The following is a 72,089-nucleotide window of genomic DNA, read 5'->3' on the forward strand; positions in this document are numbered from 1 at the left end:
AGACTAAAAGACAGGAGAAATTTAACAAAGATGTACCATGAACAGAAATTGTTAAAGGCTAAATTTGGGACATTCTTTTTTTGCTTTGCTGCAGGTACTTGATAACAAGAAACATTCTTAGCAAGACAGATGGGACTCAAAATCCGAGTTCAGGAACTGCAGAAATATGTTTCAAGAGGCTGTAAGGGATAATACAAAATAAAAACATTTGCTACCAGTTCACTGAAGCTCAACAAAAGGAAAAATCCCCTACCATGTGTAGATTGCAACTTTCCTGTTGCTAGGAATCTGTTACTAGATTCTGCATGATCAGGAAACTTAAATTACCTCCTAATTTCTGTATGACTGTGGCCTTTCCCTGAAAACAAGTTAATATTTACTCCATCTTCCTCTTTCCCTGGTGGCAGCATTGTTTAAGCAAGGAAACACATATCATTACCTTAGTTCTGCCCCTGTTCCTTGGTGTCCAATATTTTCTGGCAAACTTCATCTCCAGAGAGAGGAGGTAGATGTAAAAACCAGACCTACCTAACACCTATGAGCACCACTTTGAATCCCTATGGAAGCCTCCCAGGAAATCTTCCTGTTTCATGAAGTAGACAGTAAATGACATTTTCCCCTACCTGCAAACAACATCCATTCTGTTTCTTTGTGGTTTGCTAGTCAGAGATGTCTTCAGGATCAAAAACTTTAATGGCTCTGAGGATCATGCACTTAAATTCTCTGATGAAGCAATACCCCAAGCAGCTCAAAATGCACAGGGATCACATTTAGAGAGCAAAAAGTATAAAGTGACATTTAGAGTAAGCACATTTTAAGCATATATTGCTGATTGCAGCAGTTTTCAAGGAGAATTTAGCTCTTCCACTTTGCATATCTCTCTCTATCAGGGTGTGTGGTGACTGTTGCACGCAGGTCTAGCAATTCAAACAAACAGAAAAGTCAGGTCTGACTTGATGTGGCATTCTCTATACTCACCCATGCTCCAGTCAAAGTGGCAAAAATCTGAGCTGAGCTGGAGAGTGGAAGCAGGCTGAGTCAGCACTTCCACTGGGGAGTCTTTGCACTGCACAAGAATCATAAGAGTACCCCAAGTGTGAAGATTTTCTACATAATTCTGAGATACTGCAATTAAATTGAATAAAATTCACATTAAAATGATCTCCTCATTTTGTTTACTTGGCCACCTGATTGTTCATATCAATGTAGATTGAAGATTGCTCTAAAAGAATTTTAAAATGTTTACTGTTTTGTTTTTGTTTAGAAGCAAAGTTACACCCCATTAAATTTCTTTTTGATGTTTTGGCTGGGTCAGTACATGCTGTCCCTTATTTTCAAAACAAAGACATTTATCTGCAGGCACACAAATCAATAATGAGCATTAAAGATAAAATACTGCAGAAACAATCATGTAAATTATTGCAATATCAAAGTAAGGCTCAGCATGACATCTAGCTTTTGTTGTCTGGTGTACAGGGAGGAAACCACAACTATATTTTAACTGCTGAAGATCATTTTATTCAGCAGGAAACTTAAGGGAAGTCTGGAGGGAAATTCTGATCAAAGCCACTGTAAAGTCTGAGCCACAAAGGAGCAATACTTAAGAATATTCTCCAAAGAGCAGAACCTGGGGAGCCTGCTTTGGAATTCTTGAGTGCTTTCCTTTGAGACAAAAAAAAAAAAAAAAAAAAAAAAAAGCTGTGCCTGCTTTTCCTTCAGCTTATTTATGGTAAAGCCATGCCACTCTTTATCCCATTACCCATTTTCTCATGTGTCTTAATTAGTCCTTCTTTCAGTCTTTGTTCTAAGCCAAGCATGCAGCTGAGGTGAGATTAATGGCCGGTCCTTTCCCACATCACTTCTTCTCCCTTCCTAAATAAAGGTACTGCATTTGCTATTCCATAGTCATATCCATTCTCCCCAAAGGCTTATTAAAGATACTTAGCCAAAGTCCTGCAGTTTCATGTGCCAGCTCTTTCAGCATAGAGTGATGGAAATTAGCTGGTCTCCTGACTTGATAGGATTAAGTTCTTTGTGTTCTCATCTAGAAAGTGGTAATTTCTATTTCCATAACCTGCTTGCCTTTGCTCAATGGTCACCATCCTAGGACTGCTCAATCCCAGCACAACCATTCAGTCTAATTCCTACATTTATTTGGATTATGCTCCCTTCTTCATCATACATCAAACTGCTCAGTCATTGCTCTTTTTGGTTTCTCATGCTGAAGAATATTTTGCCATTTCCTACTAACTTTTCTTTCAAGGTATCTCACAGTCTGGCTAGCTGTAATTGTAATTTTATTCCTGTATTCCTTGACATCTTGTCTAATCTGGTTTATGGAGAGAATTCTTTCCCTTTTGCTGTGTAAGGATTGTCCTCAAATCCTTACTTTCATTCTTTGGAGTGTGAATCCCAGCTGCTGTTGGACATTATAACCAAGCACTCAGGAAAAGTGAAGTCATACAGAAACAAATAATGAAACCTATGCATTTGTGCCATAACATCAGAACACACAAAAGGATTACCTGGAGCAGCTCTTGCAGGTGAAAAGAAGAAACTGTGAAGATTGACAGATATGACAGCACAAAAGAAATCCCAAGGATCCCAGGCATAACATGGTTTATGTATGTAAGGCCTCCCTCTTTCAGCCATACATGTCCAGAAAAGCTCCACAGAAGTCAAAGGAACCCCTTTCCACTAACTGTGGAGTGATTCAGAGGGGAGCTAGGACTGCTGAAAGGAAAGGAAAACCAGTCAGAGCAGCCACATCCTGACTTCAGTCCAGACAGCTCCCTTTAAATGGATCACCTGCAAGCAGGGACTAGAGTTGTAGAACTACATAATCCCCCTCTGTTCAGCTGCAGTATCCCAATATATTTAATACAACCCAAGGAACATTGAGAGGTGTTTGGTTTATTATTCTGTTAGTTATGCACCACAGACTCTGGGGAAAAAAACACTGGGTAAATCTCAAGAGTGTATTACACAAATTCATTTAAGCCTTTCCTGTAGATTCTTGGCTATTTTCAGGTCCCTCATTAATTCTGCTCACAACTCAATGTAAATCCATTGTAAATAGCAGAGCAGATCTCATTCAAATGTGGTCCTGAAGTCAGACCAGAAATCACCAAAATTGCCCATTTGAATTCCAGGGAGAGGATAAGCAACAGGTACTGTCTGGCTGAAGAGGAGCTGATTTTTATTGACAGGAATGACATGAGGTATTACAGAATACCTGAGTATAAGATAACTGAGAGAAGATTTCTCTGTGGATGTGCTGCTCTGACAGCTCTCTGAAAGTGGCACTTAATGCCAAAGTCAACTGAAGTATATTCATCCTCACTAGGAATTACAGCAGAAAAGTTGTGCACAATGGACCTTCTCATTAAAAAAGAAATAATTATTCCATATCCAAGTGTTTGTGTCACTTTCAGTAAGCAATAAATCCAGCTGACCTCATCTTGGGAGCAGGAATAATTGTAGTTACAAGGGAGCATTAAAATACAGCTCTGTCTGCACTCTGGGCTGGATGGAAGGGGATAAATCTGCCTTTTTGAACCTGGGCTGGAAGCAGGCTGCTGTAATCTGGATCCCACTTTCCTAAAGAACCATCCCTCCTCTCCTGATGTATGCTGTTCCAACACAGCTTCCCAGGTGGCTCTTCCTAAGGTTCTTCGAGTTTTCCAGAAAGGGTGGCCTGCTCTTTGCTATCTGCCAGCTTTTCCCCTGGGTTTTTGCCACTGAGAGCCTCTGTGCCCACTCATGTTGACCTGAGTCACATTATCCACCTTGATCCAGCTCTCTTTTCAAAACTTTGCTTCCAAAATTAATTTCACTGCTGCTGAAATGATAGAAAACAAGGATGGTGTGGAAGAGGATCACAAGGAACAAACATGGTTGCAGATTTTTGAGGTCTGTAATACAATACAGGCATTTAGCAGCAAACAACAGTTCACAAAAGTTGCAGCTTTACCCAATACTGCTTTTCATACCTGAATATCAGGAAGGTTCTCTCGTGGTCCCTTTCTGTGAGTAGCACTAATTCCTGTGCACCATCAATACCAACTACTCCTCCTCCATCCTGATGACTGTTTCCTCTTTAATCTCACCTACTGCTATTTGACTATAACTTCTCCTTTTCACATCCTAATCTGGCAACCCCAGATGATCCTCATAATCCCCTTTTTGCCCCCTCATAATTTCTGAAGGAAAAAACAAGATCATGTCTCTGCTACAGGCTTATCCTCTCAGCACTTGGTTCATTAAGAAAATCTCTCCTTTCTCTTTAATTAAATCCCATGTTGCCATGGGTGTGGACTGCTTTTCTGCAGTTGCATGTAGGTATTTATGTTTAATCAGAGCACAAATGGATCAGGTGGACCTCCTGGGATCCAGATTGCTCAAAGCCCCATCCAGCCTGGGTTTGAATACTTGCAGGGATGGAGCATCCACAACTTCCCTGGGCAATCTGTTCCAGTGTCTTCCTACCCTCGCAGCATTGGGTTTAAAACCATTCTCCCATGTTCTATCACTCTGTATAAAATTTGTTCTCCTACTTTCCTGTGTTTTAAGTGATCAGCTTCTTTGGTTTCTGTGATTTTATTTTCTCATTCTCTTTACTCAAATTATCCCTCCAAATCCAAAGAGCAAATACATCTGACTCCTTTTGTCTTTGCAAGGGGGTTTCCACCTCCAGCACATCCCAGGGTAACATGAGATCAGAAATGCAGAGATCTTCACTTGCCATCACCCCAAGGACCTGTAGACCTCATATTTGCCTCCTGGGACATTCATATCTTGACCAACACCTCAGTGATTCTTTGCCATGAAGGGAAGTACAAGTAAACCTAGAAAGAATTCCAAATCCCTCCTTTTCACAGGCCCTTTCTCTTTTTCTGATCATTATAACTCACCATTTCACTGGTTGTTTAGGATGATAAAGCCCTGCCTCATCTTCAATTCTGAGTGCACATCCAGGTTCCATAGAACTAGCTTGTGAATAACTTTTTAGTGAAAAACCTTCCTGCCTGGCTACTGTCATGCTACTAAAATTTACTTTTAGACTCCCACTTCTATCTTGCTCACTGTAATATAATTTAATTTGGCTTTTAAAAAATATATAATGGTTCAAAGTAATTTCAATCATGGCAGGAGTATCCTATTCCTACCTGATCCCTTCAGCTACTCCAGTGTTTCCACTTTGTATTCTTCTATGAGCTCCTTTCTCTCTCTCAAAAGTCATAAATTCATTTTACTCCTTCACTTTTAAATTATTTCATTACCCCTTCTCCGAAATCTTCCATTACCTATTGAAAGACTATTTTTGGTCCTAATTGGGCTTATGATCTTTCCTGCCATCATTTATTTTCTGTGTTTTTTTGAGTTAGCATCTTCTGTTTGTCTTCCCTCTGTTCCTTATGACACCTTCCCTCTAAACTGTATATTCTCCTCAGCAGCAAAAGAACCAAATAAAGTCAGACACTGAGATAACAAAGCACCAATTTCCTGTTTCCTTGCAGACTCTAAGGCAGCTGCATGTGCTAACCTGTGGCCTCAAGCATCAGCAACATCATTATAACAAGGGGTCATTGAAGTCTATTCTTTGCTTGTTGCTTTTGCCAATAACTGGGTGCAAAAAACACTTCAAAAAAAAAAAGCAGAGATGAAAATTAAGTCCAGTAGGAAAGTGCAGGTGCAAACATTTGTGCTGAAAGGAACATTTGGACTGTAAATGCATTGCATGCATAGAAATATATGATAATTCACTAAATCCAGAGGAATCAAAGTTAAGTGATTGCACTTCTTTGCCTCAACTTTGTGTCTTTACAACCTCTATTAGTCTAACATGATCTAAATATGTGTCATTATTACTTGGGTTGTGTCATCACCCTCTGCACAGGGACCAGGACCCCAAAGCTACACAGCTATTTCCACAGAAGCACATGAAGAACACACTCCCAGCTACATCTGGGTGTATCCTGAGCAGCAGCACAAGCCAGGTTTTCAAAATCAACTTTCAAAACTAGTCTGTCAAAAAGAAAAAAAAAAAAAAAAAATTAAAAAATGGGGAGGAAGAACTTCTATCCTAAGTGAAGATGGTTTTGCATGCCATCTGCAAAGTGCTAATTAAACACACCATTGATTTTGGCAGGAAAAGGTATTGCAGAATGATATCTGTAAGCCAGCTCTTACTCACATTTTTTACATCACCAGCAAGAGATCTTATACATTTTCTTTTCCTTAGGTAAGAATCTGCAATATGCAAAAAAGTTAAATTTTCTAAAACTGGCTTATTAGAGTATAAGTGAAGTCAAGTGAACTCCAAATGAATTATTTTGATTTGTTTAAAAATGTCACATTTTAAGTCCAGGTTTTGATATTGCATGCAGGTATGAGGCAAGAATTTCAACAGGTGCTTTCTGCTATATTTTCTGTCTTTTATGTGATTTTTGAGTAGAAACAGCAAAGACTTCCCATGATAAAAATTAAGTACCATTATCAATTACATTATGCAAACATCTTATTTTACCCAAATCCAAATCTTTTATCCTAATCCAAATCTATTTTTTACTTGCATAATATGGTAAAGTATTGTTGGTTTGGGAGTTTTATGGTTTTGAGGGTTTTATTGTCTCTATGAATCATTATTATTTTTATAAACATGAAGAGTAGTGCCACAGTATTTTACTGTTCTAACCACAGATTAGCAGGCTGCAAGCTACTGTAGAGATGCAAACAAAAAAAAAGGAATTTCTCATACAAAGAGGGTGAAAAGAGGAGACTTTTTGGAACACTTTTGGAGGGATAACAAAGATGACAGGCAAATGTCTGCTGAAGGTTCTTGGTATGTAACTTCTCCAGAATCATCCATGTAAATTCTGACCTCATGCATAACACCTGTCAGAATATCTGAACAAATATGTATAGAAATAGAAATGACAAGAAATATTTCATGAAACCAGATTCGGCTTGGGGATGGTGGGGGGGAAGAAAAAGAAAGAAATATATACCCCAAGCCATCCAACCTTCAACACACACAGTCAAATGGGGTACTTTCTATTCCCTCCTTAGCAACACAAGCTTCTGCCTTTACCACCCTCACTCCATCTGATGGAGTTCTTCTACTATCAAAGATTATATTTTCATTGCCAAAGAAAAGGCTGGGTATTTGATAGCATGACAACAAACCTGATTTATCTAGGATATGCAGTAAGAAAAACAGCTATATAGACATCTTCTTAACATAGCTGGCTGAGGTCAACTGCAGTTAAGAAAACAATACATTAATTTCATCTACATCAAGGTATGGATCACCTGATTCCAGCTGGGATTTCAACACAAAACAGCCATCTGGAATGTTTATCCCACTCTGAAAGTACCCCAGCATGGAGCAATGTATATGTATTATCATTGGACACACTGAGACTTCATAGAGGCCCCTTGAGGAGAAATCATATCCAAGACAGGCAGAAAACATTCCTGGCAGATGGAGGAATTCTGGAGAGTGAATAGCTTGGGGTACACTCACACATCACATCATCAAAAGAGGAAAAAACTACATGGGAGAGGAGAGGGAGAGGAGAGGAGAGGAGAGGAGAGGAGAGGAGAGGAGAGGAGAGGAGAGGAGAGGAGAGGAGAGGAGAGGAGAGGAGAGGAGAGGAGAGGAGAGGAGAGGAGAGGAGAGGAGAGGAGAGGAGAGGAGAGGAGAGGAGAGGAGAGGAGAGGAGAGGAGAGGAGAGGAGAGGAGAGGAGAGGAGAGGAGAGGAGAGGAGAGGAGAGGAGAGGAGAGGAGAGGAGAGGAGAGGAGAGGAGAGAGAAGAGGACCACTTGTATTCTGGAGTGGAATGCTGGAGAGCAACGTGGGGCTGTGTGGGGGAGAAGAGATGGGAGAAAGAGAGATTAAGTAAATAGAATTTCCTGTATTGCCCCAGCCAGCCACAAGTGGTGTCAAGCAGAAGTAAATTAGCATGTACTTATGAAGTAACATGCATGTTACTTAATCAAGACTTAATGAGATGAAAAAACATCAGCAGAGCACATCAGCTGGACACCACTTCTTTCCACTGCTGCACGCAGTGTTTTAGGACTGACATCTCATTAGAAATAACACTGCCCACTTACCAGTCCATTATCACCCAGAGTCTAAATCACACAAAGAGCACAAACATTCAGAGCTGGAATATCATGTTCTGTTGATTCTCTTTCTGAATATATTCTTTTTAGGCATCCCTCAAGCATCTCAGTTTGAATTCCCACTAATTAATGTTCTATCCCCATCCTAGGTTGCCTCTCAATGCCAAGTCTATCAAGTCTAACACCAACAGAGCTGAGTCAGAGACAGCCTGTTGAATCCATGACATCCAGAAATAGGAATATTTAGGAGTGTGGACACCACAGCTAGGTGGCCAATGCAAAAATGTCATCCAGGTGGGCAAGGCTTGTCTCACACAGAATAAGTAAGGCCTTTCACATGTAGAACACAACCCTATGGCTATTGTGCAAACGTTGTCATGCAGATTCAGTACTCCCCAAGAATTTCTCAATTGCACCAGTTGCACTCAGCTGCTTTTTTCCTCTTTACTTATTTTGTTTTAAGATAAATTCTCTTATGTTTTGTACAAAAGGTCTTACTTGCCATCTACAATGTGGTTTTCATACCTGACACAAGCACTGCCTCAATGAGCTCCTTGGTATTGTTATCTTGTTATTGCAAGAGTGTGTTTCACCATGCAGTCTTCTAGCTGTCATTAAATTTAAAGAGAGAAACAAGCCCCACTTTAACTGCCTGTCCCTTGGAAGGGGAAACTGGAGAAGATAATGAATGAAGAAACCTTTAAAGCTTTGAAAAGGCATGTACCACCATAAATCTTTTACTGCCTCTCCTCTTGTGTATGTGCCTTATTTCTTCATTTGCAAAGGTCACCTCTCCTAGAAGCTGAGACATCAAAACAAAGGTAATGACTGGAACAGAGGAGGTTGTGAATCCCACTTCGATTTTGGTTCTTCCTTATACTACAGAGTTGAAAGCTTTAAAGAAACTGCTCATCTACAACCACTGAACCCTCATGAATATGCCTCTGGATTCCTGGAATTTGGGCTAAACCTGATGGGAACTTTTCTATTTTTCTCTCTCCACATTTACTGTTCAATAAAATCTGTACTATTGTCTTTGGCCAAATGGTCTTGTTTGCATCTTCAATCAAGCAGAGGCATCTCTAATAATCAGATTTTAACATACATTACTGCTACAGTCTTTACATTTATAACCTGACATTCCTTGTGCTCTCTCATGCTATTTATTAAAAAAGTAATATAGAAAATCAGTGTATAATATATAAACAATATATAAAATCAGTGTACAATTGTTCTAAATGAATTATGGCCTTTCCAGCTGTTATTGTTCTTGCTGACACAAAAGCATTCATTTTCTCCTCCATAGTAATTCAGAGCTCTTCCCCAACACAAGCAGGGAAAGCAAAAGAAAAAAAAACTTTGTGTATATATCCACCAACCTTTCATGCATGCTAATAACCAGCAGATGAGTATTTATATTTAGGATTAGAGCTTTGAATAGACAAACAGTGGATGCATGTCTGCCCTCAGTATCTAGGTTACATCCTTTAGGAATTTAGCCTAATAATCTCATTTCATAGGGAAAAAAAAAAGATTTGAAGAAACAATGAGGAGATGAGAAATGAGCTTACTTTGAAATATGACAATGATGATAAACAAATGCTTGCCAGAAGCACATTAGTTACATTCTTGAAAAGGTTAAAAGGTCAAGAAATGTAATATAAGGTACAAGACAAAAAGAGATGTAACAAGTGAGAATCAGGAATAGCAGTGTTGTAAGTCAGAGGAGGGTGCAAGCTGACAAGTCAAAGAAAAAATAATCACCCTCACATTTCCATAAAAACCCTTTCCAAAGCTCCCATAACTATGCTGATGCTTGCTGCAGCCAGGTTTAAAATAATTTGGCCTTCATTTCACAGAACTGGTTCACTTCCACCTGTGACCCTTCTCCCAGTCACTGGAGAGGGCACAGAGGCTTCCCCTCCCACTGAACCAGAGCTGGTCATCTTTGTAAGGACTGAAACAGCTCCACTGACATTATGAGGAGCACCAAAATCTCAGAGATTTGGGGGTTTGGTTTGTTGGTTGGGTTTTGTGGTTTTGGTTTGGGGGTTTTCTTGGTGTTCTTAGTTTTGTTTGCGCTTCTTTCTCTGTGGTAAGTCTGGCAATTTTTGCCACTACAGACAGAACATCGTATTAGATCATCTTATATCAGCAGCTTCAAACCTGGAAGGCAGCAAAAAAAAGAGCTGACAAGAATGTGTAAAAGCAAATCTCAAGGCCAAGAGCAGAATTTCAACCTGTGTCCTCGAGTGCCCTGTGTGCCTTGAAGCCTTCAATCACTGCAGCTGTCTGGCTGAAGGTCCTTCAGAGCACCCTGTGTATTCTGCTACACAAAATAAAAGTTTTCAGTCTCAGTTTGAGCAAGAGGAATATCATATATCCACACCTCATACTGGCAGACAAACAGAGGTGAGAAATGGCTGCAGCACGGGTGTGCTGGAGAGCAAATGAAAGAGAAACCAGGGTAGCAGTGAATCAAGTGGGCAAAAAGGAATCTGCCCATCTTCTTGTTATTCTGCACGGCAGTTTGTCCAGCTCTATCCCCTTTCTTATTCCCTGTTCACCACAGGGAACCGGCAGCACAGTATTCCCATTTTTTTTTCTTTTTTTAAGAGAGTTCACATGAATTGGTACTTTCAAAATAGTCCCAAAATGATCAGGCAAACAAAGAAATTCACTACATGAAAAACAACAAAAGGAGTGTCATATTGGTCATCTGGGCTGCCCAGCACACCAAAAAAAGAATTGTATAAGATTTTAATTAAGAAAACTCCTATTTGCAATTCATTTGTGATTTGCCTGCTTTAAATTTTTGAGTAGCCCAATCAGTGTGATTAACCAATACCTTAAGAGTCCTGGACCTACCAGTTTCAGGAGCAAAATTCTCATTTTTGTTCCACCAAATCTTTGTTTTCACTTCTCTGTGAAACAGAAGACCTCAAAGAAGATCATGTATTTTGCAAACCTCAGTGTTTGACAGAGTGTGAGAACAAGCACTCTCACAAATTTCAAATGGTTTATGAATATCTGCATTAAATTAGGTAAATAATTCAGTTTCCATCAGTCCCAGTCATGAACCCTGGTGAAGATACACAAACTGTTCCTAGAAACAAATACATGAAACCTGGGCTAGGGTGAGCTGACTTTCACTGCTGCACCACTGACTGTGAGAAGTGTTTTATTGGCATCCCCCTTCTCCTGGCAGGCTGTGTGTGCCTCAGCTGATGCATGTGGCTGAGGTCATGTCTAGAGCAGTGCCACAGAGCCGAGCGGCGCCGTCTCGCACTCCCTGACTCCAGTGCCTGCCTGGCTCCCACCACCAGAGCCTGACAGCTTGACAGTTCCCAACAGCCCATGGATGACAAGCACAATTCCTGCTCTGCACCCTGCAGGAATGACAGAGAGCTTATGAGGTAAAGCTGGCACCTTCAAAGGATGCAGATCAGAGTTTGAACGGTGTTTTCTGTAGCTCTAGTGTTCTTTATTTTCTACCAGGGTCTTTCACTGCCCGGGAATTGTGTAGCATTTCTTCCTCTAGTTAACAGTTTTCTTCTATTCCTTATTCCCAGCTCCTAGCAGGGCAGGGATCTCAGTGGCTTGGTTGGAAAGGGAGACCATATCCTTCTTTGTGCAGGTTTATCTCAGCTGCTGCCCAGAGCACCCAGACACCAGTTGGCTGCAGGCTCAGTCACAGAGAGCACACTGCTGCCCATATCCCCACTGGCACTGGGGGCATCAAACCCAGAGGGATTCTTGTGGGTTACACTTAAAGGATGAGGCTCAGCAGAACTCTTTCAGCCCAGGCAATCACCTTTATCTACTGGTATTTACAGATTGTGATCATTTGAATCTACGTGATCTGTGACCTTATTCCCTAATCTGAGTGCAGCAAGGAAAATGCTGGAAGAAGGATATCCATCACTATTTCTTAGGCTATTTTAAGTCGTTTTTCTGCACCTCTTGTGTCCTTTAGTTTGGCTCTCCAAAAATGTCTGAGTGACCTTGTTTTTCTGACCAAAGGCTTTGGATAAATTTTAAAAATCCAAGAAAGTGTTTCTGGCAACCAAGCTTCAGCTTCACCCACACAATTATTTGAGTCAGAGTGCTTACATGTTTGTCTAATCAAGGAGCAGGAAAAGCATTGTAAAATGCTTCTGATCAATAGTCTGTAGGCACAGAGCTCATAGGCACAAAGCTCAAACGCTGAATATTCACAAACAATCAAGAGAGCAAACATTTAAAAGCATTTGCTGAAAAAAAATCAAAAACCTGAGTAAACCAAAGTCTGCTGACAAATTTACGGCTAATGCTAAAAGGAAAATTCTTCAAAGTGCTGTTCTTTGCAAAGTGTTAATTCCTTTTCAACTATGTATTTATTTAAATCTTGCTGTAAATAACTGAAATGTTCTGAATTTAATATTTCTTTTTAGGTCATGAAAGAAAATCCTAGTTAGAAAACAATAATGAATATATAGGTCTTAAAAAAGGGAACATTTAGGAGAGCTTTGGCATTTGACATCACACTTTTAAACCAACCAAAAGTGGCAGGAATCACCAGATCTGTGCTATTTATACCAGTGTAGCAGTGGGAATGAGAAGGAATAATATGCAATTGTATTTGTATATTTTCCTGTTCAAGGAAAATGTCCTCTCAGAATTTTAATCCTGGAGGCTTGCTTTGCAAACAATATGTTAAGCACAATTTATTTTTACTCTATTTCTCAAAAAAAAAAAATTTAAAAAAAAAAATCAGGAGCCACATGTGGATAATGTAACACTACATTTCACTTGCAGCATTTAAATTGTGGGTATGAAGACTATCAAAGAGACAGTCAGCTTGCAAGTAAACAAATTATTCATTTTGTTCCATGCTTTCAAATGAAAGAACCCACATTTACACTCCAGCACTCCAGTCCCTCAGGACATAAGTGTGATTGAGCAATACCTGGATATTGTTCATCTCTGTCGTGCCACATTGCTTCCCTGGTTTGCTGAGCCATCCTGTGGTGCACTGTTCACACCCTGCAATGCTGTGACTCCATCCAGGTGACAATCTCAAAGGATTGTTAAAACACAAATGAATTAATTCTCACCCACTGGAGCAAGGAGAGATTCAGTGACTTCCTCAGGGGGAAAAAAAACAAAACAGCCTTGATTCAAGCTTCAGGCTACAGTCTGGCACTTCAGTAGTCTCTTAGTCATGGCAAAGTCCAAAAGTTCACTCTAAGATATCAACAACATTCTGCTTTACAGCACATCTCACTCAGGTGATGCAAATAACTGAGGGAATTGTAGCTGCAGAAATGAGCCTGTTCATAAATCATACAACTGGGCCAGAAGTCAGATCTGTCTCTCCCTCCCAGACATCACACCATATTTTCTTATGTCTGTAATTAGTTGTGACAGCAGAAGGACCTGTCATCCCAAGCTAAATAACACAGCTAAAAATGAACAGCAAGCATCACCCTATTGTCACATCATTGCCCAGCTAATACCCAAACAGCTGGAACTGAATTGCAGAGAAAAAACAGCTTTGCTGTAGGAACAGCAAATGCCCTGATGAGATGTGCTGTACAAATCTAAGCCATCATTTCTTCTTCTAAGCTAAATGGACAGCTAGAAGACCTAAGGGTTAAAACCACTAACACAGATCAAAACTCAAAAGGCATGCTACCTTTCCAAGAAATCATAGGCTTTCATCCCCTTCTCTCCAAAGAACTTTTAAAAAGCATTTAAAAAAAAAAAGTATAGAAAGAAAACAAGGCAGAACTTTTATTTCTCCACATAATTTTAAAAGTCCCACTTTGAGATGCTCCTGTAGGCAGAAGGCAGGAGCACCACTGTGCAATGAAATACAGTATTGGCTGTCCAGACAATAACTAATGGGGCTATTGCAGGACTAGAGGAACTATCAGTTCTCAGAGAGCTTTCATTTATCCATTTGCTTTCAGCCATTTGTGGCAAAGGCATGCTATTCAAATAGTAAAATATGGAAAATACAGTGAAGGACATGCAACTAAAGGGCAAGAGTTACTGAAGGAGGCAATATTAACTTAACTGTTCTCACGTATTCACTGCTTCAGTACACAGCTCATTCTTCACAGCTGCACTGCAGCAAAAATGCAGTCATTCACTCCTTATCTCTGAGCTCTATATTCACCCTATTTTTATTTTTCTTTAAAGAAAATATTAATTTCTTATGAAGGAATGCCAATTTCTTTTAACTTGCAGGGATTAGAGGGAGCATATCTTCTCTACCTGGATGATCGACCAGAATATCAAAGTTTCTGGTTCACCTCTTAGGTGAAGTTGTTTTTCAGCATTATGTTTAAAACCTCTAAGCTTCAAAGGTTGATAAAGCATTAACACATTGCTAAAGCAGGAGCTCTGGTGCACTATTCACTAGAGTGAATAATGTTGCAGTAGAGATCATTCTGGAGATTTTAACAGAAACTGAGCACATCCACCTCATTACCTATGGAAACCATCTCTTCCCACTAAGTTGCTTTTATCTATTTCCATATATACAACAAGTTTATGAGATAATGTGGGATGTGCTCCCAGGTCAGAAAAAAAATAGAACTATTAATTATAATAGACATAAACTGAGGATATGAGCTCTGTATTCAGTGAAGTGACTCAAGTCTCTCCAAATGAAATAACACAGGGTCTGAGAGGATACTCTGCTTAGCAGCAGGAAGACAATTAGAACAGCTACAAAACATCAGATTATCCAATTGTCTCTGATCTCATGAAACCACTTTTTGCCCACAGTTTCCTTCTTAAATGACAAAGCATGTCTTGTTAAGATGTACAGCTCTTTCATTACATCTACAGACACTTCCAATTCTACCCAGGGAAATGCAAAAGGTGATACCAAACACTGCAGTGTGTAGCAGCATCTACTGAGCCCAGTAAGAGTGGAATGAGATGGCCTGAGGAGCATGACCCAAAGCAGGAAGGGCTGAGGAAGCACACACCCATCTCACTGCCCCAGCCATGTCAACGGTATAGTTCTTTTAAGCTGCTGCACACTGCACAGCTTTATAATGAGATTCTGATTTCATTCCACTAGTGTTTGTTTGAAACATCTTCACTGTGACCAAAGAAGTTAATTCATATTTACCAAGGTCAGTCTTCATCATTACTTGTGGCATGGTCATTCCAATTCCGTCATGACTGGTCCCCATGCCACCAAAGAGCAAGAACACCAAAAAATATTAGCTACAACAGTTAAGAAATGTGCTTCAAGCTGTAAAACGAGATTTGGCCTTTTGCACTTTATTTTTCTGGATATGTATGATCAGGTTTTTGCAGTTTTTTATGCTGGGGTTATTCTGAATCCCACTTATGGCACCTTAGCACTGTGCTCCTCCAACTACATGGAAGATTTGGTACTAGAGATACGAATATTTATGCAAGACAAAAGGTGACAAAGGGACAAATAGGAGCGCAACACTCGCTCTTGAAGTGCCAGCTTGTGCCAAACAGATTGTGCCAGATGCAGAGATCAATTATCCTGCAATGCTGCCAACTGTCTCCAGCACTTGTTCAGGATATTCAGTGGCAGTGGGTGGAGGCCAAGGGAAAAGAAAAGCAGCTCATGCACTAACTGGGCTATTTGGTGTTTTCAGGATGGCAATCGCCTCTCATTCTAACAAGCAGAACAAATGCTAATGGGCCCCAGTTCATTGGAGCCAGGAGAAAAGGTCAGGCTGAACAGAGAACTACAGAACTCCCTGCAAACCAAGCATCTATTTAATCAGCACAATGAAGCCAAGCACATTATCCACAGGCAATCATATTGTTTCTCAAATACACTCTGACATGTTAAAACAATAGTCCAGTACAATGAGAGGCTCTTTGTGCTACTGTGGGACACTTTGAAGCTGTGACTGTCAATTTTGTGGATTTGTGGCAAATGTTCAGTGCAATAAAAGATGTGAGTGATACCCCCTTCAAGTCTTCCCATTAAATGAACCTCTATGACAAAGTACTTCATCAAAGTCATGCTGAAATATTTGGGCAACAATGTCACACAATTGTGCTGAGGATCTCATGCAAAGCAGAACAGAAGGGTTGCTCCAGCAGGTTTTCACTATTATTTCACAGGAAAAAAAAAATAGAGTGCATCAGCTCAAAGAACAACTAAGAGAAATCTTTAACATGTTCTTCATAATTTTTATATAATTTTCCTTTTCTGAGCTTAGGGGCAGCAAATACCTACAAGCACATTGATCTTATGCCTAACTATGGGGGTCTTTTCATTAGTAGCAGAGACCAGCATTCACAAATATTTCTACAATGAGATGTAAAAAACATGTCTAGTCCAGTAAGTTCACCTAATAAATACAGTAAGAGCATGACAATATAATTCTTAATAACTGTGGACTCATTTTTCCTAAAAAGTATAAATATGCCAATGTACTCTAATCCAAAAGGCAGACATTCTTTCTTAACCTGGGCATTATTATAACCACAGTCACATGAGCAGATCAAAAAGCAAATGTTGCTCAATGTATGCTACTGCCATAGAAGTGCTAAAACAGGGCAGAATCTGCCACTGACTGAGTCAAGGAAATTATACTGGGAAAATCAGATAGCATTCCATATTTCCAAATTTGATTTCTTCCACTGCCCCCTTTTTTCTTTACAGCCTGCTATATTCATTATTTAAGACCTCAAAGTGTTCTTTCTCCTTGCCTCTGAACACTGCCCCAGTTTGTGCCCAGTTTCCAATTAGAATTTAGCTGAAGACAACAGATCAGCTGGAGACAGTCAGGAGAGGAGCAGGTCCTGCTGGAAACACTGGGCCCTGCAGATGACCTGTCACAGCTTCAGCATCATGTTTCCATGCCAACTGAGAGCACATGGAGAGGTACTGAAGGAACTGTTATTGGGAAGAAAAAGTATCAGGAATTTTTCTTCATCTGCCTTCTGGAAGGATCATTACAAGGACAATGAAAAATTACAAGCAAATATGGTGTGAGGCATTTAGGCTTAGTGGTCAGTACTGGGTTAATGGTCGGATTTGATGATCTAAGAAGTCTTTTCCAACCTAAGGGATTCTGTGATTCAAAAAGCAAATATTAAGTTTTCACCTTCCAGACAGTGCCACTTTCTAGAGCTCTAGATATAGGCATTCCAGGCACATCTGATTCCACATGAGTCTGTTCCCAGTGTTTGCCATACCCAGGTCAGAAACTAGCCTGTCCCACATTTGAACTGCTCAGGTTGACCTCTGGCCTTTGGCTGCAATGTAGTGATAGGTACACAGCATGGGCAAGTGAGGCAACTACCTCACATTCTCAAAACTGATCTTCTCCAGCATTCAGCACAGGATGGATCACATCCTCCTTGGCTCACCAGCTGAGATTTGCTGAACAGTCTGGTCCCTGGACCAGGTTTTTAAAGTCTCCTCTGGCCCCACAAGTCTCCCTGTTCCAGGGCTGGCTCTTAGCCATGTGTAAAGATCCTTATTCTCTTATTATTTATATCAGCAAATGAGGGGCCTTGGCTGGGAGTCTGCCTAGTGAGTTTCATTCTGGTCTGAGTTTGAGGTGTATTTCCAGGCAACACCAGAGCAAGCAAGCCAAAATGCATTCTGAGATAGAAAGCCTTGCAATCTGTCTTTCTGGGAATTTGGGGTTACAGATAATTCACGGGGCAGACACTCCAAAGTGAGTTACCTCCCCTTGTATTTTTAACCCCTTCCCTTTCACCCTTAAGGAGAGATGAATGTGAGAAGACATAAGTGAAAAAATAACAGTTTACTAAAATACAAAATAGCAATAACAGAGATACCAGTAATAAGCAGATGAAACAGAATGATGCTGAATGCCATGGACTCCCTGGGAACAAGGGAAACCACATGGCAGGGAAAGCCCCTCTCAGCTCAGTCTTCCCCCTGGAAAAGAAAACAGGAAGATGAGAGTGTACAGAGAACTTCTGGCTGCAAATGCAGGGAACTGACTGAGCAGCTCCAAACCTGAGGGGCCAATTTCTGAGAGAAAAGTGAGATTGGCTGGTGGCTCTGTCACCTATGGTGGTAGCTCATAAGATATGAATGTTGGTAAATTGTCCCTAAAATTTGAACCTCCTTCTCCTGTCTCTTTAGGCCTCTGTTTAATTACATCATTCTCTGTTGGTTTCATATTGATCATTAATGCCTTTAATGCAGCACCACAAATGAATGCAGAGCATTTCATAAAGCTGCAACTACAGTAATACTTCATCTGGCATCCCTATCAAATGGAAATGGAACCAGCAGGCAGAAGGGTGCTAGAGAACCAAACAGGGAAAATATTTGGTGTTTACAAGCTCCATTTTGTTTCAAATGTTCCACATATCTGAGTTTTGATATCAGTTTAGGTCATAACTGAATTAATTCCACCAAAAAAAAAAATCTTCAGATTTTTCTGATTGCTTACTTTCAAGACAAGCCCTTTTACCCATCCAGGCTGAGAAGATGAATGGGTTGAAAGCAGACCCATCAAGATGGACTTGAGGAGACTGGTGGATGAAAAGCTAGACAAGATCCATCAGTGTGCATCCACAGCCCAGAATAACAACTGCATCCTGGGCTGCACAAAAGGAGGCATGGCCAGCAGGTGAGGGAGGGGGTTCTGCCTCTCTATTTTGGTCTGGTGAAACTCTACTGTGTTCAGTTCTGAGGTTCCTCAGCACAGGAAAGACAGGGACCTGCTCAAGCAGGTCCAGAGAGGGACACAGAAATTATCAGGGGGATGGAATGCCTCCTCTAGGAAGAAAGGCTGAGAGAGTTGGGGTTGCTCACCCTGGAGGTGTGAAGGCTTTATGGGTACCTTACTGAGACCTTTCAGCACTTAAAGAGGTCTTACAAGATGGTGACAGACATTTTAATAGGGCCTACAGCAACAGCACAAGATTATTTTAAATTAAGAGAGGCTAGATTCAGAACAGATATGAAGAAATATTTAATGAACAGGGGTGGTCAAACACTGGACCAGGTTCCCAGAGAGGCTGTAGATGCCCCATGTTTCCATTCAAGGTTAGGTTGGGTGGGCCTCTGATCTATTCATTGTCTGGGCAAACTAGCACCTACAGCTGGCCTTCAGTGCAACACCAACAAAGCAAAATATGCAGAAAAATGTGCTCCCAAACTCATCTCCAAGAAATACCTGCATGAAATCCTTCCACAAGTACTGGCCATTAGTTAGAGCAGTTATGGATATCTGTCCTGGGTTACTTACTTTATAATTGTATAAATATTATGTTCATGAGGTCAATAGCTTTCTGTGTCTGAAAGTTCTACCATTAAATCAAAAATTGTACTGAAAAATATTTTATCAGTTCCACATTTCTCTTTTCAATATAATCATTTTCGTTTCAATCTTCTAATTTAAATTTGATTCTTCAACTGAAGTTAAACATATACAAAAGAATACTTATAATAAAAGAATTAGGTATAAAACTATTTCAAGGCAATCCCTCTAAGTTTTTGTATTGCCCTTTCCTTGGATATGGATCTTTATTCCCTTAGCTTCAGGCATTCCTTTTCCTAGTGAAATGCAAAAAGGAACCACCAGTTGCTACCACATGGTGACTTTGCTGTATTTTTTGCATTTTTCATATCCCCCATTAGGGATACATCCTTGTACTCCTGCAGGTGCTCTTTACTGTTTTATATTAATTTACAGGGAGGAATTATTTCCCTTCCTTCCTGCAGTATAATAAGGATTAGCCATTGCAGTCACTGCAGAAATAAGCCAAACAAAAATATTTCCAATAGTGTACTTTTTTTTAGTACCAAACTGTTTTGACAACATGCATGCTCAGCTCTGGAGCTGATGAGTCTTCTCACAGCTGCTGAACCCATAAACTTTGATTTTTCTCTCCCTAGAGGTTATCACAGATTTCCAAGGGTTTGTGCACTGAGGAAATCAAGACTGTGTTTTCCATCGATTCCATCCCTGCAGAAGTCAATAACCCTAAAAAAGGGCATTTAAAAAGATCCTATGTGGGCTTTGTTGTAGCTGTTCACTTATTTTTATCCATTAATTATAAAATACTGTGCAATTCAGGGGGATAAAAAGTCAGTTTAAAGGCATTGTTGGAAGGGAAAATAAGCCTTCTGCAGTCCAAGAGCTGGAAAATATTGACATCCCTGAGGACAGCTCCTGATGCCCATCTGAGAGCCTCTGCACTACTTCCCTGCAGGAAAACCTACAGTAGTCCCCATAACCTCCCAGAGTTCTAGCAGGTCCTGCCTCCTGAAATAAAATCCTGACTTCCTATATTTCTCTTTAATCCAACAGAAGTTTCTCTGAGAAGGAGGAAGAAGTCAGTATTTCACTCAGGTCAGAGTGCAGGACATGAGGCTTTCAGTGAGAGAACAAAACACACAATGGATGCTTCTTAAGCAACATTCATTTCTGTGCTGTGAAAGGATCATACCACAATAGACAGTCCAGAAAATCCATAAACAGCAATTTTTTGTTGTTCTTTACTGTATCTCATTCTGCTTTCCCACTAAAACCTTCCTGTCAGTATCATATATCCCCACCATTCAGGTGCACTTGGAGTTTTTTTGCTTTACTGTTATTGAAAGAAAGGTTTCAAAAATTATTTTGTTTTCTCCTGGCAGGAAAATCCCCACTCTGGTCAGCTCTAACTCCAAATATAGTATGGGTATCCATGAAGTGTAAAATAACCCACAAGAGAAATTTAACCTAATTTAATCTAATTTGATAGTTTACCAGAAGTTTGATTTCTACCATTGTACTTCTTAAGTAGTTTAGATTTATTCAGAGAATCATCACTCAGGAATAAAAGTTAAACTGGTGTCTTGAGGTCTGGGGCTCATTTTAAATAGATTTTTGAATTATCTCCCAACATCTTGTCAAGCACTCAAAACCAAAATGCAGTTACTCAGCACTACTCCACAGCCATTCCCTGCCAATGCTCAACCTGCTTGCCCCAAATAGGATCTTTTTTTCTCTGTACTAAGAAAAATTAACAGACTATTACCATGGGGATGTATAAGAAATAACTCAAAACTCAGTGGAAAGTTATTATGCAGGAAGCATTCATACAAGTACATTACAGATAACAAATAACAAGGAGATTGTGGTTAAAGGAATAACAGGAATACTTTCTTTCAAAAGATGTGGGAGAGGATCAGAACAGAGGTTGCCACAAGAGCCAAGACTAAAGAAAGTCAATATGGCCTTTTGTTTGCAGATTACTGAAGAAAAGATCAATAGATCTACAAAATTTAACCAGGGTTCTTCATATGCTATTTTAACCTATGCTCATGATAAAGTATCACTTGAGGTGATTCAGCTATCAGAAATTACTTGAGTAATTTGGTCCACTTGCAATATTATCCTTATTTTAGTAGAGTTGAATGTATAAAAATTGATGTGCATGCAGTGCTTAGGAGATTCTTGTATTCCAAATCACACAGAAATACCCAGTGATATTTCCAGATTTTTTTTCTACTGGTATAAAAAAACAGCTTTTATATTTATGACACACATAGGGTTACTGAATATACCTTCGTTTAAAAATAGGAGTTGCTAATAATATTCCACAAAATCTTATTGTATCTGGAGATGCTTTTATACTTTTCTTCAGTTTCTTGCAAGTTCACCAAGAGCTTCATGCTGCAAATGCTTCATTGTAATTACACTTGCACAAATAATGTGGTTTTCACAGACATGGCTAAAAAAAAAAAAAACCAACAAAAAAAAAACAAACCCACCACAAACAAAAATAAAAACCCACATTGTGTCATCATAATTTGGAAATTTTTACTGTGGAAGCTGAGCTTCTTGTGCCCCACAAAGATATTTAAATCTAGCTTTATTCTATCAAGAGGTTCAACAATTTTAGGACAAGCCTTTGGATGGTTTTAACCCTTTACTTTCATAGTAACTGAGTAGACCATACTTGTGCCAACATCTCAAAGATGCATGAAAAATTCAGATGTTCAAAACAGATGAGTGCAGCTGAGGTGCTTCATTTGTCAAGAGTAAAAGAAGGTTTAAAAAATTTAAAATATTATGAGTATTAAGATAAAACATTAAAATATTGGTAATATATTAATATTAAAATTAAAATATTAAAATATTGAAACAGAATGGAGGAATGGACTGTGGGAAGAACAACTGGGTCGATGGGGCAAAAATGTGGATGGTGCAGGTGGGACAGAAAGCCACCACTAGTATGAGGGATTCAATGTGGGAAGAAAATAAAACAGTTTCATTCAGACTGCAAGAAAAAGCTCATTGATAAGAGCTAAGCAGTCTTCCATCAAGCTGTCACTGACAGAAACACTGAAAATCTCAAGGCCATTTAGAGTTTTCTATCCATCAAATCGAGCTTATCTTTCTCCCCCACTAATGTTTTTTAAATGCATTCTAAATAAATCAGTTGTCAACCCGACAGTTTTTAACTATAGGTTCAATTTAACTTGTTCACTATCACGCAATTAAAACAAAATAACAGCAGCAGCATGGACTGGAGCCCAGAAAAAAAGACTTTTTGTTCACTATCTGCAGAGATCTTTCACTGAAATGAAGCATAAAGGGTGGAGCATTTTTTTTATATTATTTAAAAAATAATAGAAAATATTTATATAAAATATATATTTTATATTATCCCTCAAAACAAATGTTTTGAGGGATAATATGTAAAACATGCATTGATTTCCCCTTTGAATTTCAAATACATCACATTTATTTCAGCAGAAACTGTGAGATAAACTGTGGAATTATTCAGAGAACAAATTCTCCTGACCTTTCCATAGTTATTTTGCAGCAACTCCAGTTACATCTATCACACAACATAAAATGCTATTAAGAAGGTGTTAGAAAAATCCCAGCAGTGGTACAAAAATGTGTGTACACTTGTAACTCAGACACTAAAAATATTTGTATTTTTACAAGTAAGAAACTGAAAAAAAAAAAACCAGAATGGTATCAATCTATCAGTACAGCCACTAAAATAACATTTTACAAGGCATGCTAAGTGGCTTTCCAAAATGGGACTATTTTTCACATATATGCAAACTAATAAAACTATTCTGCCTGCTTCTCCCCTCAGATTCATGGACTATTTTTATCAAGATATAAACATGACAGGCACATTCTCTCTTCACTCAGAATACTACTGACTCATTCCATATTGTGCACTTATCTCTGAAGGCTGCATTTTCCTCTGCAGTATGAGGAAAAGAATAGATTAAACATTACAAAGAAAAGTCTAAATTCATCTTATCCAAGCCTTCCTCCCTAGCTTAATGAAGATAACCCTCCTCATTAAAGAATTCACTAAGAAACACATTTCACATCCCAATTTTTTCTCTAGGACTCTGGTAAATAATGTAAATATTCTCCTGTGCTCTCAATGGAATTGAATAGGTAACACCTTTTAAAATAGGTATTTCTTTTTCAAAAGAAAGCAAACTCTAAAATCAAATGAGAAAGAAACTGCACCAAGGTATTCTTTAAGCAGCTAAAGCAGAACCTTACACACCTGCAAGGCTGGGTTTGTAACATGGATTCCATGGTAATCTATCCTAAGCAAGTACCTAAAATTGAATTTTTTGGGCTTTATAGACTGGATGATTGATTCTTATCAGTGAACCATCATGTATTATTCAATTAGTGCTACTTTTCTTGACACCTATAACAAGGACTTATTAACATTTAATTTGTCCAGAAATAGCTATTCTTTGGTGCTATTCAATGGGAATATTAGAAAGTCTCAACAGACAAGTTATATGTAAAAGGAAGAGGGAAAGTATATTTCTTTCTGTATAACTACATCACTTCATATATATCCCTATAAATATATCACTACTACTACCATCCTCAACAGAAGCTGGGGTCATCCTTTTGACCAATTCAGTCATTGAACACATCAATATAAATGTACAAATAGTCTGTTTATTAAATTTAGCTATATAGAAAGTGAACAGTGTGAAGTTTCTGTGTAAAATATGCCCTTTTTCCCTGTAAATTTACAAGTGTTTGCACTATTTATGTGTCATCAAAAAGTTCTTGAGGACAGTGAAAAAGGACCAGAAAGGCAAGGACTAGCAAGAGGGAAGCTCTTTCTACCTTGTATTTCTCAGGAACATAACACAAGTGGGACAAAGTACCCCTATCTAATTTTATATTCATTCAGGGTGTAATTGCAAAAATAAAGACAATGGAAATCAGTGAAATAATCTTCAAACTTGTTTTAATTGTTTTAATTAGGCCCTCTTTTAGAAAGAATAAAATAGTAATGAACACTCATAATGCCCTCATAGGGCTCAGATTTACTTCTCATCTTCCAGACAGAGCCATTCCAAATGTATGCACAATCCTCCTTGAAAGATGCAAAAAATTGAAACCTTTGTTCTCCAGAAATGCCTCATTTGAAACTCTTGCCTCCCAGCCATGCTGGATTTACATGAACATACTGAACCTTACAAAGGAAAACATTCAAGAGGTTTCTTCCAGTCACTTGTGTCTCCACTGTGGCGTGGACCTGTCCCAAATCTAAAATGTTAAGTACCATTCAAGCACAACAGAGTTGAATAAGAATTATCTATAAAACAGATACTCTGAGTGCTGTGCTGGAGTTGACAGTGGTCTAGAAATTGGAAAGAGAAGCACAAATATTCTGATTTTTAAAGATGCCTAGGTTTAAAGAAAGCCCTGGTTTCTGAGCAAAGTTAAAAAACCCACACAATGTTGCACAGCAGTGCACTGATAAATCACTTCAGCTTGCACCAGCACTGCAAATAGGAGCTCCTTCTCCTCTTGAATGGAAACTTGGGCTTTAAATCAAATAATGCCATCACATAAAAAGCAGGCATATGTGAACAACTAATTTTGGCAATTAAGAAAACCCAGGTGGCTCATGTTTGTGGGTTTGAAAAACACCATCTCATTTAGTGATATAAATCAAGAGTAATTGCATTAAAAATTAAGAAATGAAACCAGTACAGCAAGTGAAGCAGATCCACTTAGAGTTATGTAGAAAACAGAATTTCAGTCCCAGGGGGATCTCTGACACTTCAACACTAGATCCAATGTCAAAAAAGGAGGCAAGTCAATATATGACACCTTGTGGAAAGCTTGCTTTATTTTGCAATGCTGATTAAAAGAAGCTGTCTGCATTTGAAATGTTCTGCATTTTTAGAGCTGTAGAGTTGGAGGCAGAGTTTGGGGCTGGAATTAAATTATCCACTCTATGATTCCATGAGGTACCTGTTTTGAACTTTCCTATCGAAAAAATAGAAAAAAATCATCATTTACTGAGAAAAACATGCAACTATCAAGAGCTCATGTCTTCCTCAGGAGAATCCTTGAACAAGCTTTATGACCATGAGGCACAGATATAAATCTGTCCTGTTGCTTCACCATGGGAAAAATGGTACTTGGTAGAATCAAAATCAGCCTAATATTTCATTATGTATTTTTAATATTTTTATCCCATGTTCTTAATTTTGTGTTCTGTAACTTTTCACAGAAAGCCTAAACAAGACAATAATATAAAATCTGCCATCCTGAGCCATGCAGGAGTCCCCTTGTCTTGTGATTCGTGTCTGCAAGGTACTTGGCCACTTTCTGCTGATGGAGAAAGTTCTTGTAAGGTCAGAAAAGATTAAGAAAACTCAAATACTTGGAGACTGCCTTCAAGGCTGCTCTGCTATGACATTGTGCAGCCTGGGATGAGAGTGCCAGGAGATGTCCTGATAGAAGCCTTTCCCTGCATGCAGAGTTGTGTCCCTTGCTCCCATCTGGATTTCTTTTGCAGAACAGCTCTGTCCTTTTCTCCCTGACTCTTGGTCATTGGTATCTCCTTATGCCCTGTCTTATCCTCCCTAATCAACTTGAGACACCTGACAATGACAGAAAACACACTACATCCAAGAGATGGGTTTTCTCCAACAGAGTAAATATTTGGTGAGTGAGATTTTTTGAGCTGCTAAAGAGGAATATAACTGTAAACAGAATTAAACCAAGGAAAAAAGACCCATGCTTGAGCAGTTCATGAAGAGCTGCAGCTTGTGGGAAGTGCTCACACTGGAGATGCTCATGGAGCACTCTCTCCTGTGGTAGGAACACACAACTGGAGCAGGGAAAGGAGCCCTCTCCTTGAGGAGAAAGCAGCAGAAACAACATGTTATAAACTGACTTTAATTCCCATTCCCCATCTCTCTGTACCAAGGAGGGGAGAAAGTAGAGCCCAGGAAGGGGGAGGGAGGGGGGAAAAGGTTTTTTAGGATTTGTTTCAATTCTTATTATCCTTTTCTGACTGAGATTGGTAATAAACTCAACTAATTTTCCCAAGACAAATCTGCCTGGCCCATGAGATCAGCTGGTGAGGGATCTTTCTGTACCCTATCTCAACCCATGAGCCCTTCATAATATTTTCTCTCCCCTGCCCAGATGATGAGGGGAGGGGTAGAGCAGTTTTGGTGGGCAACTTGTCCCAGGTGTACAATTCATGGGTGTGAGGAAAAGCACACCTGGCTGACTCCCACTCAGCAGTATTATGCACACTGTGTAAGCTACTGATTGTTTTCCAGGTCTGGTTGAAATACCAGTTAGGAAAATCAAGCAAAAGCAATCTTCTAATTACATAGGCTAATCTTCCTTTTTACATAAAGAAGGAAGATAGCAATCAAGATGCCATCCTACCACTGAAGAAAGCAAATGCTGGGGTTCCCAGTCCTCAGAGCAAAACCTGGGGTTGACAATTCTTGTGAAACACAGATTTACCTTTGGTTTTTAACACAGTGTGTATATATATGGCATGGAGGCCTGAAGACAAGCTTTTTTGCTGAGCAGTAACTTTCCCTGCAACATCTGCTGGGTTTTCATCTGCTATTTGTGCATGCAGCCTTCTTACTCACATTATGGTCTGTAAATAATGCATATCTTTCTATTTATTTTCACTTAGCCTGCTGAAATGGGTTTTCTTGAATAAGCAGCATCCATTTACGAAATGCTGCAATAAAATTTAACACATCTTCCTGATAGCATTCTGCATCTAAAGAAAGTCGTGTAGAATGGAGCTTTATTCCAGGTAAATCAAGAATCACTTAGGTTGGAAATGGCCTCTAAGATCATTGAGTCCAACTGTTAACCCAGAACTGCCAAGTCCACCATTAAATCACATCCCTGAGTGCCACATCTATGCATGTTTTAAATACCACCAGGGATGGTGACTCAACTACTTCCCTACAGCAGCCTACAATGCTTGACAACACTTTCATTGAAGAAATATTTCATAATATCCAATCAAAATGTCCCCCAGCATAACCTGATGCCATTTTACTTGTTGCTTGGGAGAAGAGACTGACACCTGCCTTGCTACAAACTCCTTTCAGGTAGTTGCAAAGAGAACCTTTCAGGTCACTGTAGAGTGACAAAGTCCCCTCTGAGCATCTTTTTTCTAGGTTAAAGAACCCTGGTACCCCCAGCTGCTTCCCATAAGACTTGTGCTCTGAGCAACTTAAACTAAAAATAAAATTGATAAAAAAAGGTGTGTGTGGGGGGAGAAAGCCTTTAAACTTAAAAGAGATCTTGGGCCATAACTGACTAAATGGTCAGGGAAAATGGCCCACGATTTCAATTTTTTTTTTCTTTTTACGAACCAGCTTTTCTACCTGCATTTAAATATGTAAAAGCCTCATCATTTAAACACTGGGTGCAAACAGCTGACAGTCTAGTAGACTAAAACACAGCAAGACTGCCTTATCATATCTCTTAGAGGTCTTTCTCTGGGCTAGCAAAATTCACTGCAACAAAATACATCTCCCATAGACTAACTAAATGCATCTCTCATGCATTTAAAGAAGACAAAAACTTCTCCGACTTTCAAGGAAAGTTATCTTAATTCATTTTTGTATAGATTTCTCAAGTCCATGGTAAAATGGCTGGGGGCAAAATTAGAGAACACTGAGAAGTTCTATTGACATTCTAACAGAAGGTGTAACAGTACAGGAGTTACAGGGGTAAAACACAGCTGCTGCTCCCTGGATGGAAGGCTGTTGGCTTTGTTATAAATGGGTATTGGATGTGTTCGATTTTGTCCAATTAATCAAACAACAAAGTTAAATTTAGCATTAATTTATTAATAATAGCAATTGTATATAAATGCAATCAAAGTATATGAGTTATATAAATTCAAGTAAATACAAAATTTAGCAGCAATTTAAGTATAATAGAGGTCCAATGGTTCGGTTGAATAAAGCATAAACAAAACCGACCAGTGGATCCCTGACCAGGGGTACGGGTGGGGCCATTCCTCTCACACCACACCAAATCAGTCAAGCTAAAAATCTCTCTTATATACTGTTTGCTAATGCATATTAATACAGAATCTTCTAGAAAGCTCCTCCTCATTTCTATTCCGGAAATCTACATCACTGTGTTCTGTTGCACATGCGTCACCAGTGGTCGGGGGTCTCTCCTCCTTTCGGGGCCTGGTTTCCCATGAAGGCTCTGGATCTTCCTCAGTGTTTGCAGTTTGACCTTGCAGGTAGTGCAGGTGCACTGAGCTTAAAGTTATGTAATTAAATATATGTTCCCACAACAGGCCTTAGTCCAGTGTCAAGTGGTTTGAAATCATGCCACTTTGGCTCAACTCAAGGTCGAAAACCTATTTCTAGACACTTGTTCTTAGACCTATATCCTTCCTATCCTGTCTCCCACCCAACATCTGGATGGTGAGTTTTTCTGCTTTGTTTAACCATTTCCTTTATCTCTTTTTACCTTATCGCAATTAAATACAATTGTTGATTAATTATAATGCCACAATTTTGCCAATATTGTTACAATTTTATTAGCATGAATCACATATATAACAGCTTGCTCAAAGCCTGCTCCAGGATGGTTCCCCATAGACACAACCTGCAGCCACAGCCCCTGCTGAGGGGGATGGAATGGAGGGTGGAGCAGAGTGGAGACACCACGGCCAAGATCCTGGAAGTCCTGGCAGGGAGAGCATCTCCATGGTTCTGGTAAACTGCACAGGGCCCATCAGCCACGGGAGACAGGAGGTGTTTTATGGCTGAGCCAGGAGCTGTGGAGATGATTTACCAAAATAAGAGCATTGGTCTAATACCAACACTCAACTGTGATGGACAAAAGACTCTCTAGCAATTATTTAAAGTTAGAAAGTGTGTGTTTATTCAGCGCTGGGCAGCAGTGTGAGATAATCCTTTAATATGCACTGCTAAATCACAGGTGATCACAGAGTCTATTTATTAGCAAAGGATTCAAACAAACACATATTCATAATAACAGCCCCTCCCATCCCCTGCTTCCTATGGTAATTAGCTTGAATAGCTATTAAGCATGCGTGATTGACTTCTTAAATTTAAGTCTGGGGTCGTTTTTGTGGGGAGGGGTCTTAAAAGGAGGAAGCAAGACAAGTCTTCCTCACCCTAAACTCTTGACCTTTTCTATCAATGACAATACAAATGTTTTCTGGGCGTAGTCCAATCTTCCACAGAATAGGTTTCTGGTTGCATTGTCTATGTTCCTTTGGATCTCCTCACTAGTTTAATCTTTTCCCATTGAAAGCACAGCTGAGCAAACATAAAATGACAGACAATCAATTATTTAAGTTTCAGATAACTACTCCCTTCTAACATTTAATTATTTTCAGCAAGGTATCTAAAATCCTATTTTTCTAAGATTAGTGTTTCAGAGAAACCACCCTCTTCCAATGAACTCAGTTCATGTATTAACATGTATTAACACACATCCCCGTGGCAAAATTACCTTCCTGGCATGAGCTCAGTTTGTTGTAACACAATTGTAATAACACACATCCCCTTCCCAAAGTCACCCACCCCAGAGTGTGACCACCCTCACTGGGCATGCACTCTGTGCTGTATTAACTACTCCTCTGAGAAGGTGAGAGAATTTTACACCAACCAGTAACAAAGGCATGTATGACCAAGAGTCACTCAAGCTCCACCTAAACATAAAGAAATAGTATAAAGCAAGCTGAGAGTACAAGTAAGTTAGGGAAGACTCCATCAAAACTACTGGGATCAGTCAACAGGCTGAACCCATCTGTCCTGGTTTGAAGGACAGGTGTCTGCCAATAAAGGCAGAAGCTTCTCTTTGAAATGGAAAATGTAAACCCCCTTCCTCCAAATTATAATAATAATTTTGAAATTAAGGGGCTCTCAGGCAAAGATATGGGAATTAGGAATAACAGTTCTTTACTAGGAAAATTAAAATAGAAATGCAGGATTACAAAGAACAATCCCAACCCTGACAGAGTCAGAATACAGCCTGACACCCTGTCAGTCAGTCAGGGTGTTGGTAGCAGTCCCATTCAATGGTGGCTGCATCCTCCTGCAGTGGCAGATGTGGTTCAGCTGAAGCAGTGCTCCTGTAGAAGGTGCAGTTTTCCTCTGAAGGTCCAGGGATGATGTGGAAATGGTCCTGTTTTCCTCTGGAATCCAGTGGAAAGAAAGTAACTTGCTGTCCAAATCTCAGTTTTTATCTAGGTAGGAAAGGCTTGGCTCCTCCCCCTGGCTGGAGCATCTCCCAGTGGGATGATGTAATTTTATCAGTCACACAGTGGGACTGAATGGGCCAGCAGCAGATGAAATCTTCCTGGAGGGAGGATGGGCTGTGGAAAAGATAAAGATGATTGTCCCACCTGGTTTTAAAGATGGCCCATTAGCAGATGGTATGTGCCATGGAGATAAGGGTCACTGCCCCACCCAGCTTCCAGAGATGGGGATAGAATACATATTTCTGTCCACATCCTGTATTGCAACCCAAGGCACCATCTTCCTCCCCTGTGAGTAAGAAATGTACTCTGCACATTGGATATTTTACTGGGAACTACAGCTTCTCTGATTTGCTTTGAATATGTTTTTGCAGTCAGATACTTTCACTGGCAGTCCCCTAACCCTAACCTGTCACAATTTTTAGTTAATAAGGAATGTCATTCCATGAACTGTCAGTCTAAGTCTTTCCCAGGTGCCGGCAGTCACCAGCAGCAGGGAACACAACTGAATAAAGTGCATGACCTGCTGAGGGGTCAAAAAGTAGGAAGAAAGATTGAGGGGTCCCCCTTGTGCTGCTGGTGTGTGTCCCTGAGCAAGTCAGATGAACCACCTGTGATCCAGCAGGATGTTCAGAGGCATCCCTGTAATGGGACACTGACAGAATGGTGGGGCACAAGGGTCCTGATTTCCCTGGGACACCAACAGACAAATCAAACACTAAGGGTCAAGGAAATCTCCTCTTTTCACATGAGCCAGAGCTTTGAGCTCCTCCCCACAAGCGTGTCAGTCTGTCTCAGAAGTAAGATAGAGCTAGAATGAATTAAACTTCTGAGCAGCTTTACTCTGGAATTTATTTCTCTATAAAGCACTTCAGCAGGTGTTTGAATTCAGCCCTTAAAATAATCAAGAGTGGCATTCATATGCTAAAAGAGAACCCCACAGTAAAGTGCCTTGCTGAATGAGAATCTTGGTGAAGGTGGTAATTTTAAATTGGTTTAAAGTACTTAAAATTTATTCTACACAGTGCTGACAATCTCACATACTCTTATTATAATTACAGTGCATAAAAACAGTAAAACAGTTCCTGACCAAAGGTTTGGCAACCTAATTAACAAAAGCAGAGGAAAAAAAAAGAAAGAAAACAGACATAGAGTGGGAAGTTAAAGTGGGATAAAAACCAAGTTTTTTGATCTTTAGGTTACCAATAAAACCATATTTCCTCCTCAGGCAAACTTTGCTGGTTATTCTGACAGTTTCTGGGTAGGCACAACATACAGAAATGCTAATTTGGATTTATCACCATCTCCTAAAGAATTTCTTGAAATCAGTTGGGTCCCAATGTTCCTTTGAGAAATGTAAGCCTTTGAAATAATTCTATTTCATGTCTACTTAGAAACAAACAAAGAATCAGTATGGTTCTACTTCATACTCTAGGCAAGAGTTTTGCAAATTTTTTTGAAAGAATATTCAGCTAAAGGAGACAGATGAACCAAAAAGAAACCACACTAACATGGAAATTAAATACTTATTCTAAATGCAGGATTCAGAATCTTGATTAAATATTTGAAAATCATTATTTCATACTGAAAATAAAAAATACAATATAGTGATAATAATAGGATATTTACAGAAATTGTGGAATAATCTTGATAAATACACTCTATCATCAAATACAAAGATTCTATCATGAAACACAAAGTATGACCATTTGGAATATCCTGAAATATAAGCTGCAAACCCCCTTTTTGGGGGTTTGTTATCAGAAACATCTTGCAATGCCCAAAATGTTTTTGGCAACAAAGAAGGAGGCTGATCACTTATAAAGTCAAGAAGAAGATCTTTATGGTCTTCTTGATCCTCTAACCATATCTGTTTCAGAGGAAAGTGAATTTGCCAGACAGAAGCTCACTAGACAAAGGAAATGTTTTATCCAGTGAGTACTTCCTAGCTCCTGACAATGTCAGTCATTTAACTGCTCCCAGGAAAAGTGAATCCTGCCAAGTCCTTCCAAGATCAACAGCATTCATTTTTACCTGGTAGTGAAAGATGGCTCTTCATTACTCACAGGGTTTAATAATGCAATGTTAGCTCCCATCTCCTGGCCAAATTCCAGTTCAGGTAATTGCCTCCTGCCTCCCCAAATTCCCTTTGCAATTCCCTTAGGTCAGACACTCTTCAGTCTGCTCTAAGCTGCCCATGCACTATTAAACACCAGAAGGGGCCACTTTTAATGAAGGAATTACAGAGAGAGCTAAAGTCTCCCACTTTCTCAGGCTAGAATTCACAAAATGCATCACTGGCAACCATGAATCATTTTTCTAAATGTTACTGGGTCACTCGGTGTGTTTTAATTAATGTCAAATTATAATAATGGATTCTTTAATATGTGCCCAGGTGTTTTGTTGGCTTGCAGACTGAGGCCAGCCAGGATCATGGTCATAATGAGATGTTACACTTAAGTGTACTTCACTGATATATCAGAGAGATGTCTCATGAGCCCCAAAGGGTGTACCTGCTGCAAGCCTTCAAAAGAACATGACCAAATTGTGCATTTTTTTATTCAGAAGTGGGAGAGGGCTCAGTGGGGCTAGGATGTTGTAAAGCATCAAATTCTTGTCATTCCTGTCTGGACACTCTCATTTTACCATGTATTTCCATGACCTCAGAGTTGTGCATGTACAGCACTCAAGGTCAAAACTCCATTGGAACTCCTTTGAAATTAAAAAGTTCCACAAAGGATTCAACTCTATGTCACCTACTCTGCCTATTGGGTAAATTCCAGTACTTGCTCCCACGTGCAAGGATGTAAGCAGATCCTGTCCTTTACACTACACTAGCTTTACACTGCAACCACAAATTACCTTTCATTTTTTGCATTGTTTACTGTCATTGCATTGTTTTTTATTAATCTGAGCATTTTGATAACACAATATTAATAAAAACTTTAAAAATCATTTCAAGTGCTATGCAGACACCAGAATAAGTTTGTTTCTGCTACCAGTAAAACAGAAAGGAGGAAAAAACTACTTCTGTTGGTAGCAGAATATTCTAAGCTCCAATTTCACATTTGGTTTAGTCATGAAGACATGCACTTAATCTGCAATGCACCATCATGAATTTTTGATTTCATTTTAGAATTATCAGGATGCAAGTCCTTTTCCTTTTAGGGTAAGCACTTCTTTTGTCACACTTTTATTAGTTTCTCAGTCCTTTTACAAGTTCAGTGTTCAAGTTCTGTGCATACACCACCTCTGAGGTTTCTGGAGAGGTGCAGAGGGGAATCCCAAAGAACATATGGCCATGAGAAAATACCATTTCGTTTTGATAATGAGCAGGCACCTGCAATAGTCCCTCACTGAATGGGAGTGGCAAGCTTGATTTCCCACAGAGCTGATAGAGAATCAAAGCCAAAGCATGTCCAGGTTAGAGGATAATCCAGTCATCTCATCATTACACATTACTGTGTGACACACCCCAAAGCAGCTCCAGAAGCATCACAGCAATCACCTCATTTGCCCCCAGTTTCTGTAAAGAAATAAAGTCCTGCCACTGGTAAATATCTTTCATTTTCTGTTATCTGAGTGCTTTGATTTCTGTTCAAATACAAAGGAGCAGGACAGGTGAAATAATTTCTGAAACAAAAAAAACATTTAAAATGTAGCTTGCAGAAAACCAGATATAGGCCCCCAGAATAGTGAGGAATAAAAGCAAGCACATGTCTCTAGAACCTCAAATGCATTTGTCAGGCCAGGAGTTCAGTTCTTCAGGACTTCATGCAAAACTGCTTGGAGAATGTGTTCCTTTTATACTGTCATTCTGTTATGATACAAACTACATTTATTTCCTTCAGTAACAAAGATTCCTTCAGTTCAAGACAAGATCTGAAGCTGCTCTGGAAGTGCCAGAGCTCTTCAAGTTCAGGACTCCTCCTAAAAGTAGGAAGATGCTCACCAGGCATTTTTCAAATAGCAGGAGGGAACAATAAAACTCCTTTCAAACTGGCCCCATCTGAAACCATACTATAAATAATTTTGAAACAAAAATAAACAGCAACAAAACCAGCAACAGCAACAAAACCTTTCCATTAGAGAGGAAGATGGGCTTTGCATCCAAGGCAGGGACATCCAGCTGGAGGTATCTGTCCACAGTTCCCAGCTCCAGCTACTTCCCAGCACTATTACAGTGGCATGTGAGAAAATCACAACCACCCTCTCTTATTGCAAACAAGGATATCCAAAATCTTCCTTGCTGTGATGATACCTTAGAATATAAACTCTAATATCCAGAAACACATGCACACCTAGCCTATTTTTTGAGATGAAAAATCATTCTGCAAATGTGTGGGATAGAAAAACTCTGCATGAATTTGAGATTTCAAGGCTTTTCTGTACCACACATAAAAAGCCTTTTAATCATTAATATTTTTACCTATTATAAGTACATATACATAGCAAAAAACCTACCATTAAAAACCTACTGTTAAATTATAAACCCAGACAGACTTTAAAAAGTATTGATTTGCTCCAGCAGCACTGCTGTTATGGGGTTGTCTCTCATGGATTGCAGCAGGGATAAAATGCAAAAATTATCCCTAAAGGAAAACATTCAGTCTCCACTGTAAAAATAAGATTTGCTTTAAACAGACCTGCAGCTGAGCACTTGGGATTTACAGTGGTAATGAAATAGAAGGTATATTTTAAAAGGTTTAACTCCAGGATAGAACAACAGAATAAGGTGGAAGGGGTTTTTGAAGGTTCAGAACCCATCCAGGCACCACTGTCTACATCTTCCCCATTCCCCACCTATTTATTTCTTCTTTCTTCCTCTTTTTCTGCATTTCATTATAATGAAATGAAATATTCAGTTAAAGGGTCAATCAACCATGTGCAATCCTCTTCAAAATATATGTCCTGGCACAAAATTCAGTACTGCTGTCCGTGTTGCTAAAAAACGGTGTTTTTGAAAAAAAAAAAATCAAAAAAGTATTATTTTGTTAAACTATGCTTAGTAATTATGCCATTAGCAATACATTAAGCCTCAGCCTTTACCATATCATGTAAATAAAAAGTCCATTCTATTATTTATTAATTGTGTTCCAGAATATAAAACCATGTGTTTAAAAAAAAAAAAAAGAATTCACTTCTCAGGGAAAACAGTCCTTGATCATTTTTGTTGATGTCATTTGAAGTGACTGGTGCCCAAGATCTCTGGGAAAAAGAAAAGCCCTAGCAACCTCATGCACCTGTCACTGAAATCAGCTGCAAATTAATGATGTATAACCTAAAGCTTCAAGTTCCAGTGGCATTTTTATACTGACATCTCCTTGGAAGACAAGAAGAGATCAACTCCTAAAATATTAAAACATCCAACTCATTCTTTAAAACTAGAGGTTGTATGCAGATCACAATTTTAAGACTTTTTGATTTTTGTCCTGCATTACCAAGAAGGATACCTGATTTACCTTAGCTATTCCCTGGATGTTTTTTTATTCTCTTCTCTCTAGTCCCTCTACCTGACCTGCTTTCTCAACATGATCTCCTCACTTTCTGTTCATGCAGATTTTCCATAATCCAGCCAGTCTGTGTTCTCTGTTTAGTGAACCATTTTGACTCACAGTTTATTACTCTGGTATAAAGAGGGATGAACACCACATTCAAAGCCTGTTTTACATTAAACTGTGCTGTTATAATTCTCCACAGTGAAGAAAACGGGATAACCTCCGAGCAGGTTGCTCCTAGTGCTTGAAACCACACCAAGCATGATGGTTTTTATAGATCTCCCTTTCATCTCAAAGATCAGACCAGCTTTTGGACATTAAAAAGTTCTCTAAACTGAAGAGCTAAGCCTGAGACCAGTCTTGGAGCAGAGCAGGTTTTGCTCCTTAGAAAAAGGTGGGATGCTTGGGGCAGAAACCCACACATAGGAGTTGCTGAATGGGCAGTTTCACTCCCTCCAAGAACCTGAGGGTTTCATTTATAAAAATAGTTAAAACTTACACTACAAATAACTGAATCAGCAAGATGCAGGATTCTCACAGCCACTTGAAGGAAATAAAAAACTACTTTGAGATAATGTCTCTTATAAGTAGTATTCGTATTGATTATGGCAGTGCACAGTGAGAGCTTTATGAAGTGGAATTGAATTTGCCTTCCAATATATGCTGATTGTATTGTGTGAATGCTGCTGCACAGTTCCATTTCCTATGGGATGCAGACAAACTCTTTTACTTTCCCTGGGGGTAACAAACATGATGAGGCTGAATGCTTTGTGTCTCCCCCTTTGCACACTCACACTCTTGTCTGCCAGCCAATTAACTTGGAGAGAAGTTCTCACTTCACCCTGCAAACATGGACATATAAAGGCTCTAGTCTCTAATATAATGCAGTGTGAAAAATACTTTAAGGCTACTGTTAGCTTTCTTTATTAACTGTTTTTATGACTTTTATGCTGTTTCCCATCTGACCATATTGCTACAGTGGCTGCACATTATGGAGTGCTCCTGTCAGCAAGGGTTGATGTGCACTCCAAGGGCAAGGCTTTATTTAAATTCAGTGCAGTGAGACTTTATATTAAAGGCACCTTCTTGAGGAAGTGCTCTTCAGAGTTACACAAGCTCATCAGTGAGCACATGAGAAAAAACAGAGTATTTGTACCTTGGCCCAAGTGCCTGAGGTTCTAGAATATGCTCTGAATTAGGAAATGAAGATAGATAAAAAATACAAAATTCAAACATACACCAAGTGCAGGATGCACAAACTTTTATGATAACCATCTACATGGGCCAGGTTTGCTTGTTTAATTACATTCACTTCATATGCAGATTGAGAGCATTAGAAAGAGAAAACAACACTTCCTCAAGAATTGTCAGAAATCATATTATGCATAGGAGCTTAGATAACCTGGGAAGAGATTTATAAGCAATTTATTGTTTATCTGAAACTGCCTTGTTCTAGAGATCACAAAACACCACCAAAAAAAAAAAAAAAAAAAAAAAAAAAAAAAAAAAAAAAGAGAAATGGTAGTAAACGTGCAAAAATATCCTCATTATATTCTAAAAACTTTTGTTCTGACCAAAGAGGCTACTTCAAAATTTGCCACAAAGGCCTGTTATTAGTGGAGTGGATTAGGCTGATTACAGTGGATTTGCTGGATATTTGAGGAGCTTGAAGAGGCCACAGTGACTCCCTTCCCCTACACACCGCAGCGAGAAATGCAGAAACAGCAGCAAGAGGGAAGGACTGTGCTGCCCTTTTCAGAGGGGTGGTTGGGCAGATGAAGGCAATTTATCACTCACACCCTGAGCACACAGCCAGGACTGAGCCATCCTTCACCTCCTGTTCCTCACACTGCCACTGGACCCTTCCTGGGAAGCTCCACACCCACACCACCTCCTTTCTGAGTTCTTCATCTTCATCTCATCCTGTTTCTTCTGCTCCTAAATATCTTCTGCCTCCCCTATCTGCTGTTTCTCAGGTCATTAACCCACTGACTCCTGCCTACACTTCATCCCTCTCAGTCACCAACTCCTTCCCATGCTCCACAGCCTTCATTAGGATGTATCACCTCAAAAGCAAACACCTAACAGTCAGTTTTGCTTCTGCCTAAGGTTTCTTCTTCTGGTTTTGTATCTGATTTTCATAAGAGATGCATCTTTTTCTTCATGACTGTGCTGACTTGCTCTCATTTTTTTTCCCTCTCCCACCCTTAAAAGTTCTTAGTCAGTACATCCAACCAGCTAAGTGGTACTTTTCTGTAGCATCCTTCACACTAAACCAGATATTTTAAACAGAGGGGACCTGCAAAGTATGTCCTGACCAGTAGTCACAGACTCTAAAGTAATAATTATATTCTCTGCCTTTGAAATGGCCTCTTATGGCCTTTTATCCCAAATACTCAAAAAATTTTGGAGCCAACATTAGTCTAGAAATATATGCCACTGAAATTTATGCATTTCCAGATAATAGGAAGCTCCCATGTATCTCAAATTTAAAGAAAGAGTACTCTAGAGTAATAAAACTCCAGGAACTACCCACAGCTAATAGATTTCAGATGTATGTATAAGGTTCAAATTTCATTACATCCCAGCAGAACAAGGCAACTTTAACCTCTACTGGATTATTATAATTTCCAAATTGTTTGCCCATCTTTCTTTATATCTTGGGGAGATTTGTATCAAATGCATTGTTAGAACACCTAAACCTCTGGAGTGGGATTTGCTTCTGTGAAAATGATTAAAAACACGGAGGGTATTACAGCCCCAGTAATGTATGTTTAAATTATACAACTGACAGCTGCAATCTCAGCTAAGGAACTGATTGAAACATTTGAGCAGATGCCTGAGCTGCTCCTTTCATGGTTTCTCCTCCCTCCTGTGAAGGTGTGCTGTGGTCAGTGCCTTCAGCAGCATGAGGATATATTATTCTATAAAGTATATGATGCTACTGACTTTCTGGTATTTATATTTTATATTGTGCATATTCAAATACTGTCTGAATCTAATTAAATGTCCTGTGTTCGCCGTGCATTTAAAAAAAAAACAACCAAAAAACAAAAACAAAAACTTTGGTATTTTTCTCCACATTTACAAGTCTTGAGACTCTACTTCCTTCTTTGTATCCTCTCTATCTCCAGCATCCTCTGCTGACACCCAGGATGGCTCCTACATGCATGAGGTTATCAGCAACAGTATTTTAGTGCAAATATCTGAATTTCTATCACTCCCATAGCTGTTGTGGAGAGCAGCAACAATCATGCAGCTAACATTTCTTAGCACCTCTGTAAATATATACACACAAACTCTTTTTCATAAGTCTCCAAGGCTTGCAGAATTCAGGAAATTTGATAAATTCATGCATTCATTTATGTTAAAGACTTCTGAAAGGGTGGCTGTTTTGGAAGACTGAGAATTGCTTTTAATTAAACAAACCAATTTCGTGGTTACTTATTTGTATGAGCAGATGCCAAAAAGTGTTATTACATAAGGGTTCCCAACCCACTGGGCAATATTCTGGCGCCCATCTGTTCTCATCAGGACGAGTCACAATGCTGAAACCTTTGAAACACGGCTCTGGAATGGCATTTACATCTCCCTAGGGACAAAGTCAAACCTCAGCTTCACAGGAAATTCCCTGTTTGCTCTCAGAAAAAGCAGCACAACGTACCTGGCAAGGAGGCAGAGCCTGCAGATCCTGCTGTGAATGTGAAGGAAACTTCAGCAGGCACATATTCACCAGCTGAGAGTCTACTCCCATATTTGTAGCTCAAATCTATTAAAGGCCATCTACACTGTAATTTGCCTCTGTTAAATTTTAAACTCCATAAGCTAAATTGCTGCAAATAAGTATGTGTAGCCTCTTATTTCCATTAAAGCCTGATTTTCAGTACAGCTCAATTCAATTAGGAGCAGCCTTTCTTAACTAAGTCTGTCCACAGCATTTTAAATTTCTTTGCTTTAACCAGTAGAGTGAAAAAGTTTGAATTTCCATGCAGGCAATTCCCACCTTAACTTTCTCATTGTCACTGTTCAGAAAACAGCAACATATTTCTAAATGAGTACTTTATGTAGCCTTTTCTCAATTATTCTTTTCCAGTTATTGCCTTTTCAACATTAAGAGCCTGGATTTTATTATATATCTTTACTGAAATTTGAAAGATGCCTGCTCTGTAATTCTTACACACTCTGAAGGCAGGCAGATAAGCTTTCCACATGACAAAGACTAGCCAATAAAAAACTCCTTACCTTCACTTTTCCTGGTCACTTATGCCAGTCACCAACAGTTAGCAACATTTTATGTAAGTATAATGTGGGTTTACATATGAAATTTATATATATATATAATGCACCATAATATACTATCATGATGAGATGATTTGGTTAGCATAAGGTGCTGAGAGATACAGAGGAAGGTTGAAAGATTCTGCTTTCAACAATATTTTATCCACTATCCAAAAACTTTGAAAAAAACTAAAAAGGAAATCAATGCACTACTCTCATGAAATATGTGAGATCAGATGCTTATTTTTCCTTTCTTAAGAAGCTCAGAAGAGAAGAAAGGTGTTAACAAAACAGTGCTGAAGACATTAGCCTCATCAGATAGCACTGCTGTCTCCCTGCAGCTACAGATTGCTGCCTGATTTATTTAACAAATTCCATTCTCACGGGTGCATATTTATGTGCAGATACTCCTGTGATTATATCCTTCCATGAATATAAATCCCCACTTAGGAGTTATCAAGCGTTATCAACTTTCATTCATATATAAACACACACACTCATTCTGAACATAATTGGGACAGTGACAAAGAGATTCTCATCAATTTGGTATGAGACAAAGCATATTTTAAAGCCCTCTAAAATCTACTTCAATGTTCACACATCATCTGACCAGAAGAAAGGGGTCAAAGATAATAATCCTAAGTTGCTAAAATGTTTGCAGCATTTTGTTTTAAAGCTATAAATATTATCAATAGGAGACATTGGTTTCCACAAAACATTTGGTTAAATAAGCTGGCAACCAAGGGACTGAAAGTCAAACTGCACTTGCAGTGAATATGTGATATTTTGATTGAACATAATTTAGTGTAGACAACTACATGGGGGAAGTTTGAAGAACAGAAAGAGAAGGAGGGAAAGCAGAGCTTTCTGTACAAGGCATGACACAACTCCTCAAATTTAAAAAAAAATACATCTACATGGCATCAAACAGCTTATAAAAGAGCCTGGTGTGGTAAAAGAGCAGAAAGAAGTCAAGTCTGGAAGCATGACCCACCTGAAAAACAATGATTTCCCCACAATAGTGTGTAAAGCCTAACTAAATCTGCACGCTGTAGACAGAGAGTTAATTTGACATATCATGGAAATTTTGATAGCACAGTCACAGCCTCAGGAGATAGAGTGGGACACACTGATTGCTTTGTGTGCCCTGGTAAGCAAAAATAGCTCTGCAGCCATACTGCAAGGGTTGCCTTGCCCACTGTTTCACAAACCAGGGTGAGAGGAACATTTGCCTTCACACAGCGGGTCTGACTGACGAGAGGTGTGGGCCCCAGCTGTGTGCAAAAACACCTTTGCTCTAATTAATCTGAACTAGGGTGTTTTTAAGAGGAACAGCCATTGTTGATGACAATTTCTGGCACTGGAGTGCACAACAGGGATGAGTTGCTTGTGCATTTTACTACTGCATGGCAAGCACCATGACTCTCTCCACTTCAGTCTTGCATTCATCTGCTCTGAAATCCAACTGTAATATCAGCCTTCAAAGCTCTTTTCATTACATATTTCCACAAGACAGAGATTCACATGCTTTAAATGTGTTCAGTGTTCCTTGCCATAAGCCTGGTTTTACATGAGGCCATACTGAATATTTCCTCCTTGTGCTGCCTCACCAAGGAGCTCAGCATTATTCAGAACTTTCAGTTTTCTCTTCCTGCAAATGACACATTTCTCCCAAACTGGAGTTGTCTGCATAATTAAATTTGTGATGATTTTGCATTTTCACTTGCAGAGTAAAACAAAAACATAAAATAACTTAGGGTTAAAAAGCAGTCCCTTTAGGCACTGCATGAAAAACACAGATGCATAAAAATTATTGTCTGCTTACAAATCTATTCTGAGACATATTTACCTGTTTTATTCCATTTAGCAGGGCCCATTGAAATATTATTTTTTAAAAAGAATGCCACAGTGTACTGAATTCAAACCTCTACAGATATCTGTGAGTGACTAAACCCCTAAGGGTGGAACAGGAGTCCCTGGATGAATCCCTCAAAATGAACAACACTCAGAGATGGGCAAGGGTGAAATGCCCAGGAAACAACACAGAGCAGTTGACTTTGTGGAGTCACAGCAGTGATCAGACCAGAATGGCAAAAGCAATGATGTGGCTTACACAAATTAGCAAAATACTTTCAAACAGAGCAACAGGTTTGAGCTGGCTCCAACCCAAATATTCTTTCCTGGCAACTGAGGATGCCAAGCATCCTGAGGGTAAGAATGTTAGGACATGTAAAGCAAATCACATTAGTGTTGTGTTTGACTCATTTATTGATTGATTTAAATGGCCAGGATTATTGCAAATATACATTTTTCTAAGCATAATTTACATTTGCATTGTGTTTTCCATACATTTGGAAATATATGGAAAGCACAATGCTAAACCAAAAATTGCATGGAACATTAAATATCTTTAAATAAGTGAGTTTGACATTAAACATTACACTTTTCATGCATGGAATATTTAAAAGAATCTGGTCTGAGGATATTGGACTCTGACAACATTTATAGCAGACTTTAAATCAATGCCTTCATCAATGAAATATAGAGTCTCAAAACAGGGATGTCTAAATTGTTAAGGTCTATTTCCTCAAATTCACATTCATTAGAATTCTTTATATCCCACTTATTAAACTCTGTATCATTCAAGTCTCACAATAACCATTCCCTTGGGTTACAGATTTACTGACAGAAAATCCATTTATCTTGTGGCAAAACTTTAACATTACTAATGCCTCTGGAATTCCCAAAATATAATAAGGTTATTTTTAAAAAAAGGTAGGAATGTCAGAGAGACAGATTAATATAAAATTTTCCAGATTTGAACTGACTCTTTTTTAGAGTTAAGCAACTTTAAAGAATCTTTCCTAAGACACAGAGACATTTGTGCTACCAAAATGTGTTCCACAAGACACCTACAGTGCCAGAAGAGGACAGTTTCCCATATATCAGAGACACATCTAAGATAGATGCTTTCCTTAAAACCTTTCTGGTGATTTGCTGCCAGCACTGTGTATTATTACACTACATTTCTCTTGTTGGGATTCAACTCTACTTCTTTCAAATCATTTACTTACTGACTTATGCATGACACAAAGCAACAGTTTGACTGGTTTCCCTCCTGGTGCTTCCTATGCCATGGATTTCAACACTGCACTTGCACCTCTCTTCAGGCTCCCATTATAACATGACTATAATATAAAATTCCTTTAGTCATCATTGTAAGCAAAATGCTTCACTCGATGTTATAAGGAAATTGCAAAGCAATTTTCTGGTTTCTTTTGAACTAGAGATTGTCTCACTTCTTTTAATAAAGCCTGCCTGACATACAAAGGTTATTTTCACATAACAGAAAGAGCCCAAAAACTGATTTCCCCTCTCATTATGAAGCACAAAGCAAAATACTTCAGTATTTTTGCAGACCAGCTGAGGGCCCCCCAAAAAGAATCATCTATTGTGGAAGAACACCCAGACAATGCAAAAATCCACCTTTCCAGGTGAATATCTGATGTCTTCCATGGAAAGAGTCAACACCCAGGGAATGGGGTAGAAAGAGAAACTGTATTCACCAGCCCATTTTGTTTATAACCAACCAGTGGGAATCATCAGACCAAAGTCAAGCAATTAAATTTTCCTTGACACATTTATGAGCTATTCAAAGCACATGAGTTGGATGTTTCATGTCACATGAAACAGCTCATATCAGCACCTTGCAAGCACTCATTTGTATTTTTAAGATGAACAATTTTAATAGCAATAACCGTGGAAGAAAAACAAAAAACAAACAAAACCACAAACAAACAAAACCCCCTAGAATCCAAGAGTGGGCCTGCATTGTTATCCATACTTAGACTCCATTGATTCCCATGGCACTTAGGCATCTAGACTCAAATTTCAGGACCAGGGCTGGATTTATAAAGGTGGTTAAAGCTAGGAATCATAATATTTTGGAAAATCCCAGTAGGTCCTTAATCTTCATAATTAGTCACTTAACTGCCTCATTACTGTTGGCCCAGTTCTCAGCTGCAAGCAAGGGCTATGCACACCATACTCCTAAAAGTTCTTCAGCTCAGTCTCAGCTGTCTCAGCCACATTTCAGTGCCCCTGGTCTCAGTCATTGCAGAGTTGGACAGAAAAAACATTCACAAGGCAGCAATTACTTATTATGAAACAAGGGTAGACAGGGCATAGAAAAGCATCACTCTCCAAAAGCCTGCCCTGCAACCTAAAAGTTGTAAGATGACTGGTTTCTGTCAGAATTGTTCAATGGGCTTTGCTCTAGGTCTCCTCCAAAACTGTTGGACCTGATCTGCCACAAGTCTGTCTAGATCTTGCCAATCTGGTGAGAAACAGCCCAAGAAGCTCACCCAGAAGTGAATAAACTTAAATAAATGAGAATTTATAGCAGTCTTTAATCCTCCAGACCCTGTGCCCTCTGATGTGCTTTTAACTTCTTTATAAATCACCTCCAGTCATCTCATACCTGTGGTCAGGCAGGCACTGGGCCTGGAGTAGTTTAATCCTATTTTCCTCTCATTCCCTTAATGAGTCCATTTATTAGTCAATGAATGGGACAATCTATTACAAGTCAAACCTCTCTTTTCCCAGTCTCAATACATGAGAGAAGCTGAAACCTCTTGTATGGATCTTCTCACTATCATCAAAAAAATCCAAACAAAAAGCCATCCAACCCTCCTCAAAACACTCTCTACACTATAAATAAACATACTGGACCACTCATCCATAAACCTTTAAGAACTCCACTGGCTGCTGATCATGGACCTTACATGAAATCCCACTGCTTTCAGAACTGTAATGTCATTACAGATATTACAATATGTTAATCCAACACTCACATTCTTGTCACAAACTGCATTTACTCTAATGTGATTCTGGGCTACCTCAGCAAACATTTAAAAAAAGCAGGACTCCTGCAATTAGAGGGCAGAAAAGTAATCAAGACCTGTCACCCTCCTAAAAATTGCTTTCACAATAAAACTGCTAAAAAATAAATTTTCAAAACTTATTTGCTGCTTAGGAGCTTCCAACTGATATTCTGATATTTGATATTCTGACCAAATCAGGTAAATTGGCAATGAAAACTATTTATCTGCACCAGCTCCACATCTATTCATAGCTTATTGTGGATTCAGTGGTCACAAATACTCATATTTTGGCAGAGGAAAATGCTATTGAGGGGGAGGATGTCCAATCCATCCCTGGAATCAGGCCTAGCAAAAGACCAGCTTCAACAGGAAGTGAGCAAAGGACCACACCAAGAAGCTGTCAGCAACTGTTGGCACAAATTCCTGCAACAAATACTCCTTTAACTCCATTCACAATTTAATTAAATCCCCAGTTTAATTACTACAGGAAAAAAAAAAAAAAAAAAAAAGCACTGATCAGGGCCACAACTCCACATGAAATAGCTAAAATGTTGTTTCCATTTTTAAATTAAGTGCCTGAAAAATACTCCAAAGAAAATTAAACCTTTCCATAGCAAGACTGTGAAAATTATCATAGATACATTTAAGACACATAAAGCTCCAACTGAGTAAAAAAGCAGGATAAAATTTTAAAGTTTCTTGGTAATGTTTAAAATATAGCTTGGTTATATTTACTGACAAGTGGGAAGTTATTTGAAATGCAAAAGTATTTAAAAGTAATTTCTGGGCTTGAGGCTTTGACTTAGAGCTTTTCTTAGAAGTTCTTATTAAAGAAGCCTTCACTCATACAAATAATGTGAAAGATGAGATAAAAAGTCTGTTACCTACAGGGTTTTAAAGAAGACTCCATCCTTGCACAATTGCAATTAAGAGCAAAACTAAAAAAAAAAACAAACCACCAGTTTTTATGGGGACCTGATAGCAATCAGAGTTTGTTAATTTTACTGTTGCTGACTGACAAATGGATATGAAAACATTTATAGTAAACCATAAATAGAGCTTAGAGGCAGTCAAAATACACAAGGCAGAATGAGACTCCTTAATAAGGGAATATCTCTAGATATGAGTATCACTGACAACCTGACAGGCCAAGTAAAATCTTAGCCAGATTCATGGAGATTTGGTCCTCCAGAGTTTGGCCACAGGAATTTCAATTAAAGTCAGCAGTGTGTTTCTGACTTGGAACTTTGTATTTGCTGAGATCTCAAATCCCCAGTATCAGATATTTTTCAGACAAACTTACTCTTCCCTCATCTCATATAACTCAGAAGGTAAAAATGAACACCTCTGTGGAGGAGGACAAGAGCCCTATTAAGGAGTCACTGTTACTCTGTCTCACCCTTTACTAAAATGAGACCCACACAAGCCAACTTCTTAATGACAATTTATATCCCAGTTACACACTCTGATATGTCAGGTCTTGAAGACGCTTATTTTATTCCTGATAACTTTAGACTTTGTCCTGGCTTGTGTGGTATTGATGGAATTTTGTTTTGTCAAGTCAACTTGCACCAGCAAAAGGTCTTATCTTAGGCATTAGTCCCTTTCTCAGGAAGTGAATATTTTAGACTGTCATTATTTCTTTCATTTGAAAAGAATATAATACACTTCAATTAGTGGTTTTAAAAAGTTATTGCATACTGTGTTATGATTTGTGGCTTCAGTTACTAAGAAAAAAAACCAAGCAAATCTCACAACCAGATGCTGACAGATAGAAAAATCTGAATGTATCAAATTGTAGTATTTAATAAAACTTTAACAAAAAATAGATGTTATCCAAAAAGTTACCTGCATTTCACTTATTACAATTTATTTTATGTTTACAGCTACCTCTTCAGTGACTTTGGGTTTGTTTACATCAAAGAAACAACTTCCCTTTTTAAAAAGTCAAGCATAAAACATTACCTTTAACTGGGGACAGAGAAAGAAATGTCCCAGCTGACTTAATACCCTACAAATGGACTTGAAGGGCAATTCACAAATTTCAGTAGACCTGTTGTTCTTCCCTAAAGTAAGGATGCAAACTTAATAATGTACTATTTCTTTTAAGCATTTACTGGATCATGGGAGATTCAGTAAGAATCAAAGTTCTCACTGTTAGACAGAGCAGAATTCATTTTGCCTGGATCATGAAACAAGATGCTCCTGGTATCACATTTCCCTTCTAAGTTTAACATGATGTTCATGCACTTCCACTGAGGTCTAACTCCAAAGAACAAGATATATTGACATATATATAAATAGTCACAGTGGCATGCCAAGCTTAACAGTGCTGATGATTTAAATAGAAATGAAATCATTTTACATAGTTATTAACTAAATGTATCTGTTTAATTTGCTTTGCTAATCTTCTTATCTGCAGAAAATATTGCACATGTTTGTAACATTTGAAGATCTGTTATGGAGTTTAGCCATTTCCAGGGTGCTGGAAATTATATCACTTTCCTAACTAATTTGTATGAAAAGTGGGAAATCAATAACCAATAGAGGATAGAATAGTAATTAATGAAGTGAATTTCATAATTTAGAACAAATGAGCTTTAATTTCTTTGATTGCTAAAAATGTATAAATAAGTAAAATTTTTATATCTGCATCTGTGTGGAGGCCATAATTTTGTGGGCCACACACACCTGCTGGACAGCTTACTCACCAACATTAAAATACAGTGTTAGAGGGTCTTATTTATCCCAACAAGTTCATACAATTTTGATAACAAAGGAAGCGTTTAACTGATTACTGCATAATAAACAATTTCATCAGCACTCTCCAGAATCCATTACTAAATACACTGTACAACCCTGCAATCAGGTACTATTCAAACTACAAGGAAGTAAAGATAATCCGGTCAGTTTCTGATAAGCAGCAGAAAAGATGCCCAAAATTAAAAAGCTCTCCACAGCAGCGGTCACTGGTTTCCACTCCCTGTGCACAGCTGCTCCTTCCCTGCAGACTGCCTGAGCAGAGCTGCTGGGCTGGCTCCAAATCCCACATTCCAATGCCTCAGCCCCCCTGGCACCTTTTTGCCCCAAAGCCAACAAGTTTGTTTACTTGTCAAGCACAAGATTCAAAACATGTTCCACGCTCTCAAAGTCAGACAGAGATGTTCAGAAATGGAAGAGTCAGCTCCTTGTGCAACTTTACATCTCTCCGTGATGTGTGCATGATATCAGCTCAATTTCTCTTTCCTGCTCCTGTAACACATCTTGATTTCTTTCTATCCCCAGGCTGGCTGTGCTCTCTCAGGCTGGAGCCCTGGTTTGTTGCCTCTTTACCACTACAGAAAGGTGAGGAGGGACCTGGTTCAGACATTTGTGCTGATCTCAGGTGTGTGGCCAATATTGGGGCCACCAGAAGTCGAAGGGATTGTATGAGGAAGTAGTTTCAGGCTGCCTCTGGATTAAAGGTGTTTAACTTTAGAGCAAACCAAAAAAAAGTCTTTTTACACTGTCAGAGCTGCTCTAAGTCCTTTACTCCAGATGGGGTCCATAGGCCACTGCCATCTCTTACTTATTATGTTCTTAATTCCACATGAATTGTTAGATGCAATAGCAGTAATGTCAGTGGCACTGAACACTGGGACTGGCTAATGGTTTCCCACTTTGCCTGCATGCTTATTTTCTATAATTTCCCACCTATAAATTAGCATTTATCTTGCTGATAGGGACTATTATTGAGTTGAAATCCATATTCTACTGAAATGAATCACTTAATTAACACCACAGTGAGATTCTTACTGTGTAGAAAAGTATTTTCCCAGTCATTTTCAGTACACTGAGTACTGCTATAGCTGCAGGAGTAATGCAGTGTAATAATATACTCTGGAATAATAATTTGCACTTGTACAGGGTAAAGGTGGTTCGTATTTCTTGAAGAACACCACAGGATACACCATCACACTTAAACTCATTTCATTCAAATTCTGTTCTTATGGTTTGACACATTAAATGTGTTTTCAAATAATATTCCCACTAATTGCATCAGCTCTTTTCTGACTAAAATTTCAAAGAATCTTTGAAGAAAATGTTCAGACCAAGAACTCTAAAATCATTCTAAGTAATTACTGTTTTCTCTACCCTTAAAATTGCACTTTTTAATAAGAGGGTTGCAGGCTTTCAAAATTAGCAGTTTTACTTACCTGTTATTGAACTTCCAGTAGCAGCTGATTTTCTTTCTGGAACACCAACATGGCAGATTCCCACTGATCTTGAACAAAACACAAATAGTCTCATGGAGACCATGGAATATTTTTTTTCCTTACAGATTGTCCCAAATTTACAGCTGCTAAGCACAAGTACTACTTTAACATTACAGTTTCATAAAAGCTACAGAAATCACTGAGGTGATATGGGATTTCCAATGGGGAAATATTGATCTTTACAACAAAAGGAAGAGGAGTGATGGAGAATAATACACTTGCAGTAGTAAAATAAACTATTTACACAGTAAATATCAGAGACATGCTTTGAAACCTGGAAAAAAATGCAACTGAAAACCTCTGTTGGATCAGTTTTTCACACAGCCTCACCCTCAGACATAAACAAGTGCAACTGCTTCTTTCATAGGTATTCCCAAGAGTTCTTTTTTTGCACCTTTAGTCAATAGTGAGTAAAAAAAATCCACATACAGTAATTCCAAAGGACTACAGACACTATCAATACATAAAATACATGCAATGTATTTTTAATATATTTTCTAAAGCCTCAGGTTCATCCTTTTAGCTGCAAAAAGTGAGAGAGTTCAGATCTAAAATACAGCCTATTTCTCCAGAGGAGCTATTAATTAAAAACCTTTCAGATATTCAAAAGAAGCATTTAGCAGCTTTTAACCATATCTACTACTATCATAGGTTTAGTCATGGGTGATGGAAGAGGAGTACAATGGAGAACCTTAAAGAGCTGATGCTTCAACTCCTTTTAAATTAATTCTCTTTATGGAGAGTCTTCATGTGATTAAAATCTACCATTACAAAGGAATTCATTATCATATCAACGTTTAAACAACAAGACTTATCAAGTACCAAGGTGATCACAAAATTCAGTAACAGCTTTTATTGATTTAATGGTAATAAACAGAACTTTTATTTACCTAATCTGCTAAATTGATTTATTTATATAAACTACCAAAGAAAAAAGCAGTAGCAGAAAATAGCAGTAGTATTGTTCAACTACAAGGCTATTATAGCTACTACTACAATAAAACGGGTAAAAACTTTATCAACAAACTTGCAAAAAGATTTATGGCATTACTACTTTAACATTTTTCAGAACATTTCATGTGGTTTAAGCAATAAGATGGATCTTGAGAGAACACACAAGAAGTTTAAGGTACTCCCAGGCTGTGTTAAAAAACAACAAATTCTGCCTGTTTGGGTTACTATCACAACAAAAAGTCTTGATTGCTGGGGGAATAAAGAATAGTCTTGCCTCGTGTGTGGCTGAAGTGCTGAAAATGTGGTGCTATTTCACAAGCACAACGGGGCACTGAATTTCCAGCCTGTCTTGCACATTCTGCCCTGTGAAATCTTCCATGTGTTCCTTCTGTTCCAGAGTTCTACTGATGCTGGCCACGGGTGTATGCACAGAATCACAGACAGGACTGCTCTGGAACACGTCGCGAGCTGCTTTATTTTCCAAGCATCAGTCTCATTACATGGCTGGGACAATGGGAAGATGCCAGCAGCTCACATCCTCAGCAGCAGCTGCAGAACGTGATGTTACAATGCACTTTGAAAGATTTTTGACCAGTCACAAAAAGCAAAAGCATATTGACAGTAGTTTTATCCAACCACAATAACTACAGTTAATAACTTCAGTTAAAATAACGTTTGCTTATTTTGAATACAATACTCACTTGCAAGCTTTAAAATGTAATGCACAGAGCTCCATTATTAAGCTTAGAACTTCCTAATACCTTACTAGATATACTTTTCTGCAACTTAGGGAGTTATTCTAGCCAAGCTTTAATACACAGACCATTGTTCTACCTGTCCTTGCTTTCTACATCTGGTATAACTTTTCTGCTGACAAATCTGATGTCTACCACTTAGCTCTAATTGCAGTCCTGCTGTTTCTGAGCCCTGCTATTTACAAAACCCCCCGGTTTTAAGGATTCCTACATTCTACCTCATACTATTAATGTCATCCAGGCCAGTCCAAGGCCAGGTTACTGAGGTCAATGCACCAAATTTGAAACCATCAGCTCACTCTGGGGTAAGCCAAGGCCACTCTGAAGGAGGAGAAAATCAGAGGACAAAGTGACATGGAGATTAGGTCCTTCCTTGAGGTCCCTACACATTGGCATATGTGTAGTGAAGAATGAAAAACTGCTGACAGCTGAGTAGTGAAAATTATTTTTTCCATGTTTCACCCACCCTGTTAATCTGCTATTATGTAAGGGTACCCCATGCTCAGATCCACCAGAGGAGGTGCCAAGGTGAGCTCTTGCTTGTCCATGTACATCAAAGTTAGCTTTGTTGGTAGAAATGTTTTTGTTTCCTAATTTTGCCAGCAGTGCTGCCCGCTGATTGGTAATGATAGTGACCCTAAGAAGAGTAGTGGTTATACTTATAAGAGAGGAACTGAAAGAAGATATATATCCACAGTTTCCCTTTCTTCCACCAGTTTCATCAGTAACTTTGTTTTCCCTTCCACCCATTCCCATCCCTTGGTTCCAGCAGAAGGTATCATGAAAGTATCTGCTCCCTGTGTCATTATCTCCAGAACCAAAATTTGGTTAGGGTTTAACAGGGATTGTACTTATTCCCACTTTCCAAGGACATGAATAAGGACCAGTGGCTTGCCATGAGTTTGCTGATACCAGAGCTTAATAACATTGCCCAAACTCTGTGTTGCAGAGCCACAGACATTTTGAGCAGAGTCTGTGTGAATTGCTGGCAACCCCCTTGCTCTGTGGTTTCTGAGTTGCAAGCCTTGCTGAAAATCCTTTACATCCAAATAATCGTTTTTCACTGAAATGCAACAACCTAAGTCAAGAATCTGGTATTTACTGTGCTGATGGCCAAACAAGATAATCCAAACTTCTTTTTCTGAAGTTGGACACAACTGCAGAGTTCTTTATTTGTAAGCTACATCTGGAAAGGATTTACAGCTAATTTGGAATGAGTTAACCAATGTCACCTAAAATTTGGGAGGACAATTTCAGACTGTATTAAGCACATGAAGAAAAAAACCTAAAAGACAGAAAATAATTTTTTTTGAAAAAAGGACTAATATTCCTCTATTTCTTACCAAAATTCAAAAATATTGCAAAATTCAGAGATACTGTGAAGTCTTTATATCCTAATTCAATGGGTCAACCCTCTAGACAGAAGAATTACTCATTTTTAATTAATCGTGTGGCAATTTTTGCCTCTTCTGCTACTGCAAACTGAATGGATTTTCATTTCACTGTGGGTTTTTATTCTACCAACAGTTTAAGTAAACATTCACATGAAGGCACGGTATATATGCTGTGGGTTTTTTCTCTAACCTTTGAAAAAAGTGAATAATAATGCTGGGATTAAGCAGTTAAAAGCTTTACATTTAATTGCACCCAGTATCTGACTTCAATGGGATTGTGAGCCACTCCTTATACCAAGAGGTATTTAAATTCCAGTATTTACAGAATATTTTTTCATTTAGAAAAACCCAGTACTGTTTAAACCTCCTAAATAAAGATATTTATGTATTTTGTGACATAGTAACCAGTATATGTACTTTTTTAAATGCTTATGAGCTATTAAAAACAAATGTTCTGCAAAATTGTAGGCAAAATCTTGATCACCTAAGAGAAATTAGTATTACAAGTTTTTTTATAATTTTGTAAGTCTCCCTAGTCTTGCACCTGAGCTTACAGGCTTCCTAAACAACCTGGGCTCATAGGCTTAAAAACCATTCTTATTTCTACAGCACCACACAGAAGAATTGGTTTTGATGATTTTAGGCACACTTTTGCTAAATACCTTCATGGAGAAATGATCCCACTGAAGTTGACAATCTGATTACCTAGTTTCAAAACAACATAAATTGAAATGGTTGCACTAACACACAAAGCCTCTATTACAGAGATTTATAAAGGAAAAGCTGAGTGAACTTTAATTACAGCAGCATTTCCCATGCCACTGTGCTACTGACAGGTCTATTGCCTCTTGCTCCAAGCTAGGATTATAGCTTTACTCAAGGGCTTTCTGTTTCAGAATCTCTGGCATAAGCTTTCTCTGACAAAGTGCCTAGAACTGCACTATTTAAATCAGCATAAGCCAGTGTTTTTAAAAAGGAAAATCTGGCACCTTTAAGAAGGCCTGATCTCTTCTAGAGCAAGCCAAGTCCAGCAATTGCAAAAGGATATGAGATAATGGCAGTAGGAGCCATAAAATAGCTGGATAAGATTGGTAGCATTGAAAAAACATCAAAGCAACACCAGCTGAGAAATCAAGCACTCAAATCTCAGGAAATTCAAGTGTCAGATTACTTCTTCACCATTAGCTCAGACCCCTTGCACATAGTCTACTTCCAAAGGCATAAATTAGCCAATTAAGATAAAGGTCTGGCCTAAGTAATACCCTGAGCCCCATTTCTAGTGCTGCCAAATACCCTTTCTCCATCAGAGGCATGGCAGCTTTGCTGATTCAGACCAGCTGAGGATCTGGGGTAATAATAGTCAATAATATGTTACTGTAGTCATTAAGATGCTGAGGCAGAAGGTGCAGAATAGGCCATAGGTTTCAAAACCCTGATTCTGTCTTTCTGTCACTCATCTCAGAGGTAGATGCAGAGTACCTAGTGCCTAATACTGCTAAGGATGAAATAAGGTTTGTGTTCTTGTGCTTTTACTGATAATCACCTTAAAGGGTCATTAAAGGCTGTGATTTTCAAGGTAAAGCTGACACAAAGTGATTATTCGGGATGCTTAAAGGGAAGTTAAGCCTTTATAGACCTCCATGCCCAAGGAGCTCACAACTCACACTGTTCCTTCAGGGATTTCCTACAGCCCTTGTGAGACCACAACTTGATGGGGCTACATGAGAGGAACAGAGGACAGCAAATCAGGAAATCATCTCACCTTCCTGGCTCAATTCCACCTGCAGTCTGTGCACACATAAATTCTGCTGTCAGACAGCTTTAACTCCAACCATTCCCTGGAGGTCACGAAGGATTTTCATACCTTGAGGACAGCCATACATGCAAACACAATCCTTATCTGTCTCTGCACATCTCTCTACCAGGAAGGCTCTGCCAAAGAAAGAAAATTTCCCAACAGAGATGATCTTCCTCCAGGCACATGCTGTGGAAATGCAGGATGGAGCTGCAAAATAAACTCCTTGTTTCAGCTATACTTTATACAGATTACTTCCTCAATATATACCTAGTAAAAGCTACTAAAAGAAAGCTCTGCATGCAGAAACTGAAGTAATGCTGAAACTGTGGATAATTTGCAAGTACCTGTTCTATGTCCAGCTAAACTATCATAAATCCCAATGATATTTTTTTCTGTGATATGTTAACAATTAGATGCAAGGAGTGCATAGCCAGTTGTAACACACAAATTGTGATTTCCTCTGTCACTGACTTGTAAGAATGTTTATTTAGCTGTTGCTTGTCCTTTCTGTGATCTAAACCTCTAGAAGCTAAAAATACATGCTGGCCTGAAAAACTGAAAATATTCTCATTAGCCACCCAGATGTTTTTACCTCACACCCTAGGGGCATATCAGTAACAAAGGGTAACAAATTAAAGTTACACATCTTTTCTTCACCCTGGGTCTCATTTCTTGAGTTGTAGCAAGCTTGTCTGGGCCAACATATTTATTGTAAAATTATCACATTTGCACCAAAGTTCTTCACCATAAACCTTCCAACTCATTCATTCAAACAAGTGCCTCTCCTTGGAATTCATATGAGTAATAAAGGCTCCTTCAAAATCAACACTTTGAGGTCCAACAAATGAAAAAATTTTTAGCTGAAAACTCCATCAAAGGCCACAGCTTCTCCTAGGACCAGAGCTCTCTCACTTCTGTATTAACACCAGGATAGAGTGGGTAAAAATCAATCTATTATAGAAAGGAAAATTGGCGTGCTCTGACTGAATATTGACTCAAGCCTTGTAATAATCACATTCTGAGACTCCTGAGGATTTATGTGTAGGTTCAGAAGCACAGGGAGAATAGATACTTGAATAATTCTTCTGCTTTTTCTTATCTATCAAGTCCAAGAAGAGGATTTCCCTTTCTGCCAATGCTTGTTGCCTGATTTTGCAATCTGAAATCAATATAATGAAAAGAAAAAAAAAATGCTGTGGAGGAGTAGCATTCTCATGACCATAAAAGCTGTACATATGTAAATATGATGAATCACCAGAACTAGGCCATCAAAGGAAGAAAGAGAACTTAACAGTTTTTCTCCTGATCTCTGTTTTCATCATAAACAGAAATCTCTTGCATGGACCATGCCAACTTTCCTCATGAACCAAAAGGAAACCGTTCCTTGACAGCACATCTGGTCTGAATACTGCACTGATGTGTTCTGGATGGGTGGAGTTTGGGGCAAGATGGGATAACAGCTGGAACAGCTGCTGCCAGCCTACAGAAGTCTCTTCCAGGTGCCTTTGCAAACAAGCAAAGGCCATGAAGAATAACACTGTAAAGAAATCAGTGGAGAGGTTTAGAAAGGTCTGAATTTAAAAAGCTTTGCTGTCTAGGCCTGAATTTTAAAAAGTACTGGTCAAAGCCACATTTAGCATATCCAGTATCAGGGTGTTTTGGCACCCCTTGTCCTCTTACTTCATCAGAGCTTCTTGACATCTGTTTCCTGCTCCTCCTCCTTCTTTCCCTGTCTCCACAACCTGTTAGTTCTGTTACAGCCAGTAACTCCCCTGCTACTTCCAGCCCTATCCTTGTCTGCTCTTTTGTTTTGCCTCACATGTTATGAATTCTTATCTTATTTAGGGAAACTCAAAGCCTACAAAAAAACTGCCAGCTTTATTCTGCTTCCAACATTCGTATGCAACGTGCCAGGAAAATCCTCAGCATAAGCCAATCAAACAAAATATTCATTTCAGGACCGCCCAAACACAATATTTAGACAGGGGTGGGGTTTTTTTTTGTTTCTTTATTTTTGTTTGCTTGGGGTTTTTAAGGAGAGCTGCTAGCCCTGCTCATTCCAGCCGTGCATCTCTCCCATCACGCAGGGATGCCCATCATCCTCCTGCACTCTGCCCATCCCAAGTGGGCTCGGCCAGGATGGAGGCTGAGCTGGCAGGGCTCTGCCCCCGTGGTGCTCAGCAAAGAGCTGAAATGAGACAGCTGTAGCTGGGAACCATCGTTACAAAGGCAGAGAGCAGGTGTGTGGCAGCAGAGCCAGCAGCTGGGATGGTGAGACTCGAGGGCTCACAGTGACATCTACTGGAATGGCTCGTTCTGAAGGGACATTGGGAGGATTGGGCAAGCCACACGAGTTCCATTTCGAAGGCAGAAAGGAAATTGATAAGGTGTAATTGTCGATAATCTTGAAAGCAGAGAGCTGGAGGAAGGCAGGCTGCAGAGTACTGAGCGCAGCTCACACTGCAGAGGGAATCCCAAACCCTCTGGCATTCCCCTCTCCTACCCAGTGGTTTCCTTCACAAAGAAGCCTGGAAACAGAGCCCACTCTTGCAGAAATAATGTCTACACAGCTGGCATCTTCTTTTGATCTTTTTATTGAGAGTACAGCTCCTGATCAGAGTGGGAGAGCTGCCAGGTTTCTAACAGAGTTCCAAGTTTTCCCAGCCGTGGAGTTTTTGCCCTCCACTTCTTCAAAGCAGAGTGTTAAAATCCTCCAAATCTTAATTGACCAACTTGAGCATCCTCCCAGAGAATATCAAACACATTTGACAACTTGGAACTGCTTTTCAGTTACATGTTTTTAATAAACTAATTCCCCTTAGCAGCTCTACCTCTCTTGCCTTTTCCTTTATTTATTTTTTTTTTTTTTAACAGAAATATCTTTCTGTAAAACTGAAGTTCATCACAGGACTGACAAGCAACTACTTTGGCATTGTGGGTCAAGCCTTTCCAGGTGACCTTTCCATATGCTGAGGGTAAGAGAATGCATAAGAGATGCCTTGATTGTCCTGAGGATGAGGGTTCATTTTAGGATACGTACGAGTGTTCTGCCCCAGTGTGGAGACTCTAAGAGGACGATTGCTAAGGCAGGTTTTTATTTAGCAGCAGCATATAAGAGGAAAGAGAAATTGGCAGTGAGCAACAAAATTCAGATGGAGAACAGAGAAGTGCACAGTTCATTTTGCAGAACTCAGAGGTTGAGAATCCTGAAGCTTACAGGAGTCACAGTAGGACAGAGAGAAGGAAAGAGCTGCAGGAGAAACATGCATCACAGAAACTGGAAAAGGAAGAAACATTTTTTTCAATTCCTTGTAAGAAAAGCAGTAACAGGTGTTACATACCTTTCTGTATCCAAAACACACAGAACCACTACAACTTTCCTCCCTTAAAATTGAATGGGAAATAGGAAAGTCAGGAGAACCTGACTCATGAGCTATTGAAATCCAAGTAACTTACTTAATTTTTAAATTTTAGTCACCCAGTTACAAAGTCTTGACCCTTCTATTGCCACAATCATATTTATAAAGTGCTTTATCCTATTTTGGAACCCTGGAGACTTCAAATAAATCATGACCTAACCAGAAAAAGCCTCTCTGGAGGAAGCTGTCACCAGTGTGTAGAATATTGTATGTGGGCTGGGGGACAATTCAGACAAAGGTGACCTCATATTTTCTGCCCCTCAAAGAGCCAGAAAGTGAGTTAAATGGCTTAAAATGTAGATTCAAAGAAGGCTTGAAAATGCATCAACGTGGTTATCAAATTCTTGAATACTGTAGCCTCAAAATGGAACAGACACATGACACAGCCTTCACTTAAAAGACAAGCAGGGAAGAAAAAAAGCAAACCAAGATAGAGAAGCTGTCTAGATATTTACATAAACAGGCCAGACTTTCTGCTTTAATTTCAACAGAGTGATGCCTCACTCATGGAGGATCTGGCCAAAGTTTTCAGACTGCATGAAATACTAACAAACTCCTATTCATGTGAATATGGAAAGTAAGAGGGTTTTATTAAATTGTAAATCTTCTGCTAATTCATCATCTAGTCTGCAAGTGCCAATTATAAAACCCTACATGTTTTGAGATAAAAATTAAATGTTTTGACTTTGATTAGACTATTCATGTGTCTGAACATGTATTTATGGTCTTTTCTGTCTGGAAGCCTAACTGCAAATCCTTTATTCTTAAGTGCTACTGGAATAGGAAACAAGCAATAAGAACAGTTTTCACTTCTCTCTAAGCAGTTTTAATATTTGGCTTTTAGCAGGTTTTTCCCTGTGTTTCCCAGGAAACCTGTTTGAGTTTTTATTTTACTGTATTTTAAACCTGATCCATGGCAATGAAAATCATGGGATTTCTGTTATGCAGAATTGGTCAGAATGGATGTTTTTATATTTTTTGTAGATCTGGGGAGAAGCTTTGCTGAAATATATGTGCCATAGTATATATGCTGCCTCTACACAGGAAGGTTTAGTTTAATGTTGAAGTGATCCAGCACAAATCCTTCTGAATTAATGAAGCAAACTGAGCTATTTCTATTCAGGTGGTCAAACTACTTGATTTGCTGTTCATCACAGAAAATGTTTGTGGGTTGGTTTGTTTGGGTTTGGTTTGGAGGTTTTTTCCCAAAATTAAGGAAAAGAAATCTAAACTTATAAAAATAAATTCATCACAGTTATTTGCTGAAAACTAAGATTTGCAGGAAATTTTCCAACCACCACTGACCAACAATCATCAACATATTTATATTTAATAAACATATTTAATGCACCTCAGCTGCTGGCACTCCTACCAGATGAAAACATCTTAAAGACTTTTTCCCTGTGTAAGTTGATATTTATGTAGATGGAACTGAAGAGCACTCCCATTTTGTTCAAATCTTGGATCCCTGGCTCTAACATTGAATCCTTAGTTCAAAATTCCTTATTATGTCAAAATTTAAAATTCCTAATAATTACTCTGACAGTCAGAATGTGTCCCATTTTCTAAATCTTCATATAATTTTTTCCTTGAAAGTTATAGATAGTGAGTATATTTTCCAGAACATACATGATCCGATTGTGAACCTCACCTTGAATTATTTAAAAATTATTCCACATGAATAGGAATGAGTATTGTTCACTAAAAATGAGGTGTGCCTTATTGTCTCCTAATTTCTGAAAACTGGAGATTATAGACCTCTTTTCAAGTCATTGTTTGATCAGTATTTTCAACATAATGAAAATAATGGTCTGACTTTCAATAATATTTTTTAATTCTCTGTATAGCCAGAATTAATTTTTAAAACAATGGTTGAAGTGTGAGAGCTTTTGTTTTCAAGCCAGAACAACAATCAGAATACAAATGCTTCTATAAAACAATGCAGTGATCTCACTGACAACTTCTACTAATACTCTAAAAAGGATCTTTTTTAAATGGCAAACCTCAACATTTGACTCAGAGGATATCACCAAAAAAACCAAAACAACAACAACAAAACCAAACTCTGAGATAGCACAGAATATAACAAGCTATTACAGAAACTCAAATTGCATGTCATTAAGAAGAGGGAGGAAAGCCATCTCTGTGATAAAGCACTACTCTGTAAAAGTATTAACCAGTCATTTAGTCCAGCTGACAGCTCTAATGCTTCAAGAGCTTTAAAGATTTCTCAACTAGAAATGTAGCAGTGCCAAAAATACATCAAATGGGCTTTTAAGAAGTCATTCTGTGTCTTCTATTATGCTAACACTGCAACTTTTAATCAGTGGGTTTAGCTCCAAGAGTTAATAAAATTAGTGAATTCTTTTTCACCCTTTTCATAATCCCAACAGCATAAATTTATCCTATTGTCTACCCAGTAAGGCAGACAAGATATAAGGGACATTCTCTAGCTAGACTGCAACACTATTAACTCATCTGGAAACCACTTGGCAGGAAATCACACAGAAGAAGGTAATTATTCCTCTTTTTTAATAATCTCCAGCTGTTTGAGTGCTGTTGTCATTCCTTCATGCTTCAGACCAGGTCAAACACTCTCCTAAGAACCTCCTGGCCCTGTCCTCTTGTGAGAAATAACACAAGTAATACAAAGACATAACTTCTCACTGCCTAGTACTTTCACAGGCTCCAATACCCACTCTCAGAGCCCTCTGTAGAATCAGTACCTCCAGACCTAGCAGCAATTAATATGATGCCAGACTGGTGGAGATTCCCTTCCTGATGCCATGCAACAAAGCACATTCTTCCAAACCAAAAAACTTTGGAGATTCAGTGCTGACTGGACAGTAATTATCTTTCTTCTCTGCTCATGCCCACCTGCAACCAGATGCTGGTTTTCCTGGTCAGGGCACATGGAGAACAGTCTCTCAGGCATATGGAGTTATCCTTGGGGTTGTCCTGTGCAGGGCCAGGATTTTTATGATCCTTGTGGGTCCCTTCTAACTCATGAAATTCCATGATTTTACTCAGCCAGCATGCAGAAAAGTAGAGCTTGGCCATGGATCCCTCTGTGCCCTGATAAATATTCATGCTCTCATAGCATTTCACACTTCTCTCACATGAATATATGATTATGGTTTGCTGCCAGAAAGTCAAGGCAGGGCACCAACACCAACAAAAGCCTTCTGCTTCTACTACTGGTGTAATGTCTGACATATCCCTCTACCTCCAAACACCTGAATAAGAGAATAATGGGCATCTCACAGGATCTCTTTAATGTAACAGTGATGCTTTCAAAATATCCCCTGCCAAAACTTAGGTGAAGTTGCTCTGCTGCAAAAGCTGGTGAATGACAAAGGTATAAAAGCAGGTGATGGTCTATTGCCAAACACACCTGGCCTGAAAAAAAATGCAAGCCAAACTCAAACCCAACATTATCTATGAACCCCTCTTTTTATGGCTAAACCACAACTTGGGAACATTATAGCTTTTTAGGGCTAAGCCTCACTGCTTAATGTGACTGTGCCCAAATATGAACCAGTCCATCAGCTGTTAAATTAGCAGGAGAACAGACACACCAAATTAAATGCCAGAAAATAACCACCCCAACAACTCAAGGCCAAGTTGTTCACTTTGTGTCACAGTGATACTCAACCCAGAAATGCCTTCTTTCATTTATAAACTGCTCTCTCCATTAATTACTTTGGCAAAGTGCAGAGGAGTCAACAAATCATGGTGAGCAGAGTAGCAGGCAATCCTGCTCCTGAAGCTGGATATTTTATCATCCCAATTCTTTCCTGAACGCTGCTGATTTTGATCTGTATTTTACAGGGTAACAAGCTGTTCTTCCATCTCTGCCAGGGGAGTAGGGAGGCAGGTTTGAGGCAGATTTATGAAGAGACAATAATCCTCAAATCACTTGCAATTCCATCACCCTTCAGCCAGCAAATTCTCATTCCATTTAGTATGTGTTTGAAGGGCCCTGGTGGGATGGAAGTGGTGGAGGCACAGACAGCTACTGCCACATACACAGGGTGGTAACTTCAGCTTGTAAATTATAACTCAGAAAGTACCTGTAACAGCACAAGCATCTCTGAATCATGCAGGGAGCTGTTCTGAAGCCTCCTGCTTCGTTGCTTCTCTTCCTCTCAGAAGATTGTACTGATTCTCTGTAGACTCTGTGCAACTTTTCCCCACAGATTTATGTCTTCTTACTATACACAGACATTGTTGAAGCCTGTAGAAGGAACTAAATACACTCCAGCAATGCTATTCTAGATGTCCAATTTCTATTACTTATAAAGCAGCTTATAAAACAGAACAAAGCTCAACAATAAATATTACCATCAACATCCTTCCATTTTTTTCCTTCAGGCACATCAACACTCTCTCCTGAAGGGGTGTCTGATTCAAATATGATCTCCAGATCCTGGTCCTGCTAACATACTACATTCCAAACACATTTAAAGCTTCACAATGATTAAAGATGACAATGTCAACACTCACAAAATATGTTCTTTAAAGCATTCTATTTCTGCCACTAAAATTCTTTACACCAACAGCCTTTATTTCCAGCATAAACTGTAAGAACAACATTTTAATGAGTTTCATATTTGTAGTATGACTTATATTTCTTTATTTGTGTTGTATTTCACTTCCTCTAAGGCCTCTAGTGTGGTTTCTTGCTTTGCTTCTACAACTCAACCTTACAGAGAAAACTTCAATATGGAGAATATTCTCCAAAACTGCAGCCAGTTAATGGTCCATTTCTGTTTTCTGAAGGAAAAAAAACAAGCTTCTTCAGCATTCCAAGGAAGTAAATATACCAGAAAAATATACAAGACTTCCCAGGAAATCACCTGTGACGGTCAATTTTAAACCCCTGGCATGCCTTAAAAAACATTTCCCTTCAAAACAGCACATTTCTATAATATTTACAGGAATATTCTGACCAATTCATATGGCACAGTGCCAGTTACACTGAGACTGACAGGAACTTTCATGGCTTAACAAGAACAAGCTTTTCCTTCTAGATTTTAGGGGTAGGAGGACTCAATTAAAATAGTCTGGTTGAGCTGCTGAGTCCAACAGGCACAGAAAGTCATCCAGCAGTTCCCATGTTGAGTCAAAATAATTCACAGATGTATCAACACATCTGTCAAAAAGTATCCAGTTCCATTTAAATATTTTACCCAGGGAGCAATAAATAATTTTTTTGCTTTTTGTTTCTCTTACCCAGCTGATATTTTTATCTTGTTTTATAAAGAGATTTTTCAAATTCAGGTATCTTTCCTCACAATGAAGATTTTGGGCATCAGAATCTACTTTTCAACTTTCTCTTCAGCACATAAATATTTATACACAGTATTTATAAATTAAAGAAGAAAAATCTCAGAAATATGCTGCTTAGTCATGGGGGATGAATAGCATGACTCACAAAGGCTGAGATGGTAACAAGTTAATACAAATCATGCACTGCACCAAATGTTCCCTTACAGGATCTAACAATCTCCAAAATTTTGCTTTCTATGAGGAATGAAATGGCCCATTGTGTCTCTTTAGAAGGTTGTTTTAGTCATGGTGGTTTGGTTAGTTACTAGGATTGTATTTACAGAGCACATTAAGGAACAAAGCCACCTTTTCATCCATTTTCCAAGTGATTTCTGATGTGACTCACAGAGCAGGCTCCTCACAGCTCAGTGATGATGTACAGAGGTTCCCACACAGGTATCATTATGCCAGGAGAAGGTTTGGTTTAACTCATAACACACTTTGAATACATTATTTTCTGCATTTTAAAACCTTTCAAAACCCTTAATTCAAGTGCTAGCATTATAAAACCATCCTTTTGGCAACCATTATTTATCCCTGCATAGCTCATTAACCCTTCTCCCTAGTGGTTTACTTTAGACAAAAAACAGGCCCAATTCTTCCTGCTACTCAGGTGACACTTTAATGGGACCCTGGGACTCCCTTTAGTGTGTGAAGAGAGAAATCTGTGAAAGGAAATCCCCTGTGCTGCTTGCAAGCTCCTTGCATACCCAAACAGAAAAGTAGAGGAAAGTGTTTGGATGGAGGTGTAGAAAAAGGATCTCATTGAGGGAGAGTTTGTTTGTTTGGGTTTTGGGGGGGAGGGAACAGGGGTCCCATAACACTTCAAAATCTGACCTAGTTTCTCCCAGTTTAAAAGATAAAATAGAAGATCAATTACATATCCAGAGATGAGCTGCTACCAGCTTTTCATCTAAAGCCTGACAAGACAAATATAATGAATTTTGGTCATCACTTTAAAATAGCCACACGTAGGAAATCATCACAAGGTAATTCTTGCACTCTCCCTTCCCCATCACTTTATTTCTTATTCCCATCTTCAGCACTGTGTTAAAAATTTTAAAAAAATTAAAAGCAAAGGCAGCAAACCAGACCAAACAAATTACCCTAATTGTGTAATTTAGGCACCCAACTGCCATTAATTCAATACCTTGCATTAATTTTAAGAAGAATCCAGACAGAAATATTAGTTTTCTTTCCTCTGTCACAATTTTTAAATTCCATCTGTTCTCTCTGCTCCTGCTGGTTGCAGAACCTTTGCACATCTTCCACCTATTTTTCCTGACATCCACAGCTACAGCTCAAGTTCCATAGTTTATCATATCCCTTCATAATTCAAGTCAGCAATATCACTAGTTCATAAAACTTAATGTCAGTGGTTATCTACAATGAATGCCAAGTGAAATGAAAAAGTCACATCCGTAACTCATTCCCAGAAGCCTCCATCCAGTCTTTCAAGACTGTTTTTAACCCTGCAATTTGGTGAGGAAAGCTAACACTTCTTAGTTCAAAACAAACACTGAAGTGGTTCAGCTAGAGATGAAACATCATTTTAATCCTACATAGTTAGCAAAAAAAGAGAGAAATGGACTGAAAGGGCTGATGTCTAAATTACTTCACACATAGATTAACACAGAAAGATTAGAAGGCAAAAGAGTTTTCTAAAATCAGCAATTTAAAAGGGAGGATTGTGATGAAAATCTTCATATCCTGCATGTGGATGGGAAGGAAAATCAATAGTAGACAATTAAATGGAAGCCTCTGGTATCCTTGGAAAAGGGGGACACTTCAAAATTGCTGCCCAGCTGCAATCTTCATACTATTCTTTTCTTCTTTTAGAGAGCTCAGGGAAGAGGAAGCAAAAATCTGAAATTGCAAAAATCTGAAATTACAAAAATGGCAAACAAAAAACCTTATAGAAATGAAGGACTCTCAAGACAGACACACAAAAAAAAAGACATTAAGAATGAGAATAGGAGACCATTGATAGATATAAAACATATTATTTATGCTCATAAAAACCAATCAGATACTGAATGGCAAACTAGTAGTCATATAAATGATTTTAAATTGTTTTGTCCTTCAATTATTTTATAAGGAGTTGAGACAAGAAATTTCCAGGAAATTTCAGGGCTGGAAATACTACTGAATCCCAGATTCCTGGACCTGTGTGGGAGGATACATCTGGAGATTCAAGCCAACCTGAACATCAACTGAATTCAATTACCACCAAGTAGAGAAATCCACTGATGACCTGAGTCCAGAACTTTGCTATCAGCTACACATTTGTCAATGGCAGAAAAGAAACAAAAGTTCATCACCAACAAGAGCTCCTCAGGAGTGTTTTCCTGCTGTGCTCTTATTAATGTTGTCCACAAAACTCAGATTTGTTAGCCACCACGTACCAAACCAATAATTACACAAGAGATATAGATTATTTCTTTCAGAATTGCACAAGCCTGGGTGCTCAGTGGGATTCCACAGATCAAGCATGCCAGCTATCAAAACTTCTTACTATTTTATCAAACAAAGGATTTAGAGTTCCTTGGCTACAAGTAACATAGTTCTTTTATTGTCCTAGGCAACCTAAAAAAAATGTTTACTCAATAGATATTTACTAATTTTTTCTATCTCAACATTTTATCAAATATTTTAACATGTTAAGTTTTTGAAGAGGGAGGAGAAGGAAGAGATAGGTGAAGAATAGAAATATGATATGAATTTGTACTTAAAGCCTAGCCCTGATGAACAGGGCAATTTTGCTTTTAAGCCCAGCCAGGGCAGGATTTCACATGAATTTTATGTGAAATAATTTTTTCAGATTTCACCTGCAGCTATTTAGAGGTGTAACTGAAAAATTCTTTCTGTTTTGTGTGGACATTGGATGAAAATCTGAATAGCATCTTATTTTAAAGATGCTAAAGCATGTCTTTTTTAAAAACTAAAAGAAACAGACACGCTCCCGCCCTCCCAAATAAATAAAAGTCTCCAGGGGCCAGTGGAAGTAGCAGAGCAGAAATCCTACCAGGCTTCCCCACACTGTCTGCAGAGTATCCACCAGGAAATACACCCCATCATCAGAACTGGAACATTATATACATGCCTATGCCTGAATCCTTTGGTTTTAAAGATTAAATCTGAATTCTGCATTACAAAGAGCAATTCAAAATGGAAACAGGGAAGAGGTTGCTCCTTAGAGCAGTCTTAGTTTCCCAAGGACAGACCCTATTTCCAAAGAGATATAAATCAGTATTATCCTTAAAAAAAAAAATTTAAAAACCAAAAAACATATTACCATGCTATACTTCACAAGCACTAAATGAAAATATAAACCTCGCTGCAAAATGTTTATAAAGTAAATTATAATTAATTGCTTAAGCCACTTTTTTTTTCTCCCATTGACCATTATCCAGCAGATTTTTTATGCAAGCTGGCAGAGGTAAATAGCTGTAACTAAGCATCTGCTCACCTGATCCAGGAACAGCCTGATTTGACCAGGCAGATTCAGGCATCACAGGAACATCAAAGAGCACACATAGACTGACCCTGTGTTTATGAACTTCAGCTTTCCTGAATACTTGAATATCACCCATAATTTTCATTCCCTTCATGCCAACCAGTCTTCCCTGATGACTCTTTCTCTAAAAGGAAAGAAATTTATCTGCCTAATTTTTTTTAATTGCAAAGTCTAAGGAAAAAAATTGTATTTGCAACTCCTTCTCAGAGGGGAAAAAACCAACAGCAGCAAATTAAATTCATATAATAAATTATTCCCATGTAATCCTCTGAATTATGCTCATGTATTTTCTGGTTTTTATTTTGCATGGACTCTGACCAGGAAATCTATTTCTGTAGAAACATTTTCACCCTGCCTGCAATTCTCATGCCACCAGTTTTGCTGCTGACATTGAAAGGGGAAGAACAGCAAGACTGACATGTGTGGAGGCAGATCACAGTGTGCTGGGCAGTCCACAAAAGACTTACTTATCAGAACCTCTAAAGCTATGAAAACATGGTAATTTTTTCCTGGAACGGTGCATACTGAAAATACCAAGAGTGCTGATGCCACCTCAGAAGGAAACAAAGATTTTTAAGTTAGATCATGAGATGAAATCTTCCTCTCCTAACAGTACAAGCAAACACATGCATTTTTAAAATAATTTATAATATTGTAGGATGCAGTATTGCTTTATTGCCATTTAAAAAAATATAAAGAACCTTCAGTGAAATAGAAAAAGGAAAACAAAAGGGAATAAAAAAATTGTGTCTCTATTCCAAGCTTCCCAGAGCTAAGCCTGCTATGTTTTATACCTGAGCAGTAGGAATGAGGCTAGCCATTTTTTTAAATTAATATAAGACTGCTTGATATAGAACAGGACTTGTGCCAGCTTTGCTGCCAATTGATTGATTCATTTCTCATTGACACAAACAGCCTGAGCAAGCTAAGGGTGCTTTTCATTTCCTGCTGACAAGGAGGTTTTGAACCCAAAGTTTTATTGAGTCCTGGCCCTGCAGCCAGGATCCCAACTTATCTTGTTTTGGAACAATTCTCAAAGTGAACCTGATAGAATGTACTATGCATGCTAAAACTAAGACCCAAAAAATGAAACAACACTGTAAAAGAACCTGCCTATTTCTGAATGTAAAAACATGTGCAACAGGGAGCTGAGATGATTATTTGTGTCTTACATATGAGAGGAGAACAGGCCAGAGAAGACACGACCAAAGACAGCTGAAATTGTATTGCCTGAATGTAATACACAGCAATTCCCTAGCTGGGAACAGGAAAATAATGAGAAAATGGAAAGAAAAGATAAAGTGAAAAATTGGCAGTAAGGAACATCCTCAATCCCCCAATGCCACCAAGGAACAGAACTGTAAACAGGATGCCCAAGCACCCTAATTTGCACAACAATCCCCAGCACTGCCAGCTTGGCAAACTTGCAGGAAGGCTCTGACTCATCAACATTGCTGGTTACTGAATAAATGTTTAACTCTGAATACATTTTCAGAGCAAGGCATGTAGCTACATGTTATTCCTACATTTAGAAAGCCCATCTACCAAGAGATAAACAGGATTCTTGGGTAAACAGTCTCCAGTGAATTTTGCAGCATATTAAATGTCCTGTATAGGAAAAGCAGTCCACTAGTGAGCCTAACACATAAGCCACACAAGCTATGGCACTTCCATATGAAATAAAGGGAGGGGGATACCTCAAATAAAGCATCAGGACAGGTAAAATGTTTGACATGAGCAGCTCATTACAGGGCAGGTGTCCTTCCTCCAGAAACTGGGGAACATGGGGGTAAAAAAGGCTCCAGCCATGAAAGGTTACCAAACAGATTATAAATTACTAGGTGGGCATGGTAGCTCTTGCACCACCAGGTTCAAAGCAAGCCTGTTCTGGTCTTGCACCTCCCATGTGACTTTATTTAGATAACAACACTTTATTTTTAAGTTCCATTGAGCACCATGTACTTTTTGGGTACTGAAGGTTTATATTTATACACTATTGCATTTAAAGAGATGTGACACAAAGATCAGAGAACTGAAATAATTTGATTCACACAGTTTAGCCTGGATTTTGTGTCTCAGGTCTCAAATACTCAAAATGGTTCCAGTGTTTCACAGCCAACTCAGACAGAAAATGTGTTTGGGTAAAATATATTTTACTGGATTAACCCAAATTAACAGCTGCAGTAAAATTATACTATAACTGACAAAACATCAATAAATGTGATTAGAATTGAGCTTTTTATATCTGAGCAGGCAGTAAGAGCCAGTTAATAAATAACTAATTATTACATTTAGTCCAGCGAGTAATTCAGGTGATTTATCTTTCAATCTTGGTATTGTCCATCTATACATCAGTATAGATTTTCAGATATTTTGTCATTAAATTTGTTAACAAAGCAGATTTTACTGGGCACCTTGTCAAAGGTTTAATGCAAGGACTCATGATTTTTTATAATCTGATTACAGCAGCCTGAAATTGAATACAAATTTTAAAATTCACTTTGTGATTATGAGTCCATAGCCACATTTTCAAATTTAATGACTAATTTAATGACTAATATAGACACTATCATAAACATACTAATCACAGTTAGAAGGCTATAGATAATTCTGGTCACTTTTTAAATTTTCTTGGAACCAAAGGAAGGAAAGCTACAATATTTTCATCTTTCCTTCTTTTAAACAAGAATCAGTTTCAGTGTTGATAGTGGAAAGAAAGTTACTTCCATAACTCTTCAAAGGAAACTTTTTTTGTATATGAGCCACCAGCATGGTTCCATATTTTTATTTTTGTGTCCTGGTTTCATTTCCAGTCAGAATGCACATTTTTGTTCAATAAGCTGAATAAAAAATTATCTTCATTCTTTCTCTTAAACTAGAGTATAAAAACTGCAAGTCTTGAAAATTTCTTCTTATTAAGTACCTATCATCTCACAGAAAAAACCTCCAAAATAATGCTTAAATGAATTTTATAGAATAAGCTGTGAAAATTTACCCAATGTGTAATAGACTTTTATAATGCATGATTTTTCAATAATTCTGGTTTTGATTTATATTCTCAACAGATAGGTCATAAAAATCAACATGAGTTTTTACTCAAACAAAAGCTTAAAGTATGACTGCACACTTTCAAGAAAACATAAGTAGTTTTATAAAAGAACTTAGCCAAAATCTACAAATTTACCCCAGCCAAATATCACACACAAAAACTGGAATATCACACACACTTCATTTTTGCTGAGGTTGCACAGAAACATCTTTAAAGCTATTTGACAGCACAAATCCTCTTTAAGTAGGTGTCATTTAAATATTTATGACATGACTCCTTATATAAAGTCTCCATCATTTCTGTAAGCAATTTTGGGGGAACCAAACTTGGAAAAACATGGAAATTACTAAAGCACTACATGGCCACCCTTGCAGAAATAACAAATGTAATGTGCAGCATGAATAATTTCCAGCCCTACTCAGAGCTTGAAATAGAAGGAAGTTACCCAGGAATTTTAATCAAAACAAATTTTTGAGGATGCAGGCTATTCCACAAACCAACAAATAAACAGGACAGTGCACACCTGTCTTGGGGGGGTGCTGCAGGAAAATATGCAAAGAACAAGAGCTTGAAAATCAACAATTTCAACCAGTCAGCTTTACAGGGGCCAATTCTGACTTGATTTATACCAGTTTAAATCAGAATCTCATTATAGCTACACAATAATCCATCTCCCTGATGAGAGGCTGGGTGCTTTTCTCAGGCCCAGGCTGCTCAGCAGTTGCTGCAATCCTACCAAGAAATGTTCACTGAGCTCTGCTGACTCACTGCAGCTTTTGATTTATTCCAGCTGGCAATAAGAGGAGACAGAGTGTGGCTGGGAGGGGTGGAATTGGGCTGGGTGGCTGTCAGGTGAGGAATGCCTTGAGTTTGTGGTTGCCTCGTTATTAATGAAAACTCTGACAATACTCTCCCCCTCCTCAGAGCCTTTGCATGGATGCACAGGCCTTGGAACTGAATTTCAGCCTAAAAGCAGGAGTGCATGGAGATTTGGACAAACAAATGAATTCTGCACACACCTTCCAAACCAAGGCACTGTTTACATTCACAGGTTAATTATGGCTTATATTTGCCTCTAATCTACATATGTGTCTTAAACAATCCACCCAAAGCGTGCTCTCACAATTAAGAGTAATCTGCAATTACTTCCAGCCAGGATGTAGCCTTGCTGGCCAATTAATTACAGTTTGTGGGAAGTGTTTACAAATTAGGCAGCTGAAAGGCTAAATATAGCAGAGTAGTCATCCTGATGAGGCAGGAAATAAAAATGCCCTCAGGTATTTCATGACTCTGTTCTTGTGTGCACAACCAAAGACTGAAGAGAGCACACAAAAACTCCACTGGCAATTTTCCAGGGTGCCAAAATTATGTTTTCTACATCCAGCTTGTAGGATTTATGGTGCATTACAAAATACGAGACTCGTAGTGGCAGCAGCAGATCAGTCCTTCTTTTACAAGTTATGAATGCTTTTTAAAGCTTTTTTCCTGACAGTGCCTTGACTTTATAGCTGCTGTAATTAGTGTTGACAGGATTTGTGTGGGAGTTTTTGTGTCAGGATGGACGGTCCTCAGGGACAAAACTCGTGCTCTGTATAAGCTGGAGTTACAGCTGCAGTTTATTGTAAGGGCCTGGGTATACAGAGTCCTGCTAAGGGCTGCCAGCCTCAGCCCAGAGCAGGACAGAGAGAGAATGGGGTAAAGAGAAGAGAGAGAGAAGAGCAAGAGAGGGTGAGGGAGTAAGGTAAGAGAGGGGTGGTAGCAGTAAGAGAGAGAGCAAAGGGGTAAGAGAGCGATTTCCCGTTTACAATACAAGAAATTTTTTTTCTATGATGAATATTCTAATTTCCACTAACCAATCTAACACAAGATACAAATTCTATAGCATTTACATAACAGCCTATAAGAATCCTTACATTACCATAGTGTGTTATACTTGAAACTCTAAAAACTACTCTTTGGACCCTAGCAAGTCTTCTCTGAACTTTGGACCTGCTCTCCAGCAGAAGACATTGTTCTATCAAGAGGGGATTACTTTTAGCTGGCCATCCTATTGTCTTCTAGTTATTCAGTAACCGAGGTTTGGTATCTCAAAAGTGGCTTTCATTTCAATCTCACTCATGGTTTCCATATTCTCAGAATCTAAGCATTCATATCTGTAAGGTCTTCCTGGTTCATCCTTCCCAACAAAGTTCTGCTGTTCTATCTTTTATAATAAAGAGAGAAAAAAAAATAAAGTGTTGCCTATTTACTGTTTGCTTTTGGATAAATTGATAACTTTTTTTACCTTGAATCTAAAC

This window comes from Oenanthe melanoleuca, chromosome 3, assembly GCF_029582105.1.
Source record: "Oenanthe melanoleuca isolate GR-GAL-2019-014 chromosome 3, OMel1.0, whole genome shotgun sequence".
NCBI classification, from domain to species: Eukaryota; Metazoa; Chordata; class Aves; order Passeriformes; family Muscicapidae; genus Oenanthe; species Oenanthe melanoleuca.